The following is a 69,818-nucleotide window of genomic DNA, read 5'->3' on the forward strand; positions in this document are numbered from 1 at the left end:
CTTCTCGTCTCCCTAGATCCCATCTGATCTGTTGTAAAAGGCCTCCAAAAGTGAGGTAAGAAAACTCCAGTTTCATCCTCTAAGTTGCATAGTAAGATGGCTTCTTCATGTAATTTAGACCTCCAAATAAGTCAGGAAAATGAATGAGAAGACAAGTCAAGGGTTTCAGTATAGATATATAATTTTTATTTAATTTAAAATAAAAATTCAATGCTTGATTGGATTGGGAGAGAATATATGATTTGCAGAATAGAGGAATTTTTCTAAATCATGAAATTACAAGTCATTGATGAGAACAGGCTTCTCCCTCCCCTAGGCTCCTTACAGAGCCTGCTTAGGAAATAAGAGAGGTGAATCATCTTCCTCACCTCCTCCCCACCAGAACTTGGCTCTCCCCGAATCCCAGAAGAGGAACAAATCCTCCATCGCCTCTTCCCATTTCTACCAAGAGTCAGCCTCTAGCCCCTCTGTGTCAGGTCCAGGCTCCTGAGATAATGAGGGTCCCTCAATTCCCTACTGGGCTTGGGCACCTCTGATAAGAGAAACCACAGTATGGCCACAGAGACTGAAACCTTTGCTTTTCAAACTTGTTTAGACAGTTGTCAGGGTTTCCAGGTCCAACCATCTTATAAACACAACATAATCCAGAGGGAGAGAAGGAAGGATGGAAACCCTGAGCAGAAGCAGGCTCCACCACCTTATCACAGCCCTACCAAAGCCCCTCTCACAGGGGCTAACAGGCAGAGAAGCCGGTAGATCTCTCAACCAGTCACTGGGGCGGCAGGGAAGGCAGAGGGCCCCAGCTGGGGAAAAGGTGATCTTTGGAGAGGTATAAATGTGCAGGTAATAAAAGGCAAGAAGAGCATCCATATCTCCTCACCCTGGCTAAGGCACTGAGAAGAAAGAAGGAACATAGAAATGGTAAAGATGGGAAGGGAAGGAGAAAGGGTCCCTTGGATCCTAGCCTAGGGAAGACAAAAAATATAGTAATGGAGACAGGTGGGGACTACCACATGGGCCCCATGACTATGCAAAGAAGAGCATGTGAGAAGTGGGCAGAGTCACGCCAGCATGTCCATTACCCACAATGCTCCCCTAACCCTGCTCCAGAATAGGAAGGAGATGAATTGCAGGAGTCAAGGGGGCAGAATCACGTAGGGTATTTCCCTGAGCCTGGGGTTAAGGGCTAAAGAAAGCAAGCTTTATATACATGGCAATTTCTATCCCTTCCTATTCTACTCAATCCCCCCTGACCAGCCTGCTGCTATGAGGGAGCAGAGGAGGGGGTTATCGGCACTTAAGGAGGGGGCTCAGTTGGCCTAAAGAGCCCACTCCCCCCAGAGGAAGGGGAAAGTCCCTCTACTGGTTTAGCGCAGATGCATTTTTTTATCACCATCACTCAAACCCCTCCCCATCTTAGGTCTTTAATAACTGGATCCCTGCCAGAGATGAGGAATCTGAAGCTGGGCAGAGCAGAGCAGAACTGGCCAGGCCTCAAGTGTGGTTTATGGGCCCTTGTGGACCACAAGCTAACAAGAACTGGTCTGCAGGTTGCTCTCTGTAAGCAGTGAGGCGATGGAGGAAGGATCGTAGACACTGTCAAATTCCTCATCTGAGCTCAGTCCTTCGTGCTGGAGGGTTGACTCAGCAGCTGAGCGGGAAGCTTTGCGCCTGAGTCAAAGAGAGGAATACCAGTCAGGGAAGATGACAGAAAGATTTAAACAGCCTCCCTTCTCATGCTAAGGAAACTCAGTTTTCTAAAGCCTAAAACTACCCATAAGATTCCCCTAAGAAGTAGGGGAGATGGGGTACAGGATGGATATTGAGGTACTAAAACACAACCATCCTGGCTTTCATCCAAGAATGAGTGCCTGCAAAGTCCCCTCTTAGAGACCCTCCTCCCCACCCAGCTCAGGAGAGCTCATTCCCAATGGAGCTGGGGGCAGAAGAGCAGCCCCTACCAGGAGTCCTTCTCCAGGGCTTTGATCCGGGCCTGGAGCTGTTCATTGACCTCATGCTGCTCCTCCAGCTCACGCTGGGCTTTCTTCCTCAGGCTGTCCAGTCGCTCAATTTCCTCTTCGGCTTCATCCACTTGCCGCTTCAAAGCCTTCACCCTCAGGCTTAGCTAGGCAAGATACCAAATCCCCCCATTAGAAAAGTAGCTGCTGCTACCATGGCCTGAGACCCTCCCCTGTAGCAATCTTGACAAGGTATATGTAGTTGCCCCTAGAAAAATGTTGTGACCATAGGCAAGTTCCCTAACCTTATAGGTTTGTCTTGGGGGTTAAATGAGTTAATACATCACTTAGAAAAGGTACCCAGTGCATCGTAAGTACTCAGTACATACGCTTACTATGCACTAATCTAGTCCTTTTGCTCTAGTTTCTCTGTCCTTATAGAAAAAAGGTCTAAGATAGAACACCTATGAGGGAGGCCCTCCCCTGGCCTTCAAGAAAATGCATAGTATATACTTGCCCTATGGTTGCCTGGCCCTGGCTGCCATCCTTACCTGGTCTTTCTGGTCATTCACATGCTGCCTTTCATCATCAATCTGGATGGACAGCTCTTTAACTCTCCGCTCCAGTTTTCGGTTGGTAGACTGCAGAACTGTCTTCTCCCTAAAAGGGTGGGGTACGGGGATGTCTACGCTGTTGTCATTTCTAAAGAAGCTGCTACTTGGCCCCGTACTGCCTCCAAGGACTCCAAGGGCTCAGCCACAAGCCCCATCATTAGGCTGGGGAGGATCCAGGGCAGATCCAAAGAACTGGGTAGACACAGGCCATTCACATTTCAGAATTTCCATAATTCTCTCTTCTCCCTATCAAGATAAGAGGGCTCCCAAAAGATCAAGCCAGATTGCCATGACTGAAACAGAAGACGGAGGGGCCCAGAGGAGAAAAAGCCCAGAGGGAGAGAGAAAGGATGGCTCATGTCACCTCTCTTCTGCCTGCAGCCGCTCCTGCAACTCCCGATTCTGGGACTCAAGCTGCGAGAGGCTGGCGCTGGGCTTCTGGAAGCCTTCTGAGCTGGCCAACCGGCTCTTCAAGTCCTTGTTCTGAGAGGGGACAGGAAGCCTCCTTGGTTTGCACTCTACTTCCAATTGCTTCCATGGTCATTCTACCCACCTCCCAAGGTCTCTCCCTGAGACTGCCCACCCCACCCCCTCACCTGTCTCTCCAAGGAGATTTTGTCACACTCCAGGTCCTGCCGGGCTGACCTCTCTTGCATGAGCTCTGTCCTCAGCTGGTCCACCTAGCAGGGATAGGCCAGAGGAACTGGACTTGGGGAGGACTGATGATGAACCAGCAAGCTGAAACCAAGCTGGGCAGAGTAAATGGAAGGTGCTCTCTGAATCCCCCAAATTCCCAGGCAACTAAGAAATCACAGCCTACTCTAATGGGAGGAGCCATAAGGATTGAAACAAGGCCTCCTCAGTCTCACCAGGAACCAGAATCCTTTCTGAATGGAAATGGACCAGACTCAGGTCAGTAGCCCAGGCCACCAAGGATTCCTTCCTCTATTCAAATTCCTGGCTTCTTTCCACTTGAGGAAACCTGCCAACCCCTCCCGAAAGCAGATGAGACTCTGCAGTAGAACTAGCCACGCACCAATTCTGCAGCCAGAGCTCTCCAGACATGAAAGATGGGAAGGTAGGGTTGTTTTTGAAAGGGCTGAGAGGCATAAACTGTCATCAGGCGTAAACATAGATGAGGGGTCAGGAAGGGGTTACCTGATCTCGGCCACGATTCATCCGGTCGGTCAGCAGCTCCACCGTGCTCTTCTCCTCATCTAACTCTGCCTCCAGCCGTGAGACTTTTTCCTGGCAGAGGGACAACAATTTGGGTTAATTCTGCCCCAAATGCTGGACACCACAATGCCACTCTGACCTGGACTCTCTCAGATCCCAGCCTCGAAGATTCTTGTCTTCTCCCCATCCCACAATCCGTTGGTCCCTCCCCCTGCCCAGAGCTACCATGGAGCTAGCGCCCTCTGCTGCCCAAGTGAGGCATCAAGAGGAAGGAGTGGGCCCACTTTGATCTTGACCCCTTGGCAGGAGGACAAACCCCAGAATCTATTTCTCACTGGGGCGGCCCTATTTCCCTAATGGGAAAATAGAAACCCAAGCTTCTAAATTCAAGCCAGGCAGTACCATATACAGACTAAGAGCGTGGGCACCAGAGCCAGACTGCCTGGGTTTAAAAATCAGATCTACCACTTCCTTCCCTGGTGGTTCAGAGAGTAAAGAATCCGCCTGAAATGCAGGAGACCCCGATTCAATCCCTCCGTTGGGAAGATCCCTTGGAGAAGGGAAAGGCTACCCACTCCAGTATTCTGGCCTGGAGAATTCCATGAACTGTACAGTCCACGGGGTTGCAAAGAGTCGGACATGAGTGAGCGACTTTCACTTCATTTCATTTCACCACTTCCTAGCAAAGGGGCCATGGACAAGTGGCTTAGCCTCTCTGTGTCTGTTTTCCACATCTGTAAAATGGACAAAACAAAACTACCCATTCCAAAGGGCTATTCTCAGGACTGAGTGAGTGAATGAGTGTTAGCTGCTCAGTCATATCTGACTCTTTGTGACCCCATGGACCATAGCCCACCAGGTTCCTCTGTCCATGGGATTCTCCAGGCAAGAATACTGGAGTGGGTTGCCATTCACTTCTCCAGTGGATCTTCTGGGCCCACGGATCAAACCCGGGTCTCCTGCATTGTTCAGGATTAAATGATTCTTAACTACTTGGCACACAGCACAATATATTAAGTGTTTGCTGCTGCTGCTATTATTACTGTTGTTGTTATTTCCAAATACAGCAAACTGAAGGCCAGTGTTGACTCTAAAGGGGAGAAGCCGCTGCTCAGCTCCAGCCAACTACTACCAAGCAGACAACTCGGAACTCAAAGCCCCTCATTGTTATATTTTTCAAAGGTAGACAAGAGGCTAGAAATCCAAAATTTTATTTGACATCTTTAAATTTCTAAACAGTGGCAATTAATTCAAAGTTGCTTAAAGCACTGCAGTCAAACAAAACCCATCAGCTGTGGGCTGCCAGTTTTCCATCCCTAATACAGAAAGAGGCTGGGAGTGTCCTGGCTTTTCTTCCCACAGAAGTCCCACCTGCACCAGGATCCAGACCTCCCCCCGTCCCCCACCCTGCCTCCACACATCAGTGTCCTCACCTCAAGGCTCTTGAGTTGCCGACTCTTGTCATCCTGAGAGCGTTTTTTGTTCTCTGCCTCTTGTTCCAGCCCCTGCAATCGCTGGACCAGTAGCTCTTTGTCCAGCCGGGCTGTGTCCCGATCAGCCTGGGATGCCTGCAGGGCCTGTCGCAGCCTCTGAGTCTGGTCAGAAGAGAAAAATGCAACAGCTCAGATAAAGTGAGGTGGAGGTGGGGTGGGAGCAGTCCACCCTGCGGGGTTTATGATTTAAGTGGACAGGATGCATCCTGGGTATTGAGATTTTTCAAAATCTCCCCAGGTGCCCCTAATGTGCAGCAGGGTTTGAGAACGCATCAGGAGAGGAAGTGTTGTTTGTGCAAGAATGATGTAAGTGCATCACTACAGTATACAGCCCTGCCTAAGTGCATGCATGCTCAGTTGATTCAGTCATGTCGGATTCTTTATGACCCTATGGACTACAGCCTGCCAGGCTATTCAGTCCATGTGATTCTCCAGGCAAGAACACTGGAGTGAGTGGCCATTTCCTCCTCCAGGGGATCTTCCCAATCTAGGGATCGAACCTGCATCTCCTATGTCTCCTGCATTGTAGGAGGATTCTTTACTGCTGAGCCACTGGGGAATGCATCCTCTGTCTGCATCTAGGGTGGACAACTCCCTCCACCCTCCCCCGCCTAAGTGATTAGACCTAAACCCAGATCCTAGGATCCTTTGGTAACAGCTTTAATTAAGAGGCAGGCTTCCCTCATGGCTCAGCTGGTAAAGAATCCGCCTACAATGTGGGAGACTTGGGTTCGATCCCTGGATTGGGATGATCCCCTGGAGAAGGGAACAGCTACCCACTCCAGTGTTCTAGCCTGGAGAATTCCATGCACTCTGTAGTCCGTGGGGCCGTGAAGAGTCGGACACGACTGAGCAACTTTCACTTCACTTCCCTTGTGGCTCAGAAGGTAAAGAGTATGCCTGCAATGCAGCAGACCCTGGTTCGATCCCTGGGTCAGGAAGATCCCCTGGAAAAAGGAATGGCTACCCACTCCAGTATTCTTGCCTGGAGAATGTCATGGACATAAAAGCTTGGTGGGCTACAGTCCATGGAGTCTCAAAGAGTCAGACACACTTAATTAAGAGGCAATGAGAACGCTGGGAGGATTCCCACTATCCTGCCATTTAGGCTCCTACCTCATCCTGAAGCCGGCTTAGCCCCCCAGAGGTCTTCTCAGCTTCACTGGCCCACTCCTTGGCCTGGCGCTGGGCATCTGCCACCTCCCGCCGAGCCTTTTCCTTGTAATCCTCCAGCTGGGCCTGGAGCTGCTGCAGGGCTTGCTTTGAGTCGTCCCCAATCTGCTCCAGCTGAGACACAGAGAGAAGAGCTTTTTCAACCCTGCAACTCTTTAACAGATGCCTCTGTCCCTTCTCTGGGCCCAGACTCCCAAGGTTCTTCCTGCCCAAGCAGCCCTCTCTTGCTCTCTCCTGGACCTAGGTCCCTAGTGTGGCTGGGAGTAATATATAGATCTCCTGGGTTCAAATCCGGCTCTACCACTTAGCTGTGCGACCACAGGCAAGTTACTTATCCTCTCAGTCTCAGTTCCCTATCTGTAAAATGGGATAATAACAGTACATCACAAGATTGTTGTGAGAATTACATTAATTAATTATATACGTACTTACAGCAGTGCCTGATACAAAGTAAGCCTGAAATGACCATATTTTAGCAAACCCATGATACCAATTATTATACGGTATACCACTGAAAGAAAAAGTTGCCAACTGAACTATAACATACCATCAATTATAAGACAAATCAATCTCAGCGATGATACAATGTACATTTTAGAACTGATGAAATAGATGTTGCTCCAGTTTTATAAATAAGAGACTAGGTGGATGATCTTACCCGAGAAAAAGCAATTTCTTTCCTTTTCTTCCTTTCTCCTTCCCTCCCCCAAATATAAAATTCTACCAATGAAAATTCCTGTTTTTAGGTCTTACAGATGTCTAAGGAGGGACCATAGGCCTTTTTCTTCCCTTCCTCTACATATAAAACCCTACCAATGAAGATTCCTATGTTTAGGTCTTATAGACTTCTAAAATGAACTCCAGGAGACAGAAGGGCTCCAAGGATTAGACCGTAAAGGAATGGGATGGCGGGGGAGGGCAAGAACACTCAGGAGACGCAGGAAGGATGCTACTCTGCCTCTTTGGCCTTGGCTTCCCCAACAATGAACTTGAGGAAAGCAAACACCACACGCTGTGACCCCACTCCCTCCCCTGTCCACTGCTCCAGGCAAGCTTCTAGAGGAGCTGAGCCTCCTCCTGAGGCTGGGCCAGCCCGTGCCCCACCTCCTTGTTCAGCCGGTCCACAGTCCTGTCCAACAAGCGCTTCTGCTCCTCCAGCTCGGCCTTGCTGCGCCGGAGCGCCTCCCGCTGCTTCCCCTCCTCCTCCAGCGCCCGGTTCAGCGCCTGCTGCTCCTGCCCCAGGCGGGTCAGCCCCCGCTGGGCCTCCTCCAGCCGTGCCTCCAGTGCCCGCTTGGCTGCTGCCAGGCTCCCCTCCTCTTCCTGAGCTGCATTCAAGGCCTCCTCTAGCCTCTGTTTCTCTGCCTGGGAGAGGGAAAGGTGAGGGATGTTGGATCAAGAGGACGCAAAGCTCAGGCTCAAGCCATTTGGAGGTGAGTAGATGGGAGGGAGGAGGAAGAGATATTTCTGAAAAAGGTGGACAATAAAAACAGGCTCAGAGGAACCAACCAAGATCAGAGACCATGCAGAGTGGGAGATGGACAAAAACACTAGTGCAAAGGCTGAGGCATTCACACCAAAGCACACTCCAGAAACAAACCCAAGGTTAACAGAGGGCTAGGGAGACAAACAGAAACACATTACAGGCAAAATAAAAGCGATGGCTGAGTATTTTCATGTTCATGTTAGTTGCTCAGTCGTGTCCGACTCTTTGTGACCCGATGGACTATAGCCTGCCAGGCTCCTCTGTCCATGGGATTCTCCAGGCAAGAGTACTGGAGTGGGCTGCCATTCCCTTCTCCAGGGGATCTTCCTGACCCAGGGATTGAACTCAGGTCTCCTGCATTGCAGGCAGTTTCTTTACCGTCTGGGCCACCAGTATTTAGCCAGGGATGAGAGGACAGAGGACAGGGAGGAAGCCAAAGATGTTAGCGAAAGCACTAACCTCTAGCCGCTGCACCTTGTCCCGAAGTCGAGCCTCCGCCACTTCCCCACCCTCCGCCAAGCCTCGTGCCTCCTTCAGTTGCTGCTCCAGACCCAGGATGCGCCGTCGGAATTCGTCATTTTCTTCCTGGGTCTCCCGAAGCGTTGTCTCCACTGCTGTTCGACGCTGCCCCAGCACTGCCGCTTCCGTCTCTGCTGCCATCTGAGCCTGAGGCGGGTTCAGAGAGGTGGCTCAGACCCCGGGGCTCGAGGTCATCGACAACTCCCAGGAAAACCACCCCACAGAGAGTGACTGAAAGAGGGGTGATACCGCCAGCCAGAGGCTTCCCTGAGAACCCCACCCTACAGAGAAGCAGTGGGTGTCACAAGGTAGAGCCCGGCCTCCCCAGCCACATCCTGGCTACGTTTAAGCACACACCTAGGACCGTGGTATTTGGTCTATACATACCCATGATAGGTCATTTTGCACGCCCTCTGGCTCCTCAGCCCTCCAGACCCCTCAGCCTCCACCTCCTAAGCCCTATGCCCACTCCCCTTGCCTTGGAAGCCTCTTCACAGTCTTGTCTCAGCTGCTGGAGGGTCTTTTGTAGCTGGAGGTTCTGCTGTTCCAGCCCCCGGCTTCGTTCAGCCTCGACCCTCAGCTGCTTCTCCAACTCCCGCTCACGGTGTCGCCCTGCCGCCTCCCGGCTCTGCTGCTCTTCCTGCAGCTCCTTAAGTTCCTCCTGTGTCCGGTGCAGCTCCTAGAAGGGAAGGGAAATGGTGACAGGGCAGACAGAGCCAGCTTGGGATACCAGAGAGTGGAGGAACTGAAACTCTCACACATTGCTGGTGAGAATGTGAAATGGCATGGCCACTTTGGAAAATAATTTGGCAATGTCTCAAAGAGTTCTTGGGCTTCCCTTGTGGCTCAGCAGGTAAAGAATCTGCCTGCAATGTGGGAGACCTGGGTTGGGCAGATTCCCTGGAGAAGGGAATGGCTACCTACTCCAGTATTCTGGCCTGGAGAATCAGACATGAATGAATGACTTCCACTTTCAAAGAGTTAACCATAAAGTGACCATATGACCCAGCAATTCCACTCCTAGCTATATACCCAAGAGAACTACATAAACATATGTTCAGAAAAATCCTGTAAGTGAAAGTTTATAGTGGCATTATTCATTATAGTTAAATATAGAAATGACCCAAATGTCCACCAGCTGATGAACAGATAAGACTTCCCTGGTGGCCAATGCAGGGGACACAGGTTCTATTCCTGGTCCAGGAAGATTCCACATGCCACAGAGTAATTACGCCCATGCACCACAAGTGCTAAGCTGCTGTGCTGCAACTACTGAAGCCCACTTGCCTAGAGCCTATGTTCCACAATAAGAGAAGCCGTCGCAATGAGAAGCCTACGCACCACAACAAAGAGTAGCCCCCACTTGCCGCAACTAGAGAAAGACCAAGGAAAGCAATGAACATCCAGCACAGCCACAAATAAATTATAAAATGTTTAAAAAACTGATGAAGATAAACAAATGTGGTATATCCATGCAGTGGAATATTATTCAGCCATAAAAAGTAATGAAATACTGTTAGTTGGTACAACACAGATAAACCTTGAAAAACATACTAGATGAAAGAAGCCAGACACAAAAGGCTAGATATTATAGGAGGCCAATTATACGAAATGTCCAGAACAAGCAAATCCATAGAGAGAGAAAGCAGCTTAGTGGCTCCCGGGAATGAGGAGAGTGACTGCTAATGGATACAGGGTTCTTTTTTGGGGTAATTAGAATATCCTATAATTAGATAGTGGTGATGGTTGTAAAACTCTGTGAGTGTACAAAACCCCACTAAACTGTATTCTTTAAAAGGGTGACTTTTATGGTACATGGACTAAATCTCTACTTTAAAAAAACTATATGGAATAAGAACAGATGAGTGTATGAATAAAATAAAAATAGCTATTTTTTTTCAAATGCTGAAAACCAAAGTATGTGACACAATAAATATTAGTGTGATTTGCTGATCTGATTTCTTTTTAAAAATATTAAAATATGATTTCTGGTTCTAATTATGTAGTAGCTACTTCTGAAATTCAGAAAATATCATAATTAGGCTGAAAGGTTATATGTATATAGTGAGTCTTCTATATAAGACAATAACATACTAACTACAACAAAAAAGAAAACTACCACAGAGTATGGTTTAGAGTGGACTGGGTTAGTCTGTTTTCCTAATGTATATGTTATAGGTTGATTAAATAGTTAATAAAATATACTTAATATATCAGAAAAATGAAACAGTAGTTATTACTTTTTAGCTTTACCTAGCATAATAAATCAATTGAGATTGTCCAGAGGAATATCCAAGTTCACTATGTCAGCTAATATAATGAACAGACTTCAGACTATCTTTATTTGTTAACTTAATAACAATACAGTAAAAACTAGGAGTACTTCTGATTTCACAACCACCTAAGTATATCTGGTTAACATTTATTATCTTTTTCTCCACCAAAAATTCTGTGTAAGCTCAAGCTTTTATTTATCTGGGAAATCATCATTCAGAGCTATATTTCTTTACTCATTTAAAAATATAATGCTTACTGATTACAATTAGGTAGTCTTATAGTAAATGCATGATAAACAAGCATTGATTAATTAATACTTGTTAACTGAGCACCTACTACATATCAAGCCTAGACAATCAAAGAAATGTAGACCCAGAAGGATTCTCAAGAGGCCATAAATGCCACTTCTCTATAATTATAATTAATGAAAATATTTTCTAACTTTCAAATCATTTGAAATAATGCATTGCTTTCTTGTCCTTCATAAACTAATACCAGGAATATGAAGAAATTATTTCTGTGTTCATTTCAATTTTATGAGATTGTTTATAAAATATCCACGCATGATAAAAGCATTTAGTTCCCTGGGTCTAGATTCTGCAGTAGCCTTCAAATTAAAATTTGGCTTCCCATGTAGGTCAGCTGGCCATGCACTGCAAGTGTTCCAATCCATGTGACACTGCTCATTTTAAGTTAATAAGCCAGTGTTCTAACTGTAAATGTTGATTTCATAAGTGTAGTTAATGAGTCCCCTCTAAAAGATGAAGTAACCCTTGCTATGCTGACCAAATGAGGTTTCCAAGCTTGCAAAAAGGAGCCTGGAGTTTCACAAATTCACCTCAATGTTGCTACCCATAAGGTCTCTTGGGAGGCAGCCAGCAGCCTCTGGCTATAACCCAAGCTGGCCACGGAGAGTTCTTTCCATTAGAAATGTCTACAATGAATGAGGAGACCAGTCCTGCCGGAGTGTGTGCTGCGAAGAGATAAGGCTGAGCAGGCAGGAGGAAGTCTGAAAACAAAGCAGTGGGAGACAGTGTGAAGGCCCTCGTGGATGGGTGAGGCACGTGCCCACCACCCCAACCTGCCCTTCTGCCCCCCAGCCTCCAAGTACCTTCTTGAGCTCCTCCACCTGGCGAGTATCTCCAGCACCAGTTCGGGCCTGCCCTAGTTCCCTCTGCAAAGCCTCTATCTTCTCCCCGAGTTCCTCTTCCATCTCCTCCTTCTCCATACGCAGCTGCAGGAGTCTGAGCCCAGCAAGGTGAGATAAAAGGGAAAGGGAACAGAGTGGGGCCACCTGCTGGGGAGAGGCCAGCAGAACGATGAAAACCACCTCCCTGGAGGTTAATACACTGGGCACCCACCCTCAAGAGGGAGGAAGGTGGACACGGAGAAGGCCAGTCTGAGAAACGGGAGAGGAAGGAGCTCAGCACTGACTGAGAAGAGCAGGGATAGAAGAACAGTGGACGAGCTTCCTGGGGGGACTATCCTTACTGCTGCTTGGTGGCTCTCAGCTCCTCCTTGTTCTTCTGAAACATGTTCTGCCAATGCCCTGTCTCCTCTGAGGTCTCCTCCAGCTCCTTCTGCAGCCCCCGCACCAGGGCTGACATCTTCTGCTTCTCGGCTTCTAACGCTGCGTGGTCCTTGGGAAGAGGAGAGTTGGGGCCAGGAGGTTCAGAGGCAAGAGCTAACTCCAGAGCAAAGTGTGAGAGCGCAGAAGGTAAGACTCAGATCCAGGGGCACCGTGCCAGCTGCACACCCTGCCACCCGGGGAGCCTGGCGCAGTGCTAGCACAAGGCTCTCCTCCCAAGACAGTGTGCCTCTGTCATCCAGAGGGAGTCTCCTCCATTATTTCCCCACGGGACTTCAATCACACACCCTCGTGGGACTTCTGGCCCACACCCCTTCTCTCCGCCCTTACAGGTTTCCTGACAAAGGTTTTCATTACATCTCACATGTGTCTTTTAGCAGGAGCTCTGGTGATGACCAGGAAAAAAAAAAATCCCCAGATACCAAGACCTCAAGGCAGGCCCCTTCCCTGGGATGCCCTCTTTTTCCAGCCCTGCTCTCGTCACATGCCTGGGTTGCGTCCTGCATGCTCCGGCGAAGCTGCTCGGTGTCCCGCTGGCACTGCTGCCTCACGTGCTCCACCTCCTGGTCCCGGGAGGCCACCTCCTCCTTCAGGGCGCCCTTCAGGGCCGTCAGCTCTCGCTCCCGCAGCCTCAGCTGCTCCTCCACCCGCTGTTTCCCCTCCAAGACCTCCTCCAGAAGCTCCCGGGTCTCTACCAGGTCCTGAGGAAAGTGAAGGTGGAAGTACAGAGGTGACCATATTAGAACCCACCTGTCTGTTCATTCACTCATTCATTAATCTAGTCAGTCAAAAAATATGTATTGAGCGCCTCCAATCTGCTAGGCACGTGAACAGGTGCTCTCTGCCCTCTACAATGCCTAGTTAGGCTAAAGGAAATCCACCATTCTGGTCTCTGGTATCACCCCACCATTGAACCTGCCTGAAACCACCCTAAAGAGACAGTCAGCTACTTCCTCCCCATACTTTGGGGAAACTATAGATGAGCAGACTTGAGGATGCTCTTGCTGAAAGGGAACAGAGATGAGGGTACCCCACCCTACTCCCTGGGCTTTCCCTGGTGTCAGACGATAACGAATCTGCAAAGCAGGAGACCTGGGTTTGATCCCTGGGTTGGGAAGATTCCCCTGGAGAAGGGAATGGCAAGCCACTCCAGTATTCTTGCCTGGAGAATTCCCTGGACAGAGGAGCCTGGAGGGTTACAGTCCATGGGGCTGCAGAGTTGGACATGACTGAAGCAATTAATATACACACCCTCCTTCCTACCTTCATTAGCACCTCCTTAGCAGCTTCAGGACCCTGGGCCTGTTTCAGCTTGTCCTGCAGCTCCATCACCTGGGTCTCCAGCCCATGCCGTACCCTTTCACCCTGGTCCAGGAGAAGCTTCATGTTCTGGAGCCTAATAATCAATCACAGACAACATTATTGAGCATTAAGTATCAGTCCATTTTCTAAACACTTTACTTATAGTAATCCCTTTAAACTTCCTTCAAGCATTTGTTCAAATCTTAACAATGTCTCCCCTGTTTGATTTAATACTGTAACCTGCTCCCCTACAACCCAGCCCTCCTAAGGTTCTTTAACCTACTCTACTTACCACCTTATCACATGTTACACATTTACTTATATGCTTGTTGTTTACTGTCTGTCCTTCCTCACTAGAAACTTTGCTTCATCTTTGGCCCACTGATGAACCATAGGAATCTAGATCAGTACCTACTATATAATACTCATCGAAAAACTTCTGCTACATGAATGATTGAATCCTCACAACAATTTGGTGAGGCAGGTACTATTATTAACCCCATTTTACAGATTAAGAACTTGATGCACAGGGCAAACCCAGGCTGCCTAACTCATGCACTATTAGCACATCTGGTAGAAACGGTAAAGAGAAAGGTCCCATCTTTAACCATCTCAGCTTCTGGAGATTTCCCTGTCTCCCCCAACCCTGGGGGAGTCTCTGAATCTGGCTGAGGCCCCCACGCAGCCCTGGGCGCGCCAGCAGCCACACTCACTCCTTGGTGCCCTGCTGGGCCTCCCCCTTCCTCCTCTCCAGCAGCGCCTGCAATCGGCTGCACTCTTCCGCCTTCTCCTCCAGCTGCCGTTCCAGCCCCACCTGGGACGGCCCTAGCTTCTGCCGTTTCTGGAAAAGGAAAGGAGAATAAAACAGGTGAAGGGTAGGTCAAGCCTCTCAGAAGGACCAGGAATAATGGAAATGTCTAACACCTATTGATATTCACTATGTGACAGGCACTGAACTAGGAACCTTACGTATGTTATCTGCATTTAATCCTCATATGAAACCTTGGTATTTGTAATGGTTTAAAATATGTCCACAGATTCTTTGCCATTCCTTTCGAAAGGTGAAACCTCTCCCCTTGAGCAGAGGCTGGACTTAGTATAGACTCCCCTTGAGTACAGGCTATCCCTTCTAACAAACAGAAAAAGGAGGAAGTGATGTGTCACTTCTAAGACGAGGTCATAAAAAGGCACTGCAGCTTCCTTCTTACCTTCTCTCTTGAACCACTCACTCTGAGGGAAGGTAGTTACCATACTGTGAAGACACTCAGCAGCCCTATGAAGAGGTCCACGTGGCAAGGAACTGAGGCCTCCAGCTAGCCACCATTGAGTAAGCCATGCTAGAAGTAAATCCTCCAACTCCGGTCAAGTATCCTAGTGACTAGACCCCCGGCCAATATCTTGACTGGAAGTTCATTACAGGCCCTGAGCCACAACTACCCCGTTAAGTGGCTCCCAGATCTTGGACACTCTGATACCAGGTGATGCTTGCTCTGAGGTAATTTGTTACATGGTAATAACCGTGTGTGTGTGTGTGTGTGTGTGTGTGCTCAATTGTGTCTCTTTGTGACCCATGGACTGTAGACTACCAGGCTCCTCTGTCTATGGAATTTTCCAGACAAGAATACTGGAACAGGTTGCCATTTCCTACTCCAAGGGATCTTCCCAACCCAGGGATCGAACCCGCATCTCCTGCATCGCCTGCGCTGGTAGGTGGATTCTTTACCACTGTGCCAAGGTAGAAGCAGTATTGGAAGAAAAAAAAAAAGAGGAGTACAAAGGCTTGAGCATAAGACTGACCTGAATTTTAAAATTCCTCTACAACTTACCATCTTGGGCAATTCACTTCATCTTTCTGATCTTCAACTTTCTTATCATACAAGAGTCCAGGATACCTACTTTACAGGGTCACTGTAATCATTACATATTACTCGGGATAGTACATACTACAATAATTCAACTCAATAAATGGTAGCTACTATTACTGCCATCATTATGATAATGATGAAAAGAACTGAGGTAAATAATTTGCTCAAGATTTATACAGTCAGTAAGTGGTAGAGCTGGGCTTCCCTGGTGGCTCAGATGGGAAAGAATCTGCCTACAATGCGGGAGACCTGGGTTCAATCCCTGGGTTGGGAAGATCCCCTGGAGGAGGGCATGGCAACCCACTCCAGTATCCTTGCCTGGAGAATCCCACGGACAGAGGAGCCTGGTGGGCTGCAGTCCATAGGGTTGCGAAGAGTCGGACACGACTGAGTGACTAAGCACAGTAGAAGGGGCAGAGCTAGGACAGGCCCTTCCAGAGGAATAGAATGGAAAGTAGCTGGACCCCTGATGAATGTGTTCCTCCTCTCCAAGCTCCGGAGAACCCCCAAAGTCCTTCCTGGGACTAGCACACACTCTTGTCTCATCTCACAGGACACACAAGCGCTCTTTCCACGGCTTGGAAGGGCCCATCCAGGCCAAGTTTCTTCTCCCATGTGGTCCTTCATACCTCCCACACCTCTGATCTTCTCCTCACCTTCACCTCTTCATCCAGCTTTTTCTGTAGCTCCTCCACTTTTTGGGTGAGTTCAGCCTGCCTTGCCTTAGCAGAACCAGGAGAAGCCATCTGCCAGAGACACAGGGGGGAAAGAAGTGAGTGGATCCACATCCAGATCCTGAGGTGCACGAGGCCCTAAGCCTGCCCCCTCCCTCCACCATGAGAAGGCCACTCACCACCAGAGGCTGCATCTGCTCCAGCACCAAACTGACCTTCCTCCTCACAGAGGTTTCACTTTCTGAGCTTCTGGAGAATGAAAGGACAGATGCAAAGGTAAGGGGAGGCAAGGGAGAGAAGAGATGAGGGAAGGGAGGGTTAAGAGCAGGGAAGATGGGGAACAAAGCTAGAACAAGTGACTCTGCTGTTGGGAGAGGTCCCCACTCACCCCTCTCTCAGGATGCCATAGATGGTGGCCTTCACGTGATCCACACTGCCTGGTGGGGCGGCCTCCTGCTGGTCTCGGAGAAGGTCTGGAGTTGATTTGAACTACAAAAGAAGTAAACCCAAAGAAATTGGGAGGTTGAGAAGATTAAGCCAGAAGCGTGTATGGGGTTCAGATAGAAGAGAAGCGGCAGTTGGGAGATGAGACCCTTCAAGCATGAAGAACGAGCCTGAAAAGGGAGTACAGAGGCAACACTTCTGAGGCCAGAGCAACAGGCCAGGAAGGAGCCACATCTCACTATTGCTGCAAACCAGATTTTGCTCAACAGGCAGCTCTCAACCAGTTGTGAGCTGTGTCACAGGCTATTTGTCACTAATGGCAGCTAATGTACTAGAATGTGTAAATGATTTACTTTTAGAATGGATTTAACTTTGTCTCAGAGTAACGTCACTCCCCTACTCACTCACATTCCTGAGTGGGAGGCAAAGGTGGGAGTTTTGGCCAGATCAACAGAGAGCCACTCATATCCTCCAAGCCTGCCTCCCGTCTGTGGCAGCCCTAGCAAATGCTAGTGACTGAGGCACATACAGTGGTCAGGCAAGGACGAGTTAACTCTCCAGGCTTGTGAATGGTGATTTCACAGTTACTTCCACTTCCTTTAGAATTCTGCCCATGGAAGTTATCTTGTACACGTGAATATCATCTGTTAAGCAGATGGATAAAGTGAAAGACAAAATGTAGACTCTGCTATAGATCATCTGAGTCCACTTGGGGTCCCAGGGCTGGTGGGTCGGGACTAATGAGAAGGGGCCAGGGGTTGGAAGCCACAGAAGGGTGGAGTCTGACCTGTAGCACTGCAGGGTCCTGTACCCTCCCCTGTGGCTCCTCAAAACTCTGCAGGACCCAGTCCTGGGTCTGACGGGCACGGCTAAAGCCACCCAGAGAGCTCTGGGCTGACGGTTTCGAGCTGCCTGCGCGCAGGTCATGCTTTGTGCCAGGGACCCAGTGATCGGGGGACCGGCGCTCCCGTTCCTGGAGGGTGTCTCGTGGCAGCCGGTTGTCCAGGCTCTGGCTCCGCTTTCTCTGTTCAGGGGGCAGCGTCCGCATGCGGCGGCCAGTCCGGCCCCGGATCTGGCCCCCGTGGTGACTGTCAAACTTGTTGATGAGTGAGTCCACCGAAGACAGAGGGGCAGTGTCAATGGTGTTGCCCAGGGAAGTGCCCTGGGGGGCCAGCTCCAGCATGCTGGTGCTCCTGTTGTCTGGACCTATCAGGGCAGGGCCTGCCAGGGAGGCCTGGGACTGGGAGCGGAGTAGTCTTCCATTCCAGTGGGCCCCGGGCTCCTCATCTGAGGTGCTGCCCTGCGAGGGGGCAGGCAACTCCCTGGCCTGAGAGTAGGGGTTCTCGGCAAGTTCTGAGTCAGAGCTCAGAGCTCCTGGCGCCCCTTGGTTGTTGGCCCCTTTGATCTGGACTCCAAAGGAGTCACCGCCTTTCTCTCCACTGTTAAGCACTACAAAGGGCTGCCCGGCGATGCCCTGCACACGGACAGCAACCCCATAAGTATTGGCTCTTGCATCCTTAGCTGGCCGTCGCCCGCCACGACGTAGGGTGCCTATCTCTGCCTCACCCACTGGCTCTGTGATGAAGCGAATCTGGACTCCATGGTCAACAGGGCCCCGGGGCTCGGCCATGGTGGACGCCTGCTCCATGGATAGGAGGAGTCCTGGAAGACAAAGGAAAGAGCTTAAGCTGAGAGATTAGAAATAGAAACCCAGAAACCTCCACTTGCCCAGCTTTTATGAGGCTGACTGCCTTACAATCCCCTCTACACAAAACAGTGGTTCTCATACTTCATCCGAGCAGCATCATCTGAAGGACCACAGACTCCACCCCCCAACCCCTCCCACCTCCATGCAAAGCATCAGACTCAGGAGGTAGTCCCCAAGCGCAGATTTACATTTCTAACAAGTTCCCAGGTGATGCTGATGCCGCATCCAGATTCCACACTTTGAGACCCACTGACCCAGAAGAACTCCTTTCCTCTAATACAGTCCTGAGGAGCTTGGCTTTTCCAAGAGTTTAAAGATTTCTCTTCATCTTCACACATACATATAGCACTACCGTATGCTTCCCCCAACCCCAAGGAAGGCACAAGCCCCACATGCACATGCCTCCAGCCCAGTGGAGAACAGGGGCCTCCATTCCCAGAGCTCATTTCAAATACAGCAGAACCCAGGGTATGTCATCCCACTTCTGGGAGGATACTCAAAGAAACCGATAGCAGTGATGGCATCAGGGGTGAGGGAACTGAGGATAGGGGACAGGGCTGGGAGAACGACTGGCTCTTTCCTAGATATCTTTTTGTCCCTTTGGGGTTTTTTGTTTGTTTATATTATTTATTCATTTATTGGGCTGTGCCAGGTCTAGTTGTGGCACGCAGGATCTTAGCTGTGGCACATGAGATCTAGTTCCCTGACCAGGAATCGAACCCAGGCCCCCTACATTGGGAGCATAGTCTTAGCCACTGGACCACCAGGGAAGTCCCTTTTGGTCCCTTTTGAATTTGCTACCATGTACTACCTACTCAAGAAAAAAGTAAAAGTTTTAGTCACTCAGTCAAGTCCAACTCTGTAACCCCATGGACTGTAGCCCGCCAGGTTCCTCTGTCCATGGGATTCTCCAGGCAAGAATACTGGAGTGGGTTGTCATTTCCTTCTCCAGGGGATCTTCCTGACCCAGGGATTGAACCCAGGTCTCCCACACTGCAGGAGGATTCTTTACCATCTGAGCCACCAGGGAAGCCCACTCAAGAAAAGATTTAAATAACATTTAAGCGTATCAGTCCAGGGAGTTCCCTTGCGGTCCAGTAGTTAGAAGTTTGTGCTTTCACTGCGGGGGCCAGGGTTCAGTCCCTGGTTGGAGAACTGAGATCCCGCAGGCCACGTGGGATGAGTCCAAGAGGCCCCAGGGCAGGCAGACTTGTCCATCTGAGGGCCAGAGCCAAGAACACCCGCAGGTCGCCTCCCTGGGTCCATACTGCCTAAGCCCAGAGTCAGCAGATAGAATGTAGTCCAGGTATGTGCTGGCTCCAGGAACTTGGGAAGGAGAGTTTCTCCTCTAAGCAAATAAAAATACAGCTTCACCTGCCCCTTCTGCTAATCTCCACCAGGGCCTAGCACCAAACTGGAGGAGGAGCCTCTGAAGTGCCAGAGACACAAACATACCCAACTCAACCCCCGAGAAGAGCTCTGGGCCAAGGAAACTTGGCTAGGCCCCTTTCAGGCAGGGACTCTGTAGAAGGGCTAAGAAGCCCAGGAGCCAGAGGGAGCAGGGAAAGGAGGGGCAGAGCTCTAGGTGAGACGGGGCTTGGAGGAAAAGCATTCCTAACATTCCCAGTCCCTCCCCTCCAGAGGAAGATACAGTGGGGAGGAACCCCTTATCAGCAATGGTTTTTCACTGTTTTGGTATTTGAGAAAACAATGCACCCTTCCCCCAGGTGACAGCTCACCCAAACTTTTAGCACGGAATCTCAAAAGGTCCTCAAAGACCACCCATGAGCCTGAGGACCCCATCCTTCCACTATGCAGACAATGGGGAGGACCAACCTCTCTGGACCAACCAACCTCTGACTCAGATACCCCAGAAAGCAAGATACTTAGTTGGTAGGACCCTATTCTGGAATTCAAGTAAGAAATAGGACCAGAGGGATTCCCTGGTGACTCAGTGATAAAGAATCCACCTGCCAAGGCAGGAGACACAGATTCAGGGACCTGGGAAGATCCCACATGCTGTGGAGCAACTAAGCCCATGTGCTACAACTACTTAGCCTGTGCTCTAGAGCCTGGAAGCCACAATTACTAAAGCCCAGGCACCCTGGAGACCAGAAGTCACCATAATGAGAAGCCCGTGCACCGCAACTACAGAAAAGCTCAAGAAGCAATGAAGACACAGCACGGCCAAAAATAAATAAATAATTCTTTTTTTTAAAAAAGAAAAGAAACGGGACCAGAAAAGAAGCTACAAGGCAAAGGTATAAGTTCTCCAAGCCACTCATCCAATAGAAAAGGCTCTGGACTAGACTCCAGATGTGACCTGGAATCCTTGTTTCTGCTCTTCACTTAATGTATATTACCTTAGACAAATCACAATTTCTCTAAGCCTGTTTCCTCATCTGTAAGATGGACATAATGACACTACCTCACAAGGTAATTGCCCATGAGAATTAGGCAATAACAATAATATGGGTGTACGCAACTATAAAAATTTATTGTTACACACTTAAGATTTTTGCCCTTTATTAGATTCTACTTCAATAAAAAGAGGGAAAATGACAAGATAGTAAACATGAACACACCTAGCAGTAAAGCCTGTCACAAAGTTGTCAACAAATGTTATCCTGCACATACGCTGCTCCTTCCAAGGGGACCTTCCTGGCTTCACTTGCTTTACAGACGGATGTCACTTCCTCAGAGAAGCCTTTCCTGACCCTTCCCTCCCACAAACTAGATCAGATGCACATTACATGCTCCACAGATGACCTCGTGCATTTGCCTCAGTTTATTTTTGAATTTATTCTTAATTGGAGAATAATTGCTTTACAATGTTGTGTTGCTTTCTGCCATACAACATGAATCAGCCATAAGTATATATATGTCCCCTCCCTCTTGAATCTACCTCCCACCCCCTACCCCATCCCACTCCCCTAGCTTGTCATAAAGGACCAGGTTGAGCTCCCTGTGTAATATAGTAACTTCCCATTAGTGAGCTGTTTTACATATGGTAACACATATATTTCAATGCTACTCTCTCAATTCATCCCACTCTTCTTCCCCAGCTATGTCCCCAAGTCTGTTGTCTACATCCACATGTCTGTTCCTGCCCTGCAAATAGGTCCATCAGTACCATTCTTCTGGATTCCATATGTGTGCATTAATATTCAATATCTATTTTTCTCTTTCTGACTGACTTCACTCTGTATAACTGGCTCTAGGTTTATCCACCTCACTAGAACTGATTCCAATTCATTCCTTTTCATAGTTGGGTAATATTCCATTGTACACATGTACCACGATTATACATTTATCAGAGTGACAATTTGTTTACTGTTTCCTCCACTCAATTATAAGCTTCTGGAGGGGACAAAAACATTGCTCTCAGCTGACTCCTGTGTCCCCAGGGCCTAGCAGATAGTAGACATCAACATATATCTATTAAAAGTTGTATCCTGAACCAAGGAGAACTCACACAGCAGTGGGGAGATTTCCCAAGGATCCCACACAGCCATTTCTTGTTTGTTTTAGTAACAGAACCTCTTCCTGGCCCAGACTCCCTGCCCTCGTCAGTCATTATTTTGGAACCAAATGTGCCTAGACTGCCAGCTCTCAGAAGCCATGATGTGGCTCTACCATGATAGTATATCAACTGATCTTCCAGATTCAGGTCAAGGAGTTCTCAGCCTAGTCCCAGAGAGTACACAGCCCCTTGCCCACCCAAGAGCATCAAGTTGCTCAGAGGAGGACCCAAGCCTACCCCTAGGTCCCAGGGACTCCCAAACCTCAATCTTCCTCAGCTCCAGAACATGTGACTCCAGGGCCAGGAGGGCTGAAGGGATCTTTGAGATGGGTCAGAAAGCAGGGCTCTAAATGATTCAACATGGAAAACCCGAAACCTATCCGCCTTCAGTTACAGAGGACAGCGGGGCGGGGTCCAGGGAGCAGGGCAGCTCCAAGGTCTTGCGTAAGCGCCAGAGGCAGGTAAACAGTGATCGAGCGCCAGGCAACAGGGAGCCCAGAGTCTCTGCTCTCACCAGATGCCTGACCCTGCTCTTCCCACCGCTGGCCTGTGCCCAGGGCGCTCTTCACCAACTGGACTCGGGGAGAAGACTAGACCACAAGTTAATTCAGCTTCATCTGTCTGCCTGTCATTCCTGCCTGCGAGGAGGGGAGGGCACAGCACCTGTATCAGGCAGCCACTTCTGCCTGAGTTACTCATTAGCCTGCCCTGCCCCAATTCCATCATCTCTGGCCCAGCCATAAGCGTCTGGCTTCCAACTAGGAGTGACAGGGTCTCTGGACTCCTGGCAGAAGTGGGGGTGGGGTGGTTTCGGGTGTGCCCAGGAAGAACTGGAATACAGAGGGCCTGGCAATACACTAGATGCTATATAATTGGCAGACTCAGAAAATGGGTAAACGAGAGGTACACTGATTAGACTCCCCTTGGAGGTAACAAGGAAAACAAAATAGAAAATGACCACTCAGTGACCTTGATCTTTTGGCTCCTATTTTCTCATACAGGTAATGAGATAAGGTTGACTGCGGATCCAAAAAGAACCCCCCAAGTGTACTCCTGGCTCAGTCCACTGAAACAGCCAAACCTGAGTGCCAGGCCAGAGCTGCTGGGCCAGTGGGGGGAAAAAACACAATGAGGAACTGGGCCCCTGCAAACTGGCTGGACAGGTTTGAGAGGCAAGAGGAAGGGGAGGGCCAGGGAGACTCCACTGGCAGTTTGTAAAGCAGATTAGAGAAATTCCACACCACAGAGGAGCCAGAGGGGCAAAACCAGGGGCAGGGACTCTGTCCAGCTTAAGATGCCAAGGCAGAAGGTGGGAAGGGAACAGGCAGGAGGAACAGAGACACGAACAGATACACAGCCTGGTGAGTGAGAGACAGCTCAGTGTGTGACAGGAAGACTGTCTCCCTCTACTCCTCCCTCTTGAGAGTTCCCAAGGTTGCATTCCAGATCCCACATAACCTGGGCCACCTCCCTGGCCCTTAGGTCTCCCCTTGCCTAGCCTGAAGAAAAGCAGCGGCCCTATTCCTCTCCTCACTTCCCACAGAGGTGGTGGCAAGCAGGTCAGCCTGGGGAAAGCAGGAAGGGTTCTAGGAAGCTAGAATCCTCTTAGGGTCAGGCAAATCTCTGGATTAGCAGTCCCCTAGAGCCAGCCCCCCATTCCCAAATACCCAGGATGAAAAAAGAGGTATGTAAGCATGTGTAGGCAGCCTGTCGGCTACATAGCGGTTGCTAATTACTTCCCAATTATAACAACTCTCCTCAGGCAGAGCATCAAAGGGGCCAAGTTACGGCTGGCTCTGGTTCTCTCACCCGCCTAAGGCAAGGAAATCTGCCTCAGAAGTTTAGTCTAGGCCCTCATGTGCACCTCTCATCGAGCCTGAAGACTTAGAGGTGCTGAATCTCCTAGTCCTGGGATCTCCTGACGAGTCCTGCTTATTTCCTGCACCAGTGCCTTCGGCCAGTCTGACAGCCACCATGGTCCAGCTGTCAGGGATGCCTGGTGGGGTCTCAAGGAATAATGGAGAATTTCCAAGAGGCATCAGGAAAATTGGTTAGGCTCCCAAACCTCACCCAACGACTCCATCTAGAACCCCGGAAGTATGTGTGCTTGGAGGGAGGGTTTGACATTAGCCCCCAGAAAGAGGCCTCATTAGAAAGAAGTATTTCTACATATTTTGTAGGCCTAGGGATCAGTGCTTACTCAAATCCCTCTCTCATAGGGCACTCTCTCAAGAGGAAGAAGGAAAAATCCTCTCTGGCAAGAAAGCAAAGGAGGACAAATGTCGAAAGCCTTAGTTTCACACCTAGCAAAGAGACGGGGGTATCCTCTCCTGCTACCTCTCAGCATTTATTAATTGCACCTGTCTCGTCCCGTAGGTGAAAGGTTAAAGACTCCACACCTCAGAGCCATCTCAAAGCCAGAAGAGAGGTATCAGGGCCGGCTCAGACTGGCAGTCGGGGAAAGAACCTCAGAGAAACAGCACCTTTCCACGCCCTCTCCCTTCCGTCTCTGAACCACAGACAGCAAGTCCCCTTTGCCCTCCCGAAACTGACTCCTTCCCCCTACCATTCCGGTCTCCAAGAGAAATTCTGCCCCAGGGACCAGCATCTGACCTCCAGAGATATCTTGGCCCTGAAACGCTTTCATGCCCTGGGAATAGCCTTAGCCTCAGGTGCCCCTCACCTGGCACCTTCCCAAGCACTTGCGTCTGGCATCTTACAGCAGAAGCCAGCTCTTTATCAGTAGTACTCCCACCCTACCTTGACCTCCCCTCCTCCTCTCGCCAACACAGCACCTGTGCCCTGGGTATCTCTGATCGCCCTGACTCCCGCCCCTCAAGGGTACACCTGAGGGCTCGCGCGCCTCTTGGGGGCCCTCGCTCCCGCCCGGTTCACTCACCCTAGCCGGGCTCGGCGCTCCCGGGCTCGGGCTCGGGCTCGGGGAGAGCGGCACGCTCGGCTCCCGGGCCCTCCCCCTCTGTCCCTCGGCGCTCCCTCCTTCTCTCTCCCCCTCCCACCAACCTGTTACTCCCCTCCGGAGCTCCACCTTCATTGGCCGTCACCACCCGCCCCGCCCTACCCTCCCTCCGGTTGGTCCGTTTCCCGCGAGGGGCGGGGCCGCCGCCGCCGAGACCCGGACCCGGGGTCGCCAGCCGGGGTGGGCGGGAGGGGCCGGCGGTCACGTGGGCCGGCGGGCGGTGAACCGCGGGGGCGGGGGTGGGGCGGCGAGGGGCATCGGGAGGCCATTTTGGGGGCGTAGTGGCTGGCCGCCCTTGACCGGCCCCTGCCCGGGCCCTGGACTGGGAGCCGCCCGCCAGAGCATCTTCTCGCCTCAGCTGCGGAGCAGTGCCCCGCCTGCCGGGTTCTCGGCCGGAACCTCCGTCCAGACTCCCTTCTGCCCTTCCCCTACCTCCGCATAAAGCAGAATACTCTTCGGTCGCATCCTGCGGAAGATACCTTCCCGGCCCCCAGACGTCAGCAGCCCCTCCACTTCAGCTCCGTCTCCCTTTTTCCCAACCTGAGCCGGATCCCAATCTTGGATTCTCCTCCCTCATCTCCTGGCCTCCACAAACATTCAGCCTGGCACCTTTTTCTTCATAGTATGTATCACCTACCAGATTATATAATTTAATCTAAAATTCGTATTCGTCGTTTGTCTCTCGCCCTACTCTAAGCTCCACCAGAGCAAAAATCTCTTGTTTTGTTCTCTAGTTTACCCCAAATGCCGACAACAAGGACAGGCATCTGTTAGGCGCTTAGTAAATATTTGTCGAGTGAATGAATGGGAAGGGGCGGGGAGAATTTACATGGAATAGGAATGACTCTCATTCTAACCTGAAGGGGATCTCAACCCCAGATTGTAAATCCATTTTAGACTTTAGCGTTTCAAGAAGTGGGGAAATTGATCCCAGAACTCTGAAAAGTAAAATCGGGGTGCTCCGCAAACTGCAGACACTCCTGCTGATCTTTACACAGCGGGAAAGCTGACTTCCGAGATTTTAATGGTTGAGGTATGTGAAAAAGAGATAGACTTAGTTTGCGTTGCTAGGTCCCGATATTCGTATTTATTCAACAAATATTGATTGTGTATCTATTTGGCGTTGAAGAGGAATCCTACATGCTGCTGACATAGTGCTACATATGTGCTACTTAGTGCTTCCGAGGGAGCTCATTTCCCTCCCTTCCCCCCAGGCTTCATAGGCTAGGTGTAGGTCCTGGAGAGTAAAGTCCATCTCCCGGTTCCTAGGCTGGGAAGCAAATCTGCATTCCAAGGGAAGCATTCCAAGGGAAGCTTTAGGTAGGGATTAGAGTCATCAAACTGGCTCATGCCCCAGGGTGGGACAGAAAAGAAAAGCCAGGGGGTTGGGTATCGGAAAAGGAAGTGCCTCTTCTGGACCAAGTACCTCCAAACTCCTGGGGTGGTTTTTTAAGAGATTTTTTTTTTTTAATATAAGATTGTTTAACTGACCTAAATATTGGAAAATGGAAATGCCTAAACTCTCCTAAGGTAACGCCTCAATCGTTAGGCTACTTAGTGTACTTGTAAAGTTAGGAGACACCCACCCCAACCCTATGAATACAGATTACAAGGACAAACCGGGAGGCCTCTGAGTCACAGTGATAGTCACCTGTTCTTCAAGGAAGCACACAATCTCAGACAGACCAGACACATGGGGCAAAGGTGACACTAAGGCCTTTTTCAGAGCTTATGGTCTCTCTCCGTAAGGAATGTTACACTTCGCAGAATTGACCAGTTTATAGATACAGCGAAGGCAGAAAATTAGAACAAAACATAGAATCCAGGAAGAAGAAATGAATTACATTGGTATATATTCAAGAGGGTAATTTTACTTTTGTGAAATGGAATAGAAGAGAATGATATAGGTAAACTAGAGAAGGCTTCATGAAAGAAAAGTGAATTTGGCGCCAAATTCTTATCCTACCATTCTTTTCTCGGTTCTTCTTGAGTTATCCAAGACTGTCACCACTACCACTAACAACTCTACTGAAATCGTTGTCTCAGAGATCACCTGTTATTCTGTGCCCAGTTCCTAAATGGAGCAGCAGGAAGGCTACGCAGGAAGGGTATTTAAAGATAAGTAAATAACTGAAAAAGAGTGATGCCACTGGCTGAGCTTGAAAGGACAGGAGACAGAAAGGATTTGGGGATTACCTAAAAGAGGAAGAATAAAATAAATTAGCTTTGGAAATTCCATCTTGGGAGGTGGGACACACACACTGTAAGGTATAGTTCGGGCTGAGACAGAAAAGAAGGAGAGACAACCTCAACGGAGGTAGGTTACCTTTATTTAGGCAAGGAGGGGGCAACAGGTGGCCTAAGGACCAGACTGAGCGCAAGAGGCATCAAGGAGGCTTCATATTTAAAGGGAGGTTTGTGGAAGCAATAAGGGAAACATTAGTCAGGTGGGATGTTTTGGGTATTCTTTAGTTGAGATGGCATTTGTAGTTGGGCAGGGGGTGATAAGTCCCTGGCAGATGTAGGGGGTGATAAGTCCCAGGTAGATACAACCGGCCTGCAGCATCAAGGCAGGACCTAAAGTTCAGTTCAGCAAGGGTCTTTGAGACTTGTTTTCTTTTCTAGGCCCAAAGACTCCTTCACACACAAACACAGTCTAGCAAACAACTAGAAATGAAGTTAAAGTTAGCACTAGAGACCGGATCTAAGAATCATCCTCATAGATGTGAAAGTTTCTAAACAGGACCAAACCTTGAGAAGTATGGAGTAGGTGGATAAAAGCAAAAATAAAAACCAGTGATGGAGTAGGCAGAGAGGTAGATGAAAAAGTCCATAGAAGAGGGTTGTTTAAGTAGAAGAGAGTGAAATTTGGGATATAGAAATTATGGTTGATCTTCTAGATGTCAGTTTCAGCAGAGTGGCAGACCCTTAGGGCCAACTGCAGTAACAGAATTATATCAAGAAAAGAGGAAAATGTACCTTGACTTAAAGAAAAACAGGGTGAAAGAAAGGGGAAGTTTTATGTTGGTTTTGTTTTCAGGAAAGAGAGACTTGATTGTATTTTAAGAATAAGCCAGAAGAGTGAGCAAGATTCAAGAAATAGAGAACAGTGAAAGCCTGTACATAGAAGAAAAGGTAAATTTTGTGTTCTGGAACTTAAATTGGAAGGCCAGATATGAAGGAGTGAGGAGTTGCAGAACTTGAGTCAGCTAACTGTAGCCCACTGGATTGATGGAGAAATTAAATAATTTATTATTATTATTATTTTAGTATTTATTTGTTTGTTTATTCGCTGTGCTGGGTCTTAGTGGAGGCATGCAGGATCTCTTAGCTGAGGAACATGAATTGCCAGCTGTGGCATGTGGGATGTAGTTCCCCAGTCAGGGGATGTAGTTCCCCAGTCAGGGACTAAACCTGCTCCTCTACACTGGGAGCACAGAGTCCTAGCCACTGGACCACCAGGGAAGTCCCAGGGAGTGTGATTCTGAGGGCTGGAGACTTGGTAAATAAGTTTTGAAGCTGTTGGAATTACCCATAAGCCTAAGGAAGAGTATGAAAAATGCCAAATGAATGGCACAAGTGAAATACTGCTGAAAAGTCTTCCTTTCAACTAGAATGGGAAGGTAACTAATGTGGACCTTAAAAAAAAACAGGTAGGTGAAAGGGTAGGGGGAGGCCCTTGGAGCAGGAAGGCACAATGTTTATTGTGGACACTGAAAGGAGATCCTCCAGGCTGAACAGAGGGACAGGCGAGTACTGAGAAACAGACTGGAAAGGTAAATTGTAGGGTAGCAAGGCCTTGCTTCCCTCATAGCTCAGTTGGTAAAGAATCTGCCTGCAAGGCAGGAGACCCCAGTTTGATTCCTGGGTCAGGAAGATCTGCTGGAGAAGGGAAAGGCTACCCATTCCAATATTCTTGGGTTTCCCTGGTGGCTCAGCTGGTAAAGATTCCATCTGCAATGCAGGAGACCTGGCTTTGATCCCTGGGTTGGGAAGATCCCCTGGAGAAGGGAAGGGCTCCCCACTCCAGTATTCTGGTCTGGAGAATTAGTCCATGGGGTCACAAAGAGTCGGACATGGCTGAGCAACTTTCACTTTCACTTTATGAATATCAAGGTAAGGAATGTGGGCTTTATTGATGGATCACAGAGAGCTACTGTAGATTTTTGAACAGGAAAGTGAAGGTGTACTTCAGAAGGTGAACCTAGGTTGGGATGATGAATGCAATGGCAAGTCTTGACTGAGGTGGTAAGCCCTGCACTAGAGTAGTGACCAAGGGAGGGATGTCCTTTGAGCACATCACTCACCATTTCTTTACAAATTTCATTACAGATATTTCGCTCTTCCAACAGCAGTAACAGCATGTAATTGCACTCATGCTTAGGGCTTTTCCTGGTTGAGTAAAATTTCTATTATGGGTGTTGTTAGGGAAGATAAGAAATGGTCACTTTATATACTACTGGATACACTCTTCCAAACTTGGGGTTCAGGATTGCCAAGAGTCCCCCAAAGATATTTCACTTCTTCTGACCCACATCTTCCACTCGCTCCACAGAGATTTTATGAGTGGACATCACTGAGGCAGAGCATGAGTCAAGAGTCAAGAGACCTGTACTCTAATTTTACTTCTGAAAAAGCTATAATCCTAGCCAAATTTCCTAAATTTGGAGCTCAGTTTCTTCTGAGAAATTAAGATAATTCCAGATTCCTTAATTATTTTGTTTCTTTTACGCTCCTTGGGAGGAAAAAGTCATGTTGGTCTTGCAGCTCCTCCTTTTATTATCAGCTGGAAACATGAATATATGTAACAATATCTAATATATAACAAGGTAACTCTTTGGGACAAAGAAGTCCAAGCAACATTTTGGGTCTAATCAGAGTCACTTCTTGATAAGGGAAAGACTTCTCTCCCAGCTCCTGAGTTGACCCCTTAACCTCAAACCCTTTCATCAGCACCAGCTTCTAATGCTCTGAGCAACGAAATTCCAGTATGTTCAGTCTCCAGCATACATTCAAAATACGGGTATCATTTAAAAGAAAAAAAGAACAAGAAGGCTACATACTTCCAATTCCAATGGAAATTAAATGGAACAGATTCCTTCTGCATACTTTTTTTTTCCCCTGAGCTGGTAAATCGCCATTCTGAGGAGAGAACCAGCTTTCTTCCACACACCCAAACAACAGCTGATTCCACCTCCCACCCTGCTTTCCTTTTCTCATCGGTGAAGGAGGCAGAAGCTAGACAGCTTAAACCTATACACACTTTCCCAAAACCCCACTTTCTCTCACAGTCCATGGTGGCCAAGAATTTCAGCAGAGTCTCACATTGATTTACTTAGGTTCTTTATCTGAATGATTTTCAAAGTCTGTCTCAAATACAGAGGCGAGATGATACACAGATAGAGCACTGGACTCGAAAACAAAACGCCTGATACAGCAGCCACAGAGAAATGTTAACTCAGATCCATTCAACTGCCAGAGTGCTGTTAGCTGTCAGCCTTCAGTGACATAACCTTAGGATCTGTCACCTTCCCAGGTGGCTTAGACAGTAAAGAATCTGCCTGCAATGCAGGAGACCTGGGTTCAGTCCCTGGACCGGAAAGAACCCCTGGAGAAGGAAATGGCAACCCACTCCAGTATTCTTGCCTGGAAACTTACATGGACAGAGGAGAGTGGTGGGCTACAGCCCATGAGGTCTCAAAGGATTGGACACAACTGAGTGACTGAACTGTGAGGCAAGGACTTATTTATTTATTTGGCCACCCACAGCATGTGGAATCTAGTTCCCTGACCAGGGATCAAACCTGTACCCTTGCATTAGAAATGAGGAGTCTTAACCCTTGGACTACCGGGGAAGTGCCCAGGAGGGGTTCTTTTTGCCAGCCAGGTAGTGAATAATGCCATTTCCAAACTCCATCTTATAGTCTGCTTTCTCAGACCTGTCCTGGAACCAAGTGAGTCAGTTCAGGTGGTCTGGTAAGCAGATGCTGAGACAAATTTAGGAGTGCATGAGATTTATTGGGTAGTATCCCAGGTGGTGCTAGTGGTAAAGAACCCGCCTGCTAATGCAGGAGATGTAAGAGAGGCAAGTTCGATCCCTGGGTCGGGAAGATCGCCTGGAGGAGGGCACAGCAACCCCACTCCAGTGTTCTTCCCTGGAGAATCCCATGGACAGAGGAGACTGGCGGACTACAGTCCATAGACTTGAAAACAGCTGGACATCTGATGAAGTAACTTCGCAGTTCAGTTCCGTTCAGTCGCTCAGTCGTGTCCAACTCTTTGAGACCCATGGACTGCAGCACTCCTGTCCATCACCAACTCCTGGAGCTTACTCAAACTCATGTCCATCGAGTCAGTGATCCCATCCAACCATCTCATCCTCTATCATCCCCTTCTCCTCCTGCCCTCAACCTTTCCCAGCATCAGGGTCTTTTCAAGTGAGTCAGTTCTTTGCATCAGGTGGCCAAAATACTGGAGTTTCAGCTTCAGCATCAATCCTTCCAATGAATATTCAGGACTGATTTGCTTTAGGATGGACTGGTTGGATCACTTGCAGTCCAAGGGACTTTCAAGAGTCTTCTCCAACACCACAGTTCAAAAGCATCAATTTGTTTGGCACTCAGCTTTCTTTATAGTCCAACTCTCACATCCATACATGAGTATAGGAAAAACCATAGCTTTGACTAAATGGATCTTTGTTGGCAAAGGAATGTCTCTGCTTTTTAGTACTCTGTATATGTTGGTTATAGCTTTTCTTCCAAGGAGTAAGCATCTTTTAATTTCATGGCTGCAATCACCATCTGCAGTGATTCTGGAGCCCAAGAAAATAAAGTCTGTCACTGTTTCCACTGTTTCCCTATCTATTTGCCATGAACTGATGAGACCAGTTGCCATGGTCTTAGTTTTCTGAATGTTGAGCTTTAAGCCAACTTTTTCACTCTCCTCTTTCACTTTCATCAAGAAGCTCTTCAGTTCTTCTTCGCTTTCTGCCATAAGGGTGGTGTCATCTGCATATCTGAGGTTATTGATATTTCTCCTGACAATCTTGATTCCAGCTTGTGCTTCATCCAGTCCAGCATTTCTCATGATGTACTCTGCATATAAGATAAATAAGCAGGGTAACAATAGGCAGCCTTGATGTACCCCTTTTCCTATTGGAACCAGTCTCTTGTTCCATGTCCAGTTCTAACTATTGCTTCCTGACCTGCGTACAGATTTCTCAAGAGGCAGGTCAGGTGGTCTGGTATTCCCATCTCTTGAATAATTTTCCACAGTTTGTTGTGATTCACACAGTCAAAGGCTTTGGCATAGTCAATAAAGCAGAAATAGATGTTTTTCTGGAACTCTCTTGCTTTTTCAATGATCCAGTGGATTGGCAATTTGATCTCTGGTTCCTCTGACTTTTTTAAATCCAGCTTGAATATCTGGAAGTTCACAGTTCATGTACTGTTGAAGTCTGGCTTGGAGAATTTTGAGCATTACTTTACTAGTGTGTGAGATGAGTGTAGTTGTGTGGTAGCTTGAGCATTCTTTGGAATTGGAATGAAAACTGATCTTTTCCAGTCCTGTGGCCACTGCTGAATTTTCCAAATTTGCTGGCATATTGAGTGCAGCACTTTCACAGCATCATCTTTTAGGATTTGAAATAGCTCAACTGGAATTCCATCACCTCCACTAGCTTTGTTTGTAGTGATGCTTCCTAAAGCCCACTTGACTTCGCATTCCAGGATGTCTGGCTCTAGGTAAGTGATCACACCATCGTGATTATATGTGTCGTGAAGATCTTTTTTATATAGTTCTTCTGTGTATTGTTGCCACCTCTTTTTAATATTTTCTGCTTCTGTTAGGTCCATACCATTTCTTTCCTTTATTGTGTCCATCTTTGCATGAAATGTTTCCTTGGTATTGCTAATTTTCTTGAAGAGATCTCTAGTCTTTCCCATTCTATTGTTTTCCTCTACTTCTTTGCCCTGATCACTGAGGAAGGCTTTCTTATCTCTCCTTGCTATTCTTTGGAACTCTGCATTCAGACAGGTATATCTTTCCTTTTCTCCTTTGCCTTTCACTTCACTTCTTTTTTCAGCTATTTGTAAGGCCTCCTCAGACAACCATTTTGCCATTTTGCCTCACTGAACCTTAAAAAAAGAACCCCTCCTGGATGGTTTGTGGGGTACAGATAGATAGTCTCTGAGACAAGAGGGCAATCCAATTGCTAAAACTTTCACTGATGATGAAACAGGAAAATATTCCTATGTTGCAACAATTCGGACATATGTGGTAGGCGGAGGGATAGCAGTGAATCCAAGGACAATGGAATGGGCTGACTGTTATTAAGTAGTGTTGAGCCCTGCCAAGAGATAATGAAAAGCTGAGAGCAGTTACCAAACACTGAAAATTGACTGTGAAGGCCAAGAGAGCCTCTTTGATGGGTTACAAAGAGGCCCTTATCTACTGCAGTGGGGGAGGAAGGAAAAAAGAAAAAATGCTGAAGACCAAACTCAGGACTTAAGAATTCTGGGAGGCAGATCTGTACTCAAGGTCAGGATCCTAGTTCGGAAAACCCAGGACCCTGACGCACTGAACGGAGGTATCTAGGGGATTCCCTCAAAGATTCTTGACTCCCTACAATCTTCTCAACTCCTCGGCGCCTTAAGGGGGGCCCACCCTTTCCTATTAGGACCTAGCAGCCCCTCCATGTGGAAAGATACTGCAGAGGCCTACCCCCGCCACCACCCCTACCCCCTCAGAATTTGTCTCCATCTCCTTTCCTGACTGCCAGGATCTTATTAGGGTTAAGTTACAGCATAGTCCAGTGAGAACATACTGGTCCTGATGAGGGAAGAAAATGACATACCCCCAAAGTAGCTGTGGCAACTGACCAATATGAGCTGTAAGAGTTGGGGAATATCTATAGAGTTGGATTTTTGATGGTGCTTAATCAAGGGGCTGAAATACAAGACTGGGTAAGGAAGAGTTTATTGACTGGGACCCCCCCTCCCCTCCTGGGATAGAATATAACTTCCTCTTAAGGCCCTGCCTCAGTGGCTCCTAGGAACATGGAGGATATGATAACCTTCGCTGAGTGAAGTTCAGTTGCCTGGATTGCCACAGCAATTGGGGGAAGAAAGGATTAAATGGCTCAGTAAAATGATCATGCCAGAGTCAATGATAAGAGACCAGAAACCCTACCAAAGGATGTTCCATGGAAGGTCTACGTGGATGCTAATTCACTCCAGTCATGTCAGACTCTTTGTGACCCCATGGACTGTAGCCCACCAGGTTCCTCTGTCCATGGGATTCTCCAGGCAAGAATACTGGAGTGGGCTAGAACAGTCCATTTAGCAGCGTCATCAGGAATGTGCTGGTGAGAGGAGGAACGCATTACTAGGAAGCTCAGTGTTGGTTTTCTTCTGCAAACCAGAGCTAGCAAGAGGAGGTGCTGTCACAGCCTGGCTCTGCAACAGCAACAGGGATAGTGGGGTCCCAAAGCAATAGAGGCCAAGCGGCAACATTTACCTGCCAGTAGGTTGGGGGTTATAATGATCTTAATGACTAGCATTGAAAAAGCAAGAGAGTTCCAGAAAATATCTATTTCTGCTTTATTGACTATGCCAAAGCCTTTGACTGTGTGGATCATAATAAACTGTGGAAAGTTAAAAAAAATAAATAAATAAACTGTGGAAAGTTCTGAAAGAGATGGGAATACCAGACCACCTGACCTGCCTCTTTGGAAACCTGTACGCAGGTCAGGAAGCAACAGTTAGAACTGGACATGGAACAACAGACTGGTTCTAAATAGGAAAAGGAGTATGTCAAGGCTGTATATTGTCGCCCTGCTTATTTAACTTATATGCAAAGTACATCATGAGAAACGCTGGGCTGGAGGAAGCATAAGCTGGAATCAAGATTGCCGGGAGAACTATCAATAACCTCACATATGCAGATGACACCACCCTTATGGCAGAAAGTGAAGAAGAACTAAAGGGCCTCTTGATGAAAAGTGAAAGAGGAGAGTGAAAAAGTTGGCTTAAAGCTCAACATTCAGAAACCTAAGATCATGGCATCTGGTCCCATCACTTCATGGCAAATAGATAGGGAAACAGTGGCTGACTTTATATTTCTGGGCTCCAAAATCACTGCAGATGGTGATTGCAGCCATGAAATTAAAAGACACTTACTCCTTGGAAGGAAAGTTATGACCAACCTAGACAGCATATTAAAAAGCAGAGACTTTACTTTGTCAACAAAGGTCCATCTAGTCAAGGCTATGGTTTTTCCAGTGCTCATGTTTGGATGTGAGAGTTGGACTATAAAGAAAGCTGAGCACCAAAGAATTGATGCTTTTGAACTGTAGTGTTGGAGAAGACTCTTGAGAGTCCCTTGGCCTGCAAGGAGATCCAACCAGTCCATCCTAAAGGAGATCAGTCCTGGGTGTTCATTGGTAGGACTGATTTTGAAGCTGAAACTTCAATACTTTGGCCACCTGATGGGAAAAGCTGACTCATTTGAAAAGACCCTGATGCTGGGAAAGTTTGAAGGCAGGAGGAGAAGGGGACGACAGAGAATGAGATGGTTGGATGGCATCACTGACTCAATGGACATGGGTTTGGGTGGACTCCGGGAGTTGGTGATGGACAGGGAGGCCTGGCATGCTGTGGTTCATGGGGGGGTCACAAAGAGTCGGACACAACTGAGCAACTGAACTGAACTGAATGACTAGCAAGGTCATAGTGACAGCCCAGGAGCTTGAAACAAGGAGTTGTGCAGGTGGGTAATAGAACATGGCATCCCTCGAGACAGTCAAAACAAGGGTATTATTGAATATATGTAATCACAAGAAAGCAAACATATATGAGCAGAAACTCAAGATGGAGGTCCCAGTAAAAAAAAAAAAAAAAAAAAATCATTATCCCTTATCTAGTTCCCCAGCCTCAGTCAGTTTCCAGATCCAGAATTCACTGATTAAAGAGATGTCCATGTCTCCAAGACTGGCAACACCGCAGTAAGTATATATTGTAGTGATTCCCCAGTCTTTCAAGAAAGGAACTTACGACTGTTTACTCAGGTGACTGTAAATATAGGAAAGAACCCCCAGGTTTATTGAGGACTGTGGGACACAGAATCTCAGTTGACGTTGACACCTGGGGACCCAAAGCATCATCCTTACCCCACTGCTGGGGTGGGACCCTCTGTGAGTCAGCTGGTAAGTAGAGTCCCAGTCAAAGTCCAGGGTCCTGCGGATCCATCTATGTAGTCTCACGGTGTGGACTGTGTGGACATCCTGCGGAGCACCCTTTGGTCTACTGCCTTGATGACATCATGCTGATGGGTCAGGATGAGCAAGAGCTGCACACTAAAAGCCTTGGGAAGACGCATGCACTCCAGAGCATGGAAGATAATCCCTACAGAAATTCAGGGGCCCACCATATCAGTCAAGTTCTTAACATTCCAGTGTTGAAGAGACATGCCAGGACATCCCTTCCAAAGGAAAAGACATACTACTTCATCTTCCATGCCTTATCGCAAAGAAGGGATCACAGACCTGGGAGGCCTCTTCAGCTTGTGAAGACAATCCTTTCCACACTAGGAATAGTGCTCTGGCCCACATACAAGGTGACAAAAAACTGCCAGCTCTGAATGGGGCCCAGAACAGGAAAGGAGTAGCCCCAAAATCTTAGTCAGCCCACACTGTTATAACAAAACGCCACATATCAGGTAGTTAATAAACAACAAACATTTATTTCTCATGGTTCAGAAGTCTGGGAAATCCAGGATCTCAGTATTTGGTAAGGGCTTCCTGATTCTTAGATGTCTGTCTTTTCACTGTGTCCTCACATGGAGAAGCACGGAGGCGTCTCTCTTGGACTTCTTTAATAAGGACACTTAATACCATTCATGAGGGCTCTACCCTCCTGGCCTAATCACCTCCCAAAGACCCCACCTCCTAACACCATCACACTGAGCATGAGGATTTCAACATATGAATTTTGGAGGGACGAAAACATTCAGACAATAGCACCCACTCACCATCACTCTCAGTGACTCACTGGGGACTTTGCACTGACTGTTTCTGCAACTCTGGGCTCTGCAGGGTTTGAAGTTCTAATCCCCAGAGGTTTATAGTCTTCCCAGAAGGGTAACATTGAGTTTCATGCTATGGCTGCCACCTGGTCACTTTGGATTCCTTATACACAGGGAGCAGCAGGCAAGAAGAGAAATGACCATGTTGTCGGGGGTCATTGGCCCTGATTAGGGAAGAGGTAGACTGCTGCTACCCAGTTTGAGAAGGGAGGAATATGTGCAGTGACCCCACCCAGGCACATCTTGGTTCTCCCTTGCCTAGTTTGACCTTGAAAGGACAAATGTAGCAATTCTGACCTGAGAAGGTACCCCACACCCCTCAGGGGCTAGGGTTTGGGCTGCGCCACTGGGTAAGCCACTGAGACCAGTAGAGGTAATGGCTGAGAGCAAAGGGGATTTGGAGTGGAGGAAGGAAGCACTGAGCACAAGTTGCAGCCCTGAGACCAGCTGCAGCAATGGGACTGCACGCTATTGCACTAACCTCCCTTGTCTGAGTTTCTCCTGAGGAGGAGAGGTCCAGGGAACGCTTACTCAATACGTAGGGAGAAGTGAATCCTCATGACATAAGGGGTGGACTGTAGTAGCCATGGAGGTGCCCCACTTGGATTCCCTTCAGGAAAGTACTTGTGTTCACCTGCCAGAATGCAATGACCTCACAGCTTCCAGTTGAAGTACCTTCAGGATTCATTATTATATTCAAGCTGAGACCAGATTCTTCCCAGACAGCCCCCAGGAATGACTGAGCCCAATGTGAGTACCAGGACTGACCAGTTCTGCTCCATGTTGTTCAGTTGCTCAGTTGTGTCCGCATCTTTGCACCCCGAGGACTCCAGCATGCCAGGCTTCCCTGCCCTTCACCACCTCCTGGAGCTTGCTCAAACTTGTGTCCATTGAGTCAGTAATGCCATCCAACCATTTCATCCTCTGTTATCCCCTTCTTCTCTTGCCTTCAATTTTTCCCAGCATCAGGGTCTTTTCCAATGAGTCAGCTCTTCACATCAGCTGGCCAAAGTATTAGAGCTTCAGCTTCATGGAGCTTCTGCTCCATGAGACTCCTCTCACTGGCCATCTTTGTCCCAGATCTCCCTGCTGGGCCTGCTGAGATTATCAGAGCTGCACCATGATTTGGGATTCTCCTCGCCCAATCCTGCTTCCTCGCTCTGTATCTTTCACAGGTATTACCCCCAATAAACTTCTTCTATTGTTAATTTTGTCTTAGCATCTGTTTCCCAAAAGACCCAAACCAATACACCCAGGCAGTAAAATGTATTAACAAGAAAAATTAAAACTACATATGTATATATCACATACTATAATTACAAAGATTTTTTACATAGATAAAACCTGGAAGAAAACATAGAAAAATAAAACTGATTGATCTATTAGAGTAATAGGACTGCAAACGAATTTTTTTAAACCTGTCCTTTACTGTTAATATTGTTTATAGATTACACAAAAATAAGGAGAAAATAAGAATAATGGTTCTGAATCTACTTTATGCCTCTTAAAACCTATGGGAATTTGGACAACTGAGTTTTTATTTCCCTGTCTGTAATATAAGGATAATAATTGTGAAAATAAAATGAATTTAGGATTATGAACACACTTGGCTATTATACACCACCATGAAGTTTGCAAAGTGTTGTTTGTATTGTTGACTGGGGCCTCATATTTAAGGAAGTTGGTTAACCGATAAATGTTTGTTAAGAGTCTGTTATGCATCAGGTATCATTTGTGTTAGTTTTCTGTGGGTGCTGTAACAAATTAGCAGAAATTTAACAGCTTAAAACAACACAAATTTATCATCTTACAGTTCTAGAGATTAGAAATCCTAAAATCATGTTGTCACAGGGCTGTATTCCTTCTAAAGGCTAGTAGAGAATCTATTTCCCTGTCTTGTCCAGCTTCTAGGAGCTGTCTACATTCTTTAGCTCATGGCCCCTTCCTCCATCTTCAAAGCCAGTCCCTCTCCCCCTTTCTGATAGCTACTTCTGTTGTCATATCTCCTCTGACACTGATCCTTTTTCCCTCTTATAAAGACCCTCGTGATTACATTGGGCCCACTTGGAAAATGCAGGATATTCTCCCTACTTTTAAATCCCCATCCTTAACTTAAATCTGCAAAGTCCCTTTAATGACATGAGGTAGCATACTCAGGAGTTCCTAGAATTAGGACGTGACCATCTTTTGTTTGTTGTTTAGTCACTAAGTTTGCATCAAACTCTTTTGCGACCCCGTGGACTACAGATATACAGTATTGAACAAGACAGGCAAGGAAAGAACCCTGCCCACCACTCCCCCTGGGACTTAGTGCACGCTCAGTCATATTTGACTCTTTTCAACCCCATAGACTATAGTCCACCACAGAGGACAGGTTCCTCTGTCCATGGGATTCTCCAGGCAAGAATACTGAAGTGGGTTGCCATTTCCTTTTCGAGGGGATCTTCCTGTTGGGAGAGTGCATAATTTCCTCTGTTCAGTCTTGCCACAACAAAGATTTGAAACAGAGAACCAGGGTTACAGCTCAGAGTTTTATTTGGGAAACAAAGGATAATACACCCAGGAGGCATAAGGGCAGGCCAACCCTGGAAGGAGAGGCCCCAGCCTGTCTTGGCTCCCTCTTTTTATACCTTTTGCCTCCTCCCCCTGAGCCTGCCCTATGCAAATTAAGACTAGCGTAACAGCTATCAGTGATCAGGAAGGGGGAGTGTTTGTTTCACCTGAGGTTCCCATTCTGGGTCCACAGATTTTTCCTTTGCTCCCTTTTCAAGGACTTTTTCCTCTTGTCTTTTAGCCACCACCATTTTTGGACTCCTGTTTCCTGTTCTAACCACCTAACATTCCCAACCCAGGGATTAAACCTGCGTCTCCTGCATTGGCAGGCAAGTTCTTTACCAGTGAGCCACAAGGGAAGCCCATTTTGGGGAGGCCATTATACTACATTATTGTGGCGATACAGTGTCGAAAACAGGAGGTAAGATCCCTGCTCCCATAGAGATTCTCTTCCAGTATAGGGGAGACAGAAAATAAACAGATAAATTAGTTGATGAAACACTGATAAGTGCTATGAAGACAATTTTAAAAGGGCATCATGATGGTGACAAAGTTTTGGGGAGTGATCTGACCAAAAGCAGGAACTGGCTTTGGAGCCGCAGCCTGAAGGATTAGAAAGCAATTACTAGCACACTTGGCTCTTTTCCCTCTAGAGTCCCTTGGAGATTTTTGGTGAATTGGGGGGGCCTTTTAGTTCAGGAAGTGAGTTGATGTTTACCCTCCTCACTTATGAATGGGCTTTATTAAGCAGACCAGTTCCAACTCACAAAGTAAATATTGATTTGTTACCCCCACCCCAGGGATTTTTATTCTCTAGGCTTTCTGAATTTCAAGTCGAGATCAAGAACTAACCCTGCCTCTTTAGGGTTTAAGAACAGCACCCAGCACTGTTTCATGCATATTGTCTGGCATAAAAACCCTAAGACTGCCAGGTGATGGCAGAGACCACAGTGGGAGTAATTTCAGTCCTTACTCGATTAAATTTAATTCCTTTGGAAATGATTTACAAAACCTCTTCAGGAAAGTTTAAAGTAAACTGGCCTCAGCCAGGATTTGGTTCACCGCTGAGGCCCCAGATCCATCTATGTGGTGAGTTGTACCGGTGTCTCTCGAGTTCTGTAGTGTATCAGGAGGATGAAGAAATGTGACCCTTAGCAGCAGCAGAGTGGCAGAGCAACTGGCCTTCCTAGGAAAAAGCCATCTTTCTCTGCAGGCTGTGAAAGAGAGGGTCTTCTATAGATTGAAGATTACAAGGAGAGCATGACCTCAAGGAGAATTACAAAAAGTTTACAAAAAGAACACAACACTCTCACCCCCAGCTAACCAAAAACTTTCTTTCTCCTCTTCAGTTTTTCCCCTGAGAGAAGGAATTCCTTAGTTTATCCTGGGATGTACCTGGAAATCTTACAGTGATTCTCTTTGTATCTTGTCTCCCTAGATTGACCTTTATTTCCCCCTCAAATAATTTATTTCAAAATAACTTTCTCTTGGATTGTAAAGATAAATTAGATGAATTTATATATGCAAGTAAATATATATGTGTATATGTGTGTGTGTGTTAGTTGCTCAGTCGTGTCTGACTCTTTGTGACCCCATGAATTGTAGCCTGCCAGGCTCCTCGGTCCATGGGATTCTCCAGGCAAGAATACAGGAGTGGGTTGCCATTCCCTTCTCCAGGGGATCTTCCCGACCCAGAGATCAAACCTGGGTCTCCTACACTGCAGGCAGATTCTTTACCATCTGAGCCACCAGGGAAGCCCCATGTGTGTATGTATATATATATTATATATAATTCAAACTCTGTGATTGAAATAATTTTACATATAAGATTCTGTTTTCCTTTTTCTAAATAGCTTGATTGAGGTATAATTGACACACAGTGAACTGCGCACATATAAATATACCATTTAAATATATATATATATACACATACACACACACACATGTCTGTGAAATCCTCACAATCAAGAATAAGGTAAGAGGGTTAAAAAAAAAAAAAAAAAGAATAAGGTGAGAGGGTGAACGTACCCATCCACCAAAAACTGGGCTGTGGGATAGGGTGGGGGTAGCTATGTTCTCCCTAGGTTTTAAACTCTTCTTATCAGTTCGTGCTCTTGAGTAATGAGGCAAGATGAATCATTCATAAAAAATTTTTTCCATAGAAGCAGGCAGACAAAAACAACTTCCCACCCACTTGGCAGATGATCAGTAGTTCATTAACCTAAATCATGTCACTGCACTGTCAGTCCCCTTTCTTCATTGTGTAGGGTATTCGGCTGGAATGCAAGGGCTGGGAAGAGTGCCCAGCTGGTGTCCCAGGCCAGTTCTTGGCTTCCCTGCATGGAAGCAGGAAGGGATTTTTGCCCCGAGTTCCCTGCCAGATTTGCTTTCCTGCAGTCCATCATCATTGGGTACCTTATTATTCAGTTTAGGGCCTCAGGTATAAATTCCTTCTTCCCTCTGGCTCCTCAGTTTTCCTCAGGGTCTCAGAGGAAGAGATATTTATTTATAGTTCATTCTAAAACCAGCCTCTCCTCTTAGTGTCTAGACTTAATAATTTCTGTTCCTTTCCACCATTCAGCAATATTTATGAAAATCCACCAGGTACCAGACACTGTTTTAGGCTCCTGGAATATTAAAGAAGTCAAAACAGACAGAAACCCCTGCCTTCATGAGTTGACATCCTAAGTGAAGTAGGACAACTAAAAGCTAGAATCGTATTTCCACTAATTTCCCTTTCTTCTCTATCATCTTCAATAATTCTTCCCTGCGATACCTTCCTTATGGCCTGAAGATGTATAGGAGAAATTTAGCCCCATTCTTTCACAGACTGAAGCTGCTGTCTTCTTGCTTTCCTTTCTGTTTACTATGTCTGAGTCAAGCACTTTATTTTATGCGAGGGTTCCAAGTCCTCTCATCCCTCCTCTGCAGGTGAGTTCAGAAACTGAAGGCTTTTCGCAGTCCTCCCTATACTGAATGCCTTCCTGGTGTTCCACATTCCTTTCTCCTTGGGTTCCTACACCAATGCTCTGTCCATGATCTACTCCAGCTCCTCCCCTGCCTCCTATGTGGGAGTGTCTTCCCCGTCCCCTGACTGTGGACAAGGTTCTTTCCTCTGCCCCCTACTCTTCTCTCTCACTCTCATGCTTCCTAATGACACCTCCAAAAGTAGACAACATCTCTCCAAGCTCTGTTTTAGACACTGACCTCAGTGTATGAAATCTGTACTTCTAACTTGCTCCAGGATTTCTGCACATGTGCCTCTCCCCTTTACTTAGGACACATACAAACGAGGTGGCTAAATTCCCCAGCAACTGGTTCTCCTTCCCAGCTTCCCCGCCTCTGCTAATTATAGGCCTCCTCCTCTCCAGTATCAGGAGCAACTCCAGGCTTAGAATTGTACTAGAGACTAGCTGCTAAGAAAACTAGTCAGCTACCCTGATTCAGGGGATAAACAAACAAACAATTATATAAACAAACAAATAAAGCAAATTTACGGGAAGATGTGGGGGTTAATCCTAATCTTAGGCAAAGGAGTCTAGAAAACAGTCTTTGATTTCAAAGGAAGACTTAACCAATACTAGGTTGAAGTCAGAGGGCAAAGAAGGAATGTGCAGGGTACTGGAGTGAATGTAGGGGAAGTGGAGGGTGGCTGAGAGCCTCAGAAAAGGGGGATTTGAAGCAGGAAGAGAGGGAAGATAGGAATCTAGAGTCAGTTATTTGCTGATCCTCTATCCTGGGACGGCTAGCTTAGATAGGATTTTGCTCCCATTAGTGAACTGATGTGGAATGACAGACAAAAATCAGGGAACTCAATTCTCACAGCCAAGAAGAAGCTAAAAAAGACATTACCAGTGGTATCCTGGAATAGAAAAAGGATATGAGACTAAAAACCAAGGAAATCTGAAGAAAATATGGACTTTAGTCAATAGCAATGTGTTAATATTGGCTCATTAATTGCTATAAATACACCATGTTAATGTAATATGTTAATAATAGGGAAAATTGGGCATAGGGTATCTGAGAACCATCTCTTACTTACTATCTTTGCAACTTTTCTGTGAATCTAAGATTATTCCTAAATCATTTATTAAAAAATAAAAGCAGTAAACTCGAATGAATTCTTGATTTTGAAACTTCCGCTCCCTAAGCTCATGATGAAGGACATATCACTGAGAGAATCCCTGTCGGGGAAGCCTGGTAAAGACACTATTATCCCCCAAACCTAGAAACACTGCTGTTGTCTTTGATGTCTTCCTCTCCCGGGCCCTTTACATCTGAGCTATCATCAAGTAATATTGATTAAAAAAGGTTTTTTTTGGTTACACCACTCAGCTTGCTCGCCCCAGACCCCAGCAGTGAAAGCGCACAGTCCTAATCAGTGGACTACCAGGGAATTCCCTGTTTGAAATTTAAAATATCTCTCATCTAGAAGTTTCAGTGTATAACACAAAAATCTTCATTTCTGTTTTGGAAAAACAGAATGCTGCAAATAAAAGCAAAAGACTCATAAGTCAGGATTATTTATAATTCATATAACAAGCAAAGGGTTAATTTCTTTAATTTATATAAAGTACAAAGACAACCTATTAGGAAAATGAACAAAGGATAGCAACGGGAAATACAAAAACAGAGAAAAAATGATTAACAAATAAACATGCAGAAAAAATGTTCTGCTTCACACATGATTAAATACACGCAAATTAAAATAACTACAAAATGCCTCTTCAGTATGTTAGCTGCTTGGTCATGTCTCTTTGCAACCCCATGGACTGTAGCCAGTCAGGCTCCTCTGTTTATGGAATTCTCCAGGCAAGAATACTGGAGTGGGTTGCCATTTCCCTCTCCAGGGGATCTTCTCAACCCAGGGATTGAACCCAGGTCTCCTGCATTGCAGGCGGATTCTTTACCAGTGAGCCACCAGGGAAGCTCAAAATACCTCTTCTGATGATTAGATTGGCAAATTTTTTTCCACTATTTTTTTGTTTTAGAATGGTATTGTTGTTGTTTAGCCGATAATTTGTATCCAACTCTTTTGTGACTCCATGGACTGTAACCCACCAGGCTTCTCTGTTCATGGATCTTCCAGGCAAGAATACTGGAGTGGGTTGCCATTTCCGTCTCCAGGGGATCTTCCATTCTTTACCACTGAGCCACCAGGAAAGCCTAGACTGACAAATTTTTTTAAGTTTGGAAATTTGTGGAGTTAGCAAGCTGTATTTAAGAACATAAATTCTCAAATTTTCTTGGTATGAGCGAGAACTGGTACAAACTTTTTAGAGAGCAACAAGGCAATAATGATCATTATTTGAAATACAAATAAACTTCAATGTAGCAGCAATTCTACTGCTAGTTTAGTGTATGAATATAATTGGATGATATGCCAAAGCATGTGTGTGTGTTTAACAGGGGTGGTTCTTTTGGCATAATTCCTAAAAGCACAAATTCATAAACAAAGTATTGTCCAAAGTAACTGGAGACTTGAAAAGTAAATCATGATATATCTATACCACAGATGTTAAAAAGAAGAAAGTAGATTTCTATATGTCTATATAAAAATACCACCAAAGATTGAGTTTTTTAAAAAGGAAAATATAAGAAGGAAAAAAGGAAGGGTATTTATAATATGACCTCATTTATGCAATTAAATATGCATACACAAACATAAAGACAAGACTAGCTACATAATTTGTAACCTAGTGCAAAGTGAAAATGACATGAGGCCTCTTGTTCAAAAGTTAAGAATTTAAGGTGGGGGGAAGGGATAAATTAGGAGTATGAGATTAACAGATACACATTACTATATATAAAATAGATAAAAACAAGCAACAAGCATTTACTGTATATTACAGGGAACTATATTTTATATATTATAATAACCTATAATGGAAAATAATCTGTATTTTTATATAAAATAAATATTTTATTAATTTTATTTTATATAAAAGTATGTATAGTATATATATAACCAAATCAGTTTGCTGTACCTTTGAAACTAACACAATATTGTAAATCAACTATAATTTTTTTTTAAGTTAGGAATTTCAGGAGAGTAACAACAGCAGAGCATTAAAGCAAGCTCAAGGCCCTTCCAAATGCAATCTGGGTGGCTGGACAAGTCACAGGGCTGAGAAACTGATCCTCTCTCTACATTTGGTTCATCCTTATGATTTGCCAGTTCTGTATTTGTCAATTTGCCTCCTTACTAAAATTTACCTGTAATTCCTCAATCAGTACTCATAAGGCTTTCATGGTCATTCCCAGACAAGTCCAGAGCAACGACAAATCTGAGTCTTGGGACAGTTACGTTCCCAGTTGAGGTCCAATAGGGCAACACTCTGCCTCTTTTTCAGCTCTCATCCTGCCAAGCGTCCTACCCACGGTCTGTTCAGTGCCGTGCTTTGCAGGTTTGTTTTTGTGACTTCACTGTTTTCAGTGGCCCCCAACGGTACTGCTTAAGTGCTTCCAGGTGCAAGAAGGCTGAGCTGTGCCCTACAGAGAAAGCAGGTGTTAAACAAGCTTCCTTCAGGCAGGATTTAGAAGGCTGTTAGTCACACATTCAATGGTAATGAAACAATAGTCATTAAATAAGGTGTCTTTCGACAGAATCACACACAAAACAAGGTTATGACTTTATTAGTTGAAAATGTTCTGATCAGACGCTTGCAAGAACCTTCCCTGTATTTCCCCCCAGGAGCAATGGTATTTGCTAATTCAATGTTGGAGGCAACATTATAGCACGTAACCTCCTTGAAAAAAGAGAGTCAACTGTTTATTGATAGCTATGTACTTAAAACTCATGAGATACACAAGAAACTGTTAAAAGTGGTTGCCTTTGTGAAGCTAGACTGGAGTTGAGGAAGAGAAGGGAGATTTTGTTTTTCATTTTATGCCTTTATGTACTATTCGATTTTTTTTAACTCTAAGTATGCTATCCTATGCCGTGCTTAGTCTCTCAGTCATGTGTGAATCTTTGTGACCCCATGGACTGTAGCCCACGAGGCTCCTCTCCCCACAGGGATTCTCCGGGCAAGAATACTGGAGTGGGTTGCCATGCCCTCCTCCAAGAAACCTTCCCAACCCAGGGATCAAACCCAGGTTTCCTGCATTGCAGGCAGATTCTTTACCATCTGAGCCACCAGGGAAGCCCAAGAATACTGGAATGGGTAGCCTATCCCTTCTCCAAGGGAACTTGCCTACCCAGGAATTGAACCGGGTCTCCTGCATTGCAGGCAGATTCTTTACCAGCTGAGCTACCAGGGAAGCTCAACTTTAAGTATATCTTACCTTTATTTTTTTTTAATAAATTAAAAACCATATATCTCAACCAACAAGGACTGACTCTATAGCACAGGAACTCCACTGAATATTCTATGATAACCTAAATGGGAAAAAAAAATTGAAAAGGAATAGATACATGTATATGTATAACTGAATCACTTTGAGAGACACCTGAAACTAACACAACATTGTTAATCAACTATGCTTCAATATAAAATAAAAATTAAAAGAATAAATAAAACCTTATATCTCAAAATTTCCCCTCATCTCCTCCATGTCTAAAGCAATATTAAATTAGGTTCTCACCACCTCAAGCCAGAATTTTTGTAATGGCCTCCTAATTGTCCTTCCTTCTAATTTTCTCTTCTCCAATCTTCATCTGCCAGATGAATCTTCCAAATACACCACATTCATCATGAAATGTTCCAACCATTCGTCATTGCCCATTAAAGCAAATCTAGCTTTCAGAGTCTTATGTAATCAGACCTCAACCTTATCTCTCCCTGTTCCCCAGTTCTACTGTCTGACCATCCCTTCTCACCCCCACCTTATCTGTAGCATTGACCATGCCAGTTTCTGCCTCCATAGTTTGGCCTGGATCCAAGCCACATCTCTGTCCATTATTTGGTTCCACTAAAATAGTGAAATTTCTTTTCTCCTGTGATTTTTCCTGTTTTTGAATTTTTATGGTGCTAAACTACAAAAGGAGTGTTTCATTTATATGTTATCTATAACTGTCGAATTGTATATATTTATTTAAACAACACATGTGTTTATGGACTTCCCTGGTGGCTCAGCTGGTAAAGAATCCTCCCACAATGTGACAGCCCTGGGTTTGATCCCTGGGTTGGGAAGATCTCCTGGAGAAGGGAACAGCTTCCCACTTCAGTATTCTGGCCTGGAGAATTCCATGGACTGTGTAGTCCATGGGGTCCTAAAGAGTTGGACACAACTGAGTGACTTTCACACTATGCTTTTATACTCTATGTCAGACACTATTCTTTTACATACATTACCTCATTTAATCTTCATGACGAAGATGTTAAGTAGGTGTTATTATGCGTGTTAAGTAGGTGTTATTATGCGTGTGTGTTCCTTGTGGCCACCTGGACTGTAGCACGCCAGGCTCCTCTGTTTGTGGAATTTTTCAGGCAAGAAGACTGGAGTGGGTTGCATTTCCTCCTCCAGGGGATCTTCCTGACCTAGGGATCCAACCTGGCCAACTGCATTGCAAGAGGATTCTTTACCACTAGCGCCACCTAGGAAGCCCAGGTGGTATTATTGTTCAGTTGCTAAGTTGTGTTTGACTCTGCAACACCATGGACTGCAGCACACCAAGCTTCCCTGTCCTTTACTATCTCCTGGAGTTTGCCTAGATTTATGTCCATTGAGGTGGTGGTGCTAACCATCTCATCCTCTGCCGCCCTCTTCTCCTTTTGCCTTCGATCTTTCCCAGCATCAGAGTCTTTTCCAATGAGTGGGTTCTTTGCCTTATGTGGCCAAAGTATTGGAGCTTCAGCTTCAGCATAGTCCTTCCACTGAATATTCAGGGTTGATTTCCTTTAGGATGGACTGGTTTGATCTCCTTGCTGTCCAAGGGACTCTCAAGAGTCTTCTCCAGCACCACAATTCGAAGGCATCAGTCCAGTGCTCAGCCATTCTTTATAGTCCAACTTTTACATCCATACATAACTATTGGAAAAGCCATGACTATATGGATTTTTGTCGCAAAGTGATATCTTTGCTTTTTAATACGCTGTCTATGTGTGTCATGGTTTTCGCTCCAAGGAGCAAGCATCTTTTAATTTCATGGTTGCAGTCACTGTTTGCAGTGCTTTTGGAGCCCAAGAAAATAAAATCTGTCATTGCTTCCACTTTTTCCCCATCTATTTGCCATGAAGTGATGGGACTGGATGCCATGATCATGACCACTCCAGTATTCTTGCCATGAGAACTCAATGAGCAGGTGGTATTATCACCCTTCTTTTAAACGTGGAAACCAGAGCACGGAGAAGTTAAATAAGTTGCTCAAGGTCACACGGCAAATTGTAGAGACAGAATTCACACCCAGACAGTCAGACTTCCCTGGTGGCTTAGCTGGTAAAGAATCCACTTGCAATGCAGGCGACCTGGGTTCAATCCCTGGGTTGGGAAGATCCCACGGAGAAGAGAACAGTGACTTACTCCAGTATTCTGGCCTGGAGAATTCCATATAGTCCATGGGGTCACAAACAGTCAGACAGAACTGAGTGACTTTCACTTTCAGACTAACTCTTAACTATATACAATTCTGTTTTCTGTTAAAGTGTCATGCCCTTAACCATATACAGTTCTGTCTGCTGACTGCTCAAATGGATAACTGTATGACGAGTTCCTTGAGGGAAGGGATTATATCTTCCATTTCTTCTCTTGAGAGCCCCATATCATGCTTAAGAAGGTCTTATCAACTGCTTAGTTTCCTGAGCCTCACTTTTATGGGAGGCTGACACTCTTAGATCTAAGGATGGGGACTTGGAACTGAGAAGTCGGGCTAAGCATGCTTCCCTTGAACTTGCTTGCTGCCTTCCTTCTCCTTAAATTCCCCATCTTCCTCCCATGGTGGGCTGAGCTAAGCCCTTGGCTGGCTTTAGCTCTCTCCACTGGACTCCTCGTCACTTCTTATCAAGACCTCACAGTGAATCCTGTGGCCACAAGATGGTGAGATGGATGTTGGCTCCATGGGGAAGACTCAAGGTCACACAAGAGCAAAAGGCAGGATTTCATTCATCCATCCAGTCTCCTGCCCTCCACCCTGCAGCCTACCCACAGGCTTCAGCAATACGTGAACCGTGAACTTCCAGATGTTCAAGCTGGTTTTAGAAAAGGCAGAGGAACCAGAGATTAAATTGCCAACATCCATTGGATCATCAAAAAAGCAAGAGAGTTCCAAAAAACATCTATTTCTGCTTTATTGACTATGCCAAAGCCTTTGACTGTGTGGATCACAATAAACTGTGGAAAATTCTGAAAGACATGGGAATACCAGACCACCTGACCTGCCTCTTGAGAAACCTGTATGCAGGTTAGGAAGCAACAGTTAGAACTGGACATGGAACAACAGACTGGTTCCAAATAGGGAACGGAGTACGTCAAGGCTGTATATCGTCACCCTGCTTATTTAACTTACATGCAGAGTACATTATGAGAAACGTTGGGCTAGAGGAAGCAAGAATCTTCAAGCAAGCTGGAATCAAGATTGCCAGGAGAAATATCAATAACCTCAGATATGCAGATGACACCACCCTTGTGGCAGAAAGTGAAGAAGAACTAAAGAGCCTCTTGATGAAAGTGGAAGAGGAGAGTGAAAAAGTTGACTTAAAGCTCAACATTCAGAAAACTAAGATCATGGCATCCAGTCCCATCACTTCATGGCAAATAGATGGGGAAACAGTGGAAACAGTGGCTGACTTTATATTTCTGGGCTCCAAAATCACTGCAGATGGTGATTGCAGCCATGAAATTAAAAGACGCTTACTCCTTGGAAGGAAAGTTATGACCAACCTAGACAGCATATTAAAAAGCAGAGACTTTACTTTGTCAACAAAGGTCCATCTAGTCAAGGCTATGGTTTTTCCAGTGGTCATGTATGGATGTGAGAGTTGGACTATAAAGAAAGCTGAGCACCAAAGCATTGATGCTTTTGAACTGTGGTGTTGGAGAAGACTCTTGAGAGTCCCTTGGCCTGCAAGGAGATCCAACCAGTCCATCCTAAAGGAGATCAGTCCTGGGTGTTCATTGGAAGGACTGATGTTGAATCTGAAACTCCAATACTTTGGCCACCTGATGCGAAGAGCTGACTCATTTGAAAAGATCCTGATGCTGGGAAAGATTGAGGGCAGGAGGAGAAGGGGACAACAGAGGATAAGATGGTTGGGTGGTAACACTGACTCAATGGACATGAGTTTGGGTGGACTCCAGGAGTTGGTGATGGACAGGGAGGCCTGGCATGCTGTGGTTCATGGGGCCGCACAGAGCTGGACATGACTGAGTGACTGAACTGAACGGAACTGAAAGTGCATGGAGAAATGCATAGCTTTAAGATTCATGTAGGCCTGTGTTTGCAGCTTGGCTCTGCCACTTACTGTGTCACCTTTGACAAGTTACTGAAGTTTTCTGAGCTACAGTCAGGCATCTGAATGTGATTACATTATTGTTAATAAGGCAATTGCTAAGAGTAGGCACCAGCTTCTCTGGTGGCTCAGTGGTAAAGAATCCGCCTGCCAACACAGGAGATGCGGGTTCTATCCCTGGGTCAGGAAGATCCCCTGGAGGAGGAAATGGCAACCCACTTCAGTATTCTTACCTGGAAAATCCCATGGACAGAGAAGCCTGGTGGGCTACAGTCCATAGGGTCACAGTCAGATGTGATTGAGCATGCATGCAAGAGTAGGCACTGACTACACGCCAAGCACAGTTCTAAGTATTTTACAAATGGGAACTGTCCAATCTTCATAACTCTAAGAGGAGGTGCTATTATTGTGTTTTCTTCATCTTACAGATGAGGAAACTAAGGCACAGAGAGGTGAAATAACTTTCCCAATGATGCACAGTTGGACAAGGAGCAAGCTGGACAACCTTTATAGCACTATCATGAAGCTATGAAGAGGTAACATGCATGAAATATCTGATGTATGAGGACTCTGTAAATATCTCCTCTGTATCAGCTGGGATTAGTTTGGGCTTCCCTGGTGGCTCAGATGGTAAAGAATCTGCCTGCAATGCAGGAGACTCAGGTTTGATCTCTGGGTCGGGAAGATCCCCTGGTGAAGGGAATGGCAACCCACTCCAGTATTCTTGCCTGGAAAATCTGTGGACAGAGGAGCCTGGTGGGCTACAGTCCATGGGGTCACAAAGAGTCAGACACAACTGGGCAAGTAACACTTTCACTTCACTTTCACATAAAACAGAAAATGTTAGTAAGAGTGATTTAAACAAACTGAAATTTTAGTTCTCTCTTATGGGGAAGAAGTTCAAAATAGGCATGGCAGGCCCAGGAGGGTGACTCCTTCCTAGTAGGGACTCAGGCTCCTTCTACATCTCTACTCTGCTCTCCTTAGCCCATGGCTTCCATCCTCAGGGTTGCCTCCTGGTAACAAGATTTGCAGCTGCAGATACCACATCCATTCTAAGCAGCAGAAATGAGGCTGAGGCAAAGGGGAGACCTCCCAGTGAAGTCAGCCGTCTTTAAACGTTGTTCCAAGAAACCACCTCCGATAAGCTAGGCTTATTGACACTTTGAATAATATAAGAGCTCTCTGCCAGTAAGGAGGCATGAAAGACTGGGTACTGACTAGCAGTCTCCTCTCTCACAGCACTGACATGGCCCATCCAACCCTACACACGGACATGTCAGAGTCCTCTCATTTGACAGTCTTCTGAGATCCAACTTTCATTTCTTCTGTTCTTGTGTCAGCTTCCTGTCCTATCTTCCTCAAACCCTTCTCTTTTTTTTCCCCTTCTTTCTTTTTTTGGCTGTGCCAGGTCTTTGTTGCAGCATGTGTGATTTTCAGTTGTGGCATATGGGATGTCCCCGACCAGGGATCGAACCAGAGTCCCCTGCATTGAGAGCATGAAGTCTTAGCTACTGACTCATCAGGGAAGCTCCAAACCCTTTATTCTTAGGTGGGTGACAGACAAGAAAGAGCATCTTCATCCTTAAATGATCCAAAGGTTAAAAACCATTCATTCATTCACTTGACAAATCGTCACTGAATACCAACCCTTCGTCAGAAACCACATGAAGCACTTGAGATATGCAATGAAAACACATGTTCTAGGGCCTCATTTAGCTTATAGTCTAGGGGAGAAAAATATATTTTTTAGAGAGATAACTATTCCTTACCAATCAATTATGATTCTCCTGAAGAAGGGGTGCATCACCAAGCTGAGGAGAATCAAGAAAGGTTTCACTGATGGAGTGACATTAAAGAGAGAACTGATGGACAGGTGGGAGTGGGCCCAGGAAGGATGCATGTCCCAGGAAGGATGGCACATCCCAGGCAAGGAGGCACGTCAGTACACAGAGTGTGCCGGGAAGACAAAGCTGGACATGGAATGCCCAGGGCGCAATGCCAGGAGATGAGGTCTAAGAGGTAGGAAGGGACTGGAATGTGAATGTCCTGATGGGATTTTTATCAGCAAAGTTGACTCAAGCCTGTGAGTGACAAGGAACTATTGAAGTATAATGGCGAGAGTCACATGTTAGATGGGGTTGGGGGGTGGGTGAGGACAGAGGTAGGGGCCTCTGTTAGGAGGCTATTTACATAGTTTAAGAAATGATGAACTGGGGACTTCTCTGGTGGTCCAGTGGCTAAGACTCCAAGTTCTTAATGCAGGGAGCCTGGGTTCCATTCCTGGTCAAAGAACTAGATTCCACATGTCGCAACTAAGAGTTTGCATGCCACAACTAAAAGATTGAGTGCGCTGCAGCTGAAGATCCCAAATGCTGCAACAAAGATCAGAGATCCTGTGACTGGGGGCTGGGACCAAGTGCCCCCAAATACATGTATTTTTTTAAAGGAAGTGATGAATTAAGACATAGTTGGGAGAATGGAAAGAAAAGTTTGAGTGTGAGAGATGAACACAGTCAATAAACACAACATTGTTCCTTCAGGCCTTAGCAGTCAAATCCTTCTCAGTTCAGTTCAGTTCAGTTCAGTCACTCAGTCGTTGTCTGCCTCTGCGACCCCATGAATCGCAGCATGCCAGGCCTCCCTGTCCATCACCAACTCCTGGAGTTTACCCAAACTCATGTCCATCAAGTCGGTGATGCCATCCAACCATCTCATCCTCTGTCATCCCCTTCTCCTCCTGCCCCCAGTCCCTCCCAGCATCAGGGTTTTTTCCAATGAGTCAACTCTTCACATGAAGTGGCCAAAGTATTAGAGTTTCAGCTTCAGCATCAAATCCTCTGGATGGTAACTAATGCCAATGGCCATCAGTGGTCTCTAGGTTGATGAAAGTAGGATGGATACGCTCCACATTGCTCACCCTCATCCTGGGGACTCAATCCTCTCTCTATATGAAAATTTTCTTTGGCAACCCACTCCAGTATTCTTGCCTGGGAAATCCTGTGGACAAGAAGAGCCTGGTGGGCTACAGTCCATGGGGTCGCCAGGTCGGACATGACTTAGCAAAAAAATGACAACAGCCCTACTTCTAGATTCATAAAAACCTCCTAGGTGTTTCCTCCATGCCTTTTGCAGGCTTTCATTAACCTGGGTTCCTAAATGGCTACAGGGAGAAGTGCTGCTCTGCAACCCTCAGTTCAGTTGCTCAGTCGTGTCTGACTGAGACCCCACGGACTGCAGCATGCCAGGCTTCCCTGTCCATCACCAACTCCCAGAGCTTGCTCAAACTCATGTCCATCAGGTCAGTGATGCCATCCAACCATCTCATCCTCTATTATCTCCTTCTCCTGCCTTCAATCTCTCCCAGCATCAGGGTCTTTTCCAATGAGCCAGTTCTTCGCATCAGGTGGCCCAAGTATTGGAGTTTCAGCTTCAGCATCAGTCCTTCTAATGAATATTCAGGACTGATTACCTTAAGGATTGACTGACTTGATCTCCTTGCAGTCCAAGGATCTCAAGAGTTCTCTCCAACACCACAGTTCAAAAGTTATACAACCCTAGAAGCAAGAAATAAACTACCGTATGTGAGCTATGTTCTTTACTTGGATCTTTCTATTATAGCAATCATCCTAACTAACACAACATGCTGCTACTATTTCTTTTACGAGAGTAGTTCTGCTCAGAAAGAAATTCTCAGTAAATCTTTGGAGTGGGAGGTTAAGAACAAGCTGTTAGTGTAGGCTGTGGTACAGCCTCTGGATGCACATGGAACAGTGGTCCAAGTTAGGAAAAATGTTTCAGGCTGTGCAGGTCTCTTAACACTAAAGTATTTCTGTAGTTGGTCCTCACGCTGCAGGATCTCATTTCAAAATAAATTCCATTTGGGAAAAAGTTGGAGGTTTCTCTTAAGTTCAAATATTAAAAGGGTGTAGTAGAAAGAAGTACATGGAGCTGCCTCGTATGCAGCATCTGTCTAGTCAACAAAAGCCTGCTGATTCTGACTCTGAACACCCAAGCCTTTCCTGGAGGAGGGCCTCCCTCAAGCTAGGCTTGGGATGGAGGGCGGTGAGGTGGGCATCTTCTATAACAGAAACATCTTTTCTTGGCTAAGATTCTCCCTCACTTGTCTTGTGCTGGTGTTTGTTATGCCTTGACAGCAGGAAGTCCTTTCTTTTTTTTTTAATTTTAATATCTATTTATTTATGCCTGCTTTGAGTTTTTGTTGCTCCACGTAGGCTTCACTAGTTGTGGCAAGCGAGGGCTACTCTCCAGTTGTGGGGCGTGAACTTCTCATTGCTGTGGCTTCTCTTGTTGTGGAGTGCAGGCTCTAGGGCGTGTGAGCTCAGTGGTTGCGACATGTGAGGTCCTCCCGGACCAGCGATCGAGCCCTTGTCCCCTGCCCTGCTAGGCGAATTCTTAACCACTGGACCACCAGGGAAGCCCAGGAAGTCCTTCTTGAATTATAACTTTCTTTCCTCCTTCTGTAGTTGCAGAATCTCTCCATGTTCTCAGTGGAGGTAGAAAGAGCGCTGGCAACTGGCAGCGTGGTCTATGTCAGAGACATAAACAGAGAGATGGGTACGCAGACGGTCATAAATCCCCTTTCCTAGAGGTAAAAAGGAAAAGCCCATATGCCTGGGTTGGCTGTTCCTTCAGACACGAGAACTGGTCCTCAAAAAAAAGTGTGTGGTTAAGGAAACTGCCAGCTTTTAGCACCCCAAAGGTTTATTTAATTAGGTAATTCATTTATTTATTTACCTTCACTGACACTGAATAATTAACTTGCCTCACTGCCCTACTGCCAGAAGGCAGCAGCAATCCACCTAAGAAAGGCACAGCTACGGGCAGGTACCTGGGTTCTCCTTCTGACTTGTTTCAAATCACTAGAGGAGGATACTGTGTATGTAGCTGCATCATTCTTTTCCTCTACAAAACATGAAAGGGGATTGCTTTCCTCCCAGGAGAGAATATGTTTGCTTCTACAGAAGTTCTCTATAGGAAGAGTTAACTGGAGGCCATGCTGAAATAAAAAGCATATTAATTTTATCCTGATACAAGGTCAATCTCTTCTAATTTTTCAAATGAAGAACTTGGGACTTCCTTGACAGTTTCGTGGTTAAAACTTTGCTTCCAGTGCAGGGGCATAGGTTCATTCCCTGGTCAGGGAACTAAGAGCTCACATGAGTGCATTTGTGCTAAGTCACTTCAGTCATGTCCAGCTTTTTGCAACACTATGGACTGTACCCTGCCAGGCTCCTCTGTCCATGGGATTCTCCAGGCAAGAATATAGGAGTGGGTTGCCATGCCCTCCTCCAAGGGATCTTCCCGACCCAGGGATTGAACCTGTGTCTCTTAGGTCTCCTGCACTGACAGGCGGGCTCTTTACCGATAGTGCCACCTGGGAAGCCCAAGATCTCACGTGCCGAGTGGCAAATAAACAAATAAAATAAAGAACTTGAAGTACATAACTACAGCACACATTTTTTTGTTTGTTTTTGTCAGCTGTGCTGTGAGGCTTGTGGGATGGGATCTCCGTTCTCTGACCAGGGATGATCCCAGACCACGGTAGTGAAAGTCCAGAATCGTGACCAGAATCCTAACCACTAGGTCACCAGGGAACTCACTACAGCACTAAAATTTAAGCCTGTTTAAATTCTGTATTGTAATAAACTAAAGCATGAGCGAGAGAGAGAGAAAAGGAAAGAGGTAAACAAGAAAGAAAAAAGAAAATTGAGATGATAAGAGACTAAGAAGTGATAAGAGGAAGAAGGAAGTGAGAGGCAGATGGTTTTTCCAGAGCCAGAGAGGGAAAAGACAGAAACAAGATAGCGAAAGGGAGATGTGGGGAGAACTAAACAGTGAGCAGAAGCCTTGTGCCAGGTGTTTTATGTTCATTATTTCACATTTGTTCAATGTGCATTCATCATACAGTTAAGGTTTGAAGCAGGGGAATGATATTATCAGATGGACATTTTTTAAAAGTATTGACTTATTTATTTTTGGCTATGCTGGGTCTTTACCGCTGTGCATAGGCTTTCTCTAGTTGTGAGCAGGAGCTACTCTTCACTGGCTCGAGGTGAGCAGGCTTCAACAGTTGCAGTGCACGGCTTAGTTGCTCTGCAGCATGTGGTATCTTCCCGGACCAGGGATCGAACCCATGTCTCCTGCATTGGCAGTCAGATTCTTAGCCACTGGACCACCAGGGAAGTCCCACACGGTCATTTTTTAAAGACCACTGTAGCTGCAGAGAGGGCCATGGGTGAAGGCAGGCAGACAATTTTGGAGGCTGTTGTGGAAATCAAGGAGAGAGATGATGCTAGCTTGGATTAGAGTGGTGGCAGGAAGAATACAGAGGAGCAGAGAGAAGTATGGAAATTTTAGGTGGAAGACTAAAGGAACTAAGCCCTTTCTATATGTTTTCATTGTACCTTACACTTATCTCATCGTTGCCTTTATTACATCTTACTGAAATTACCTTTTTACTCATCTGTGTTTCCCTTTAGACCTGGGCTGCCCAACACCACTAGTCATGTGTAGAATCTGAGCAGGGCAATGTGAGATGTGCTCGAAGTGTAAAATACACACTGAATTAGAACAACAATTCAAAATAAAGAATGCAAATATTAATAATTTCTATATTGCTACATATTAAAATGATACATATATATATTTGGTGGGCATAAAATACATTATTAAAATTAATATTATTGGTTTCATTTAAATATCTTTATGTGGCTACCAGAAAATTTTAAATTACACGTGTGGCTCACATTATGTTCCTACTGAACAGCACTATGAGAGGATATAAGAACTGGGGTTTCTCCAAGGCCTACCACTTATTTAAATAAGCATTGAATGAATAAATATATTTGGCCAGGTCACATTCAAATTCTGACTGCAGGGATGTATTAATGATGAAGGCTTTCAGTGTTGATTCATATTGTTAACAATGTTGGCTTCACTGTTGGCTGAAAAAGAATGAGTTTTCTAAACCAGTTAGACCCAACATTGCCCAGAATTTGGCTAAAAATTTTAGAAGACTTCTGCAATCCATCTACTTGTCTTAGATATTCGTCTACTAAAGAACACAGTTCACTTTTGGCTCAGTCTCTCTGGAAACCATGTGGCACAGGCATGGTCCCCTAATTGGGGACCATCTTAAAGCAGGCATTCTAAAAGCAATGACTAAAACGTGAAACAGAATACCTACACATTGCAATCTGTGAATCTCTTCTGGAGCTGTGACTTCATTTTCACTCAGGAGTTCAGCACCTCGACAAATCTGTGCTTCTCTGGAGCTCGGGGACTTGAGCCAAAGGAAATGAGCACAGTGTCCAGCCGACTCTGGTCACAGCCAATTCAAGTGGAACACTTAGATGTCTTTTGAGCACATCAGCACTGCTCTTGTTTTATTCCCCTGCAGCTTTACATGCGCTGTGCTTCGCTGTCAAGTCACATCTATCAGAAAGAACAATTTTACGAGCCAGTAGGGGTCTGGCATGTTGTATCTCTCAGAACCCTTTTAATTAATTCACTAAAGTCTTTAAGGAAACAGCTTGGTAAATCTCTTCAGCAAGTTTCCACTGCTTAGCAGTCTGACAGCATTAAAATAAACTAGAGCTCCATGTTCTGTTTTAACCTTTTCCAAACATGCTTACTACTGAATATAGCTAAGGGCAGAAACACAAAAGAAAATTCAGCCTTAATTCCTCCATGGAATCATGTGACTTGCAGAGCTCCCAGCCTACACTCTCCCAATGAATGATGTAATGGAAGCTGGGGCCCACTAATCGCTTTTGACATGAATAACTTGAATAACGTGTAGAAACCTTTCCCCCCCCGATTTGTGTCAAGTGAGCTTAGCTTTTCCACATTTAAGTAAACTTCTCAAGCTCTATACTGACAAGAGCCTTGTCAGTATATATATACACATTTCTTCCCCCTAACATTTTAAGTAATCCACATTCCAAGGTCAAGAGAGCCTGCATCTGGTGAAAGGGCTTTAGGGCAGACACCTCCACGCTAAGCTTCATTGATGACGTCTTCGCGTTACAGGATCCCCATCCTGATATTTTCCTTATGCATAGAGTAAGGAACATGCCATGTTCATTCATTCAACCAGTATTTACTGTTTGCCATGAGCAGAGCACTTTGGAGAATATCTAGATAAATAATAAATAGTTATCATTTAATGAGTCCCTATTATAGCCTAGGTATCTTAAAATACACAACACTGCAAAGAGATTAACTCCATTTCACTGCAAAATAAAACAGGGTCTCTAATTTGAGGAGTTTACATTTCACAAAGATTTCTGGTGTATAGCGTGGTATAGACGTGTGTGTGTGCGTGTTCTGGTGTATAGGGTGGTATAGATATGTGAGTGTGTGTGTGTGTGAGTGTGTGTGTGTACTCAGTTGCACCTGACTCTTCTTGACCTCATGGACTGTAGTCTTCCAGGCTCCTTTGTGCATGTAATTTTCCAGGCAAGAATACTGGAGTGGGTTGCCATTTCCTACTCCAGCGGATCCTCCCAACCCAGGTATCAAACCTGCATTTCTTGCATCTCCTGGACTGGTAGGCGGATTCTTTACCACTCTGCCACCTGGGAAGCCCGATATAGACTATATGTATACATAAATGCTGTTTCTGATGAAATTTCCAAGTATGTCAGATTATTTAATCCATAATACCCAACAGTATTCTGAACTAAACACTCAAATGTTTGTTGACATACCAACCAGGAAAGAGAGAGGCTGTGTTCCATCCACATTAAGAACTGCATGGCAAAAGATAATTAGAAATGCATGCAGCAATAAAGCAAAACTTCCTAAATCTGAATGAGAAACTAGGTAAATTACCTACCCATCGAGATTTTTCAAAAATAATCTTAATTAAACCTGGGCTGAGTTATGATCTTACCACTTTTTTAGAAGGGCCATTTATTAGAATGAAGTAAAACAAAACCTCAAAGTCATAACCCACGGAAATGTTCATTACTTACCAGGGTGATGTTTTGGGGAGTCGACCTCCATTGGCAAAATTACTGTCACACCGAAATCTTATTCTAAGTATCTGGTGAGGGCAAATGAGAGCCTTGGAGCCTGATCTTTCCAAACGTAATTTACATCTAAATTAATTTGAGAGAGAGAAAAGAAAGACTCTATGTTTAAAACTCGCCTTTTAATTTTTCCTCCAGGTCACCTCTTCTGCACTCTTAATATGGCTCCCTTCACGGAGTCGGAGGCCAAAAGAGCATCATGACAAAAAGAAATGATCCAAAAAAAGACGAGTCTTGACAACCCAAGCCACTCACGGGGCTCGGGAGACCAAGGCCCCATCCTCAACTCCCCGGCCGCCAGCGCCCCCTCGCGGGCACCGGCTGCTCAACCGAGGAGGGCCGGCAGCCACGGCCCTTTGGGAGACTTCAGGGCTATCTTCTCCCCTGCGCCCCGCCTCGCGTACCCCCGCCCCGTCCCGCCCCCGCCGCGGGCGCCTCCGCACCCGTCTGCAGCCCAGCCCCGGGCGTTCGCCGCTCCTGCTGCCTCTGCCGGCGCGGTCCGCACACCCACCCACACGTCAAACGCCCTCTTTTCCCCTGAAAAGTTTCTAGACGGTAGGGACTATTTTCTTCTAATGTAACCTTCCACCAAACTGGAGGGAAAAGTTACCCGAGGCCTGGGAGGGGTCGGGGTTCTGGGGGCGGGGGATGGGACCTGGGTTTTTAAAAAGAGGTCTCTTTTCCGGGAAAATAAATGATTGGGCCTCCAAGCCAGAGCTTTGTTTGCTTGGTTAGCTGAAAAAGGTGCTTGATGATGCTGAATATTTAAGATAGAATTTTTCTTAAATTAACATAAAATATATTGCACCAGATAAATGGTTCTTGTCTTCAGACCTTGCAGTTCTTTCTGTTGATTCTCCTCTGAACCCCTTCTTCCCCCAGGCTCCTAAACCCTTACCTTCAGCTATAGCGAAAACAAGATCCCCTGGGAATGACTTCTTAAATCCTAGAGACAAAAGTCAAACCTAGAAACTGTGTCCTGGGAAGTTGGCTGAATTCTATCCATATTCTGGATGGGTAAACTCACCTGCAGAAATATATAGTGAAAGCCCACTAGGCCTGTATTTTTTTCAGATTTTAAGTGGCAAAAATCAGTTTGGTAAGGAGTTTTAGGAAGGGAGGGAGAAAGAAAGGGAAAGAAAGGAAGGAGCCGGAATAAAAGAATAGAAAAATATGACATACTACGAGCCAGTATTCTTTCATGAAACCAGTATCATGTGTGCATGTACGGGGTCAAGAAGTAGAATATATTTTTTACTGTGTGTTGTGGTCAAAACAATGTCTGAAAAACCACTGCGATAGACAATGGAATTATTTTAAGAGACCTAGAAAGGGTTGAAAAGTCATCTACTTCATTCCTCTATACTTATGCAGTGTTTCGTTTAAGGAGTGTGTGTGTGTGTGTGTGTTAGTCGCTTACGCCTATCCAACTCTTTGAGACCCCATGGATGGTAGCCTGCCAGGCTCTTCTGTCCATGGAATTCTCCAGGCAAGAATATTGGAGTGGGTTGCCGTTCCCCTCTCCAGGGAATCTTCCAGGGATGGAACCTGGGTCTCCTGCATTGCAGGCAGATTCCTTACGGTTTGAGCCACCAAGGAAGCCCCCATTTAAAGAATAGGCCAGACTTAGTTATTCTTCTTGCTTCATTCTTCCCATCTCAATATATACTATTAATGGCTTGTGAATAATTTGTGTCTTGAAAGCTATTATTTCAGTAAAGAAAGCTTTAGCTTAAAATATGAAGGGAATTCTGCCAAGTTCCTCTTTTCTCTATGGCTCTTCTATTACCCTGTGACCCCGGGGCCATGGACACATTCCACGTCTGGAAGCCCTGTCGGAAGTGCAGACCTGAAAGCCTGGGTTACTAGAATATCATGTGGTCAAATATTCCTGTGGATCTATTTTTTAATATATGTTTACTTGAAAGTAAACATTTTTCTCTTTTCCCTAATTGTTTATTAAAATATTTTTATTGTCCTATGTAAGTCATATGAGAGCCTGAAGCACTTGAATTTGACTTTGTCCCTTCTCAGTGGGGGAAGCTTGCTTTTGTGCTAATCAGGGCTATGGTCTCTGGCTGAAATTTCTGTTTTTACCCCCATTACACACACTCGCTTCATTCCTGCCATTTTCATTCGTTCAACATTTGGATCAAAAGGCTCACATGTACATGTGGGTAAGGGTGCTGATGGCAGGGGAACACTTTCATCATCAACAGTGGGCCACTGGCCCAGTGATAACAGTAAAATAATAATAATGATTATTATTAACACATATTTCTCAACCCTTTCCTGTGCTAAGCAAATTACGTGCATTGGGTCTGTGAATTCTCCTAATAACCCTATCTCATGATTGAAGAAACTGACCTTAGATGCGGGTAAGTAATGTGCTGGTTTGTGAGTGGCGGGACTCTACCTGGTCTCTCCTTTCATTTTTTTTTCACTGACTGAATACTGAATCTGAGTGTTTTCCTCCAAAGACCTCTTGCCTAAAAGGCAGTTGTGACACCAGTCAGATAGATTATGTTCTTTGAAGTCATGCCTTGTTAACTGGCATCTGAGGTGCACCACAGATTTTATTTACCAGGCAAGAGGGGGTCATTGCAAACGTGGATGGAGGAAGGGGAGCCCCTGGGTAAATTGTTTACAAAGCTGTACACAGATGTGTTTTGGGAGAGAAGAAAAGCAAATACTGTGAACTTACTTAACTGGTTTTATTTCCTGTACATGTTTGTCATGGGTCAGGGTTGCTATTCAGCTAGTTGTTCAACATTTTGAGTACCAATCCTGCCAGTAAATCTTGGTGTTTGACCTGTAGGAGTCATGGGAGTTCTTGGAGCTCTTTGAGGGAGAAAAACAGGGGATGGGGAGAATTTTTGTGCAATTAGAAAAGTAATCTTTTGAAGAATAACATGCTTTCCTTTTTCCCTTTCTGAGAAAATGACTTGATCCTCAGTTGGCCCTTGACATTTATCTGCCTAGGGGAGATAAGGATTTGTTACAGAAGGAATGAGGGGTAAATAACTGAGATATTTGGCTTCTGACATTCAACATGGGATTTTATAGCAAGACACGAACTTTCTAAGCCAGGTTAGTGGCTTGAAAGAGGATTTCCTAAATTCCCTTTAAAAAAGAGAATTCCTGTGCCTCCCTGAAGAGCCCCACTTGGGGAACTTAATTCAGGAAGTTCTCCCAGACGGTATGGCTGCCAGGCCCGATGCCTGCTGCTCAGTGGCAGCAGGATGTGAAGCCAAGGCAGGCAGACAGGCCTATGTTTTTGGTCCTGGGGGAATGATGGGAAGTAGGGGAACAAGAAATAGGCGCAAGGGGGAAACTGTCAGATGTGTGTCCCAATTTCTCCCCTCCAGGCTTCTGTGTAGAGATGACAGGGGTGCATCAGAGAATTGGAGGGAATGGCAGAGACTGGTCCTACCTGGGCCCTCGTAAGGAGGCCCAGGATGCTCTGTTCCCCTCTGTCACACCATGCAGAAGTGTGGTCAGGCAGGAGGCCTGGAGATCTAGCTTTCCTGGGAAAGCCACAGTGAGAGCTACAGTGATTGACTGGCTGGCTGGTGGCTGGAGGGGTGAACTTACGGGACAAGGTGACCCTGGAGTGAACATTGCAGAAGGAACCACCGCCTTCTGCTTCCCTGGGCCAGGGCGCCATGGGCCTCGTAGACCCACAGTCACAGGCTAAGAAGAGGTGGAGGGAGGGCCGCGGGGCCTGAGCACCCTGAGGGAGGCCACCTCACAGATCGTAGCCGTATGGTCTCCAACCACAGATTTCAGCTGCAGACACCAACAGGGCAAGGAGTGGCCGGGTGGAGAGGGGACATGGCCCCAAAGGCCAGAGCAGTCAAAGGACACTACACCTGAGGGGTCTCTGGGTTCTCTCCTTTGTCATATGGTTGTTAAGCCCTGCTGATACACTTGGAGAGATGCTGGGAAAGAGGGTGAAGGTGTGAGAATGCTGAGAAAAATGTGAGATTGCTGAGAAATGTTATTTTCATCCAGAGAATAGGTGTTACCTAAAGGAGTTATTTAAATTACTGATGAGGCTTAACTTTCTCTTTTTGCTTTTCTTTTAATTATTTTAATAATTGTGAAATATTTAAGAAATAAGAAGTCATGTAAAGAACTTCTGTATCTACTACCACTCAGTACAAAAGACAGAAACATTACCAATACAGTTGAAACTTCCAGTATACCACTCCACAAATGTCACTTTTATTAGGTTGAACAATATGAAATTGTCAATATTTGACTGTTTTTTACCTACCAAAAAACCCCAATAATTTTATATGAGCTTGATATTTAACCTTTATGAGTTTGATCAGTACCTTGATCATTCTGTTGCCCGCTTGGAATGTTTTTCTTCCTTTCCTTCACTTATTTACATCCTACCTGTGCTTTAAGACAAGATCTGAGCGCTAATTCTTTCACGTTTTCACTGAAGACTTGAACCTGCATAGAGCTATCCCCCCGCCCCCCAACCCAGAATGTACTGTCTATCTCTGGCAGCATTACTTTATTTAAAAAAAAATATTTATTTAGGCTGTGCTGGGTCTTAGTTGCAGCATGTGGAATCTTTAGTTGCAGCATGCAGGATCTAATCCCCTGACCAGGGATCAAACCCAGGGCCCCCTGCATTGGGAGTATGGAGCCTTAGCCACTGGACCACTAAGGAAGTCCCTCATGTAGCATTATTTTATATGTCATATTCTTTCATTGTCTGGACTGCAAGAATTAGCACCTAGCGATATTATTTTGCCTGTTATGCTGTTTTGTTAGTTAACACGTGGAAGAAATAACAGGATTTGACTCAATTTTTATTGGGTTAAAGACAGTATACAGTTTATTTCTTGGAAGTTATGATTTGCAGTAATTTTATAAAAGATGCTTGAGCCCCACACCCAAACTAGTTAGGAGAGACACCTTAAAGGGAAGAAATCTGAGAAAGAATCAGAATATGGAGCCTATCATCCATGAGTGTAGTCAAGTTTTATCATGTCCCATTAAATACTTATGGGATAGGGTATCTTAAGAACTGACAATAAAAGCCACCATTTATGGAGGAACTAACATAACTCAGGTGCCATCCTAGGCATTTTATATACTATCATCTCTATAATACAATAACCCTACAATGTAGGGAATATCAAGCTCTATCAAGTTAACCATACTTATTTCCATTCTTAGCCATAAAAATGTCCTGGGGTAATTTCTTTCTTCTTTTTTTAATCTAGTCTTTATACCAATGTATTTATCAGTATAGTTAGGCCATGCTGAATTAGCAAATTAATCGAATCTCAAAGGCTTAGCACAGTAAAGGTTTGTGGTGGTTCTGGTGAAACCCAGTGTATTTTGAAAAGCTCAGTAGTTCAGGCCTTCTCCCTGGGGTGACTTAGGAATCTTGGCTGTTTCTATCTTATGTTTCTACCATTCCTCTAAGTAGCAAAAGAAGAGCCACACCAGCCTTTAAGCAGGCTGGGAGTCACCCTTCACTTAACACCCATATTCCCATTTGCCAGGACTCAACGTTGAGGCCCTACCTAACACTTGCAAGGGAGGCTGAGAAATGCAGAAAGAACATGAATATTCAATAAGCCACAGCCAATGAATCAGGTGGAGTGGAGCCAGGTATCCCAAGAGGGTCACTTTATTTGTAGGACTGGAGAATCAGGGATAACCTCCTCAGTTCCAGTGGTATCAAGTTCAGCTGGCTGAGGTAGCTAGATTATCTGACCATCTTTCAGGTTTTAGAGGTGCTTGGACTTTCACAGATATTGAAGAACATTTGGGGCAAAGGTAAAGGAAGACACAAAATAACAGTAACAACAATAATAATAATAAGCCACTTGGAATAAGAAGGAACTCTATAATAGTTCTTTGGGCACATGTGTTCATATGATTATTGAGAGGCTATCATTTCTCTGGGAAGACAGGATGTGAAGCATCTTGTTCAACGAACCCTGGGCCTGAGGTGCTTTCCCTGGGGACCATGAACAGACATGGGAATGGGCTTTAAACCTCAAAGTGTTTGCAAAATTTTGTGTATATGCACAAATGTGCATTTTTCTGGTAGAGATTATCCATAGCTTTCATAAAGATTTTCGATAGCTTCATAATGCATAAAACGTTAACATTTACTTTTCTAAACTAGGAATAGGATTTCTGAATAGGAGAAGCAGAGATCAGAGGCTGTCAGGAAGCAGGTGCATAGGAAAGAGGAAATTCATATTCCCACCTGACTCATAGTACTAACACACCAATGCATTTACATGCAAACCTAGAAGTGAGAATTATTTCCTGGCTGAATGAAGGTTAAATAATTTTCCTTCTTTAAAATGATTTTAAATTGGTGAATCTTGGCACTTTCACATTTTCAAATTTTATTACCTTTATGTTTCAGGCAATGGGAAAGGCATTAAAAATGCCTTTTTGGCTATCACAGGAGATGGTCTCCTTGCTATCTCTAACTCTTACTGTATATAGCCAACAATTAGAAGATAATCCAAAAAAATCTGACCACTTATCTACACCAGAAAAATTTTAAACTTATTTCTGCAGGATACCTCAGTCTCCTCAACTGTAAAACAATGATATTAATCCTCATGTCCTTCAAAAGGATGACTTAAGTTTTTTTAACGTCCACAGTTGTGTCTGGAAATTATTACAACTATAATAAAAAACAAACACTGCTAAATTAGAAAAAGAATGTATCTTAGACCAAAAACATTTTTAAATTAAATTTTGCTTTGCAATCTCTTATAATGAACAAGCCACATAACAAGTGTGTCCATGAAGTGGAGAAGGAAATGGCAACCCACTCCAGTATTCTTGCCTGGAAAAGTCCATAGACAGAGGAGCCTGGCGGGCTACAGTCCATGGGGTTACATGACTGAGCATGCATGCTTGAGGGTGGAGGGAGATGGGTTGGTAGCAATAAACTGGTAAAACTAAAAAAAAAAAAAAAAGTGTGTCCATAAAGTAATCCAATTCATTTTTCCATGAAGTTTTATGGAATCAGTTTAATTACTTGATTCTCATACCTGCTCACCTCCATGGCAACAACCTAGATGGAACAAGTGTAGATTTGCTTCTTGGTATCTCTTAACTAATATTAATTTAATTCTAAATTTAACTAAGTTATTATCTCCCATGAAATTATATAGCAGCTCACAAAGAAGTCTTCATGACTGATGCAGTTACTGCTCATGCATTTCTTGAAAAATGTTTTGAAGACAGAGACGTTCCATTACTTCTTGTTGGAAGAGAATGAGGAATTCTGCTTTGAGAAACCCAAAATGAAAACTTCCTCCAGCTATTTCTCACCTCCTGAGAATTTTCTGAGCCCCTAGGAAAGAACTCAGAGCCTGTAAACACAAGGAATTACCAAACAATATTCATAAGTACAATTTACAGCAGCCTCCAAGATCCCCATTTTTTATTTGAAACTGGTCAGATACAGCTCTTCACTTGCCCTTTATTTCACGATGATTTCCCTGTCAAGCTAGACATTTCATGTCTTCTTCTCCTTCTACATGTTGACTTCTTTAGACTTCTAGGCTCAGTGCAATCAGTTGTCAATTTTTTTGAGTTGGGAGATGCTCAGATGGTGAAAAATGCTGCCACTGTTTTCCTAGCTCTTCCAAAATGAGTCTCTCCCTTTGAGCTCTTGGTTTTGACGACCCCGAGTGTGTTCTATAAGAGTGGGATGCTCATTTTTAAGGAAACCTGGCATTGGTCCCCACGAAGCTGCTTTCTGCCTGGACTGACCTCACTGTCCTCTCCAATCCCCACCCTGACACGTACCAGTCACCCTCACACTGAACCTGAGCGGTCAGTGATTGGGTCTGTACATTGACAGAACGACAGCAGAGGGGCACCCAAGGCTCACTACTTCTGAAGACATGTTGAAATCATTTGTGATCTCTGCCTTGACATTTTCCAAGTTACAGGTGTTTCCAATTTTCAACTCGTGGCAGAAACCATAAGCCAAGGAAGCAAATAAGTGTTTCCAAAAACTGTTGAAAAGAAACACCCTCCTGCTACCTAACTGTGAAATGCCCAACTTGGGACTTCCATTAACTTTTGACCTTCTTTCTTAGAAACCCATATGGAGAGGATTCAATTTTTCTAAGTTGGTTACTGAAGACTGGGATAGCTTTTTAGCAGCAGTATTAGGGTCCCAATTTCTTCAATACAAAAACTGAGTTGGCTTTCAGACCCAGCCCCAATATGTTATAGAGGCCTACGTGAATTCATTCCTAAGGATTTGATCCAGGCTATTTGTTCTGCTGCTTTGGTTTTTCCCGTAATCATCAAGATGGTTCAAATATAGGAGAATGACAATTATCAATTATATTATTAATATTTCACTCTAGAAATTTGTTTGTTAGCTGATGACACAATGTTCCAAGACTGTCAAAATTAATATGGGTTTTCCCTCTTTAGCTAGGGGAATACATTTCTGGAAATGGAAGTGCTAACTATATAGTTTTTTTCAAGATGCTGCTCTGGTGTTGCAAGTGTTCTTCAAATGCTCTGAGGTTATAGATGTCTCTACCCCTGATTTCTTCTAGCTACCAGTCATTCAACTGTTGATCAATCCCCCTAGGCTGTGGCAGAGCTAGAATATCTTTTCCAGTGTCAAAGGACTTACTCCATCCCGTGATGATCTGTTGATCTTTATCCTTGTTTCCTGAATTCTTTCCTCAAAGGTGTCCCCAGCCCCTGCAAAACTCCCATTTTAACATTCAGCAGAATATTTTTCCTTTATTTCTTTGTGGCAGGCATCATCACTCACACACATTTTGTTAGCCATTATGGGTCAAAACTGTCTCCCAGGGCACAAACTAAATTACAGAAAAATAGGTCACAAAGAAGTAAACAACATACTCCAGAACTCACTCAACTGAAGCACAGCTCCACAGTTCCCACCCTGATCCAGGCCACCATCATCTCTCACCTGCAAATTGCAATAGCTCACTAACCTTGCCCCTACCAGTTATTCCCTCCAAGTGGCCAGAGTGGTCCTTTAAAAACGTTAGTCAGGCCATGTCACTCCTTGGCTCAAAATCCTCCCATGACTTCACTTTCACTAAGAATAAAACCTGAACTTGACTTCACCTTCTTTAGGTCTGTGCTCAAATGTCACCTTAATGACGAAGCCTTCTCCAACCACCCCTACTGCTGTACCACACCCCCAGTTCCTTGTCCTTCCCTTTTCCTCACCCCTAGCACTTACACCACCATATCACTCTTATATATTCATTTATTTTTGTGGTAGATTGTATTTTTCAAGATGACCACAACAAGATTTCGCATTCCACACACTTTTCTTACAATGTGATGTTTCTGCTACTTCCTTTGAGAGATGTTTCCCATCCCTCTTGAACCAAGGTGGGTCTGTAACTGTGGTGGAACTGATGCTAGCCTCAGTAACCTCTGAGGCTAGGTCACAAAAACCCATACAACTTCTGCCTGGTCCTTTTGGGACCCTCAATCTTGGAACTCAGCCATTATGATATGAGGAGGCCTAGGCCACATAGAGAGGCCAACTGTTGACTGTTCTGACCAACAGCCCTAGATGCAGTCCAAGCCAACGGTCATCATCAACTTCTAAACTTCTGAGAAAGCTTTTGAGATGACTTCAGCCTCAGCCACTGCATGAGACTCCAAGTGAGAACTTTTAAGCTTAGTCTAATGACCTCCCAGAACTGTGAGGGATAAGAGTACAACTGTTGTGCTAAGCCACCAAGTTTTGCAACCATTTGTTATTCTATAATAGATATTGGAACAATTTACATGTATATTGTATGTCTCTCCTCACTAAAGTTTCATGAATTCAAGGATTTTGTTTTCTTTGTTATTGCATTCCCAGCACCTAGAACAGTGCCTGACATATAGCAAGTACTCAAGAAATATTTGCTGAATAAATGAATGGATGCATAGATGC

General features: G+C 45.5%; 2 protein-coding genes across 2 annotated transcripts; one reads left to right on the forward strand and one right to left on the reverse strand.

Annotated features, from left to right (window-relative positions):
- Positions 1–1,216: 1,216 nt before the first annotated feature.
- Positions 1,217–24,814, reverse strand: CGN (cingulin). Its single transcript, XM_061120830.1, has 21 exons — positions 24,697–24,814; positions 17,354–18,228; positions 16,511–16,611; positions 16,302–16,371; positions 16,105–16,194; positions 14,297–14,424; positions 13,545–13,677; positions 12,770–12,982; positions 12,185–12,333; positions 11,805–11,937; positions 8,895–9,095; positions 8,357–8,563; positions 7,519–7,776; positions 6,358–6,528; positions 5,182–5,343; positions 3,731–3,820; positions 3,169–3,252; positions 2,937–3,055; positions 2,510–2,618; positions 1,962–2,125; positions 1,217–1,671 (listed from the first exon to the last, which is right to left on the reverse strand). The coding sequence occupies exons 2-21, from the start codon at positions 18,212–18,214 to the stop codon at positions 1,530–1,532; spliced, it is 3,585 nt and encodes a 1,194-aa protein (XP_060976813.1). The 5' UTR covers positions 18,215–18,228; positions 24,697–24,814; the 3' UTR covers positions 1,217–1,529.
- Positions 24,443–60,087, forward strand: LOC133074494 (uncharacterized). The gene is made up of 4 exons (XM_061168426.1): positions 24,443–24,456; positions 24,702–24,954; positions 25,057–25,396; positions 59,996–60,087. Exons 1-4 carry the CDS (start codon positions 24,443–24,445, stop codon positions 60,058–60,060), a joined length of 672 nt encoding a protein of 223 aa, XP_061024409.1. The 3' UTR covers positions 60,061–60,087.
- Positions 60,088–69,818: the final 9,731 nt, after the last annotated feature.

This window comes from Dama dama, chromosome 20 (assembly GCF_033118175.1).
Source record: "Dama dama isolate Ldn47 chromosome 20, ASM3311817v1, whole genome shotgun sequence".
Classification (NCBI taxonomy): Eukaryota; Metazoa; Chordata; class Mammalia; order Artiodactyla; family Cervidae; genus Dama; species Dama dama.

Bases quoted from the DNA above. Each gene is read 5' to 3' on its own strand.
- CGN (XM_061120830.1), bottom strand. From the start codon at position 18,214: ATGGAGCAGGCGTCCACCATGGCCGAGCCCCGGGGCCCTGTTGACCAT. The intron at 13,678-14,296 runs GTGAGTGTGGCT...ATTGATTATTAG, and splicing joins GCCCAGCAGGGCACCAAGGA to GCTCCAGAACATGAAGCTTC. The intron at 12,983-13,544 runs GTAGGAAGGAGG...CACTTTCCTCAG, and splicing joins CTAAGGAGGTGCTAATGAAG to GACCTGGTAGAGACCCGGGA.
- LOC133074494 (XM_061168426.1), top strand. The intron at 24,955-25,056 runs GTGGGCGGGAGG...TTGGGGGCGTAG, and splicing joins ACCCGGGGTCGCCAGCCGGG to TGGCTGGCCGCCCTTGACCG. The intron at 25,397-59,995 runs GTATGTATCACC...TTTTTCCTCCAG, and splicing joins CTGGCACCTTTTTCTTCATA to GTCACCTCTTCTGCACTCTT.